At 32.9% G+C, this 72,089-nt stretch overlaps 2 protein-coding genes, 2 long non-coding RNA genes and 1 pseudogene across 8 annotated transcripts in view; 3 read left to right on the top strand and 2 right to left on the bottom strand.

Annotated features, from left to right (window-relative positions):
* Positions 1-27,967, top strand: part of LOC127718185 (titin-like) — a 29,856-nt gene extending 1,889 nt beyond the window's left edge. Inside the window, exons 2-13 of one of the 5 annotated variants that reach the window (XM_052224148.1) lie at positions 322-666; positions 8,297-8,584; positions 10,357-10,647; positions 11,575-11,862; positions 13,008-13,322; positions 15,679-15,966; positions 18,266-18,580; positions 20,216-20,503; positions 21,838-22,149; positions 23,522-23,635; positions 24,488-24,536; positions 25,479-27,967. In XM_052224148.1, coding sequence (XP_052080108.1) covers positions 322-666; positions 8,297-8,584; positions 10,357-10,647; positions 11,575-11,862; positions 13,008-13,322; positions 15,679-15,966; positions 18,266-18,580; positions 20,216-20,503; positions 21,838-22,149; positions 23,522-23,635; positions 24,488-24,536; positions 25,479-25,659 — 3,074 coding nt within the window. In that variant the 3' untranslated portion in view covers positions 25,660-27,967. Of the gene's footprint in view, positions 667-8,296; positions 8,585-10,356; positions 10,648-11,574; positions 11,863-13,007; positions 13,323-15,678; positions 15,967-16,761; positions 18,581-20,215; positions 20,504-21,837; positions 22,150-23,521; positions 23,636-24,487; positions 24,537-25,478 lie in introns of those variants that run through there. The other 4 variants (XM_052224149.1, XM_052224150.1, XM_052224151.1 and 1 more) reach the window with 4 other exon arrangements.
* Positions 27,968-38,608: 10,641 nt separating this feature from the next.
* Positions 38,609-45,445, top strand: LOC127719088 (uncharacterized). The gene is made up of 3 exons (XR_007990160.1): positions 38,609-38,706; positions 39,628-39,792; positions 45,074-45,445. It is a non-coding gene; the product is annotated as an uncharacterized LOC127719088 (long non-coding RNA).
* Positions 45,446-54,259: 8,814 nt separating this feature from the next.
* Positions 54,260-58,925, top strand: LOC127718184 (uncharacterized; annotated as a pseudogene).
* A 1,772-nt stretch (positions 58,926-60,697) lies between these two features.
* Positions 60,698-63,456, bottom strand: LOC127719087 (P2X purinoceptor 7-like). The gene is given in 5 exon segments (XM_052225124.1): positions 60,698-60,808; positions 60,810-60,962; positions 61,350-61,607; positions 62,056-62,321; positions 63,325-63,456. Coding segments are annotated over 3 exon segments (507 nt in total). The 5' UTR covers positions 61,593-61,607; positions 62,056-62,321; positions 63,325-63,456.
* A 7,085-nt stretch (positions 63,457-70,541) lies between these two features.
* On the bottom strand, positions 70,542-71,117 carry LOC127718183 (uncharacterized). The gene is made up of 2 exons (XR_007989623.1): positions 70,882-71,117; positions 70,542-70,587 (listed from the first exon to the last, which is right to left on the bottom strand). It is a non-coding gene; the product is annotated as an uncharacterized LOC127718183 (long non-coding RNA).
* Between the last annotated feature and the right edge of the window lie 972 nt (positions 71,118-72,089).

Raw genomic sequence — 72,089 nt, 5'->3', positions numbered from 1 at the left:
ATATTTGATTCCTTTAACAATACACACAATACTCACACTTTTTATCTGAAAATCTTCTTTTGTCAAGTTTTAATACATTCTGAATCGTACCAAATGTTTTAAAAAGTGCAATAACAAAATGTTTGCTGGATGATAAATCTTGAATTAGGAATAACTCATCTTTAATGCAATGAAAGCAAACAATTCAAAACTCATGTAGAGGACGACAATAGGAAAATGGACACTGAATTCTATATTGAGCGTACAGCAACAACGGTTGTTCTTAATTATCATTTCCAATTAATTTATTAGCATTTATCAGTAGGTTTTCTTCGTTTGTAGGTTCCACAGCACAAAGTTTTGTTAAACTGTCAGGAAATCAGCATGTAAAGCGTTTTGGTAATGTAAGACTAAACTGTTCATCAAACAACACACCTATTGCAAATACAGCAAGCATTCAAATAGACGGAAAATCGTATACTACAATTACATTGAAAGGTGACGACTGTTTTTCTAGCATTTTAGGAAAAAAATGCACTCCTGATGTATGTGAATGCTCAAACCGAGGTTTATGGTACAGTCATACATACAAAATAGTTCAACATGTTGGTGTGGTTAACTTTATATGTTTGATGACATTTAAAGCAAATGGTCTCTTGTCAGATAGCATTAGCGTGAAAATAATCGGTAAGCAGAAGTGTGTTATCTGTCAGATAAGAGTAGGTGCAAAAAAGTATAAAAGTTATGAATAAAAGGCTATCTGAATGAAAAGATATAACATTCAAAGATGCATATAGCAAAACCAAACATCTGTCCTCTAAAAGCATAGTGTCATTTTATTGCTTTATATAAACTTCTCAGTATATGAATATATAATGATTCCTATACAAGCGATTAATGTAGTTGTTCAGTATTGATCAAAACCTTTCGGAATTTTTGGTCCCCAACGTTCTTCAACTCCGTAATAGGCTTTTTAACTGACGAGTGTTTGTAGATGAAAATCGCGTCTGCTGTATAAAATTTTAATCCTGGAATCTATGATGAGTTTTTTATGACATTAATACCGGTATAGAGTTTTTTTCTGTATATTTTATGGATAAAATAGTTAGTAGGGGGATGAACTTACATGTTAAAAGAATTTAGGCATGCATTTTTAGGTAAAGTAGTGATTTTGTACAGTTTTAAAAGGTCACAAAATAGTATGTCTGAACCTTTCAGACTGAATTATAGACCCCCTTCCACATCGATAGATTATATTTTTGATATAATATGTCTCAAAAGACGTTCACTTCACTGTAAAAAAATTTTTTTGATAAAGCAGGTGGATTTGTTTTTAATTTGCGTTTTTTTGTCTTAACGAAATGCACTAAGAACTAACTGTGTTTTCAGATCATTTTTTCTTTTAATTTACTCCTACTTTATCTTGTATGCACTTTTACTGATACTTGTATCACATTACTCGACCTTCGGCAATTATCTCTGTAAAAAATTAACTGGATCATGTGGATATCAAGTAAAATCACCTGGTTCATAAATATACATGCATGCAGTTAGTTTTACAAATCATTGATTCGATTCGATTTATTTTATGAATACATAAAGTAATACGATTGCAGAATATGTACAGTATTTTCTGTTATTGTTTTTGGTTATGCTTTTGATCAATGATCCCAACTTTTTGAAGAACCGTTGTAAAAGTTATCATATTCCACCTGTTATCGGCTGTTTTGGAAAAAAAATCAATTTCAGCCAATTCTTTTAAATGGTGAGTGACTGAATCGATTTTGCTCTTTATCAATGTTTTGAACGTACTACCATATTATTCATGTTATTAGTTGAAAAACAACCAAGACGAAGTTGTTTGTTTTCAGTAAAATAAGCATGTCATTTTAATTTACGTCAATGAATATGTTCTGGCCCATATGGGTATTTGAACCATACGCGTATAGCCTTGACCATATGCGTATTTGCTCACATGGTTTGACTAACCGCGTATGTTCCGGGTAATTAACACAATGAATTGAAACCTTTAATCTTTATTGCCATTTATCTTATAAAAAAAGATAACCGTTCGATTTGTCACCAAAAAACAGATGATGAAATAAGATTTATAAATGTAACGACAAATAACACATTGCATTTAACTAATAAGCTAAACAGTAAACATATCTAGACATGGTCGTAATAGAATTATTTTTAGGAATGGTAATCTGTCAACCTTTATATATGATAATGAACTTTAACAAGTTGTCAACAGTTTCGATAACGAACGAAAAAGTCAACAAGATCAAACACTTTAAATTGATGCAAGAGAAGGCAATAAATAAGCAGTTGCAGTGAAATATTTTGAGAATCATCTGTGTCCAAAACGTGTTTGTTTTGTTTCTATCTTACTTTTGTCGCATCTTACTATATACCCTTTTAAATTGTGTTTTTAGTTTCCTGGACATACTTGTCTGGTTCCTTACTTACTGAACAAAAAGCAACGTAAGGTTGATAAATCAGAATAGATCATTGCTTAACGTTTTACATGCAAATACGAAGAAAACTTATATGGACGAAATACCATAATAGTCCGGTCCATTTATAACCAAACAAGTTTATGTGAATATGGTTATACGAATATACACATATTGTCATGACCGTACGTGTCTAGTCTAAATAATCTGACAGTCCAGAACATATACATTATAAAATCTTTTACATACACCACGTATTGTAAAATTTTTTCATCATTTTTGAATATTAGATAACTAGCTTTTCATGTTGTTTCTAAGAATTCAATATAATCCTTGGCATCTTTGTATAACAGAACATTTTTGGAGCATAAGTGTCGGTAAATGATTGCTGGAACTATTGTGACCAACAAATTAACAAAAAACCGTTTTTTGACATCACTAAAATGTAAAATATCTGTCGTGATTCGCTCTGAGGACCTGTTTGCTCAAGGAAGGTCTACATTAAATGAAAAAAAAAACCGGTATGCTCTAAACCATACCTGTGGACTTATTTTTGTTATTCGTCTTAGGATGGTCAAGGTCAAACATGTGGGTTGCGTTTTGACATGTCATTGTTTTTTTTTTAATCAAACTTTGCTATTTGCTATTTATAAGGACAACAGGTTTATCAATCCAAAAGGGGGAGTTAAACAGAATGCAAATATGACTGAAATAATGCCAATCATAAATTGATTTTGGTAACTATTGGGACTTTGTATTTTTCAAGGAGATGTCTTGACTAATGTGTTGAACCTTACTATTACACTGTGTATAGCTATTTCACTATATCAAACTATTGATATATATGGTGAATGTTTAGCAGACATTACCATAAGGGCTTCAAATAAAATGCATAAAACGCACAGCTCTGGGACACAATTTCAACATCATAATGTGCGTAACGTGTAATGACTTTATGTGTAATGATTTTTTTTTTATTCAGTCTTTTTATGGAAAACTTTTTATCACAATTGGCATCAACATGATCAATTGAGTGCATTGTTAATGATAAGCTTTTTTTTGTAAAATGATCAGATCTACTTAGGACATTTTAGGCGATGGTACTGTTCGTAAACTTTTCGAAACACTACTGATAACATGAAGCAGTCAATAAAACTACAAAAGTTAAGAACATTAAATGTGTATTTATTTCAGTAGAAATATAACTTCAAACTTTCGGGTGGAAATTATTCAAGTTCCAAATTTGTTAAACAACGATAGACTGACAGGTTATGGTATACATTTAAAATAAATAAACAAGATATTTAGTATTGACGTTGCACTCACTTAATTTGTGAACCTATGGATTACTAAGAAAGGTGACTTTACTTTTGGCATATTAAGGATGGGTATGCTTTTATGGGACCTATGCAAGGGATTCATTTGGAAAAGTCGTGCTTAGACACTGACCTGTCATTATTGCAGATTCTAATGCAAAATCGTTTGTAACGTTCATTTTGATTGGATAACGTCACTAATTTGCATGGCAATTGATGCTATGAAAACGTACACGCAAGTGCTGACGACGTATGACAGATTTTAAATGTATGTTTTGACGTTGTTTTCTATCAGTATCATTAGAATGGAGATAACAATATTGTTTTGTTTAGCTCCGACGGCATCAATTGGTGATTTGACGGTTTGAAATTACCGTTTACGGGCTCCGCAAATGCGTTTCCAGGGAACTTAATTTGCGACCATCAAATTATCAATTGATGCCGTCGGAGCTTAAAACACAACACAGTTCTCTCCTAACCGTATGTCATACACTTATCCATGAATTACCCTTAACCCGAAAATTTACCTTTATCCATTACCCTTAACCAGGAAACAAAACTTTTCTAAAATATTTTTCAACAAAGCAAAATGATTTATAGTAGGTCTTTTGATATGATTTATAGTTAAGTAATAAATATTTGCGTATGAGTAGAACTATGATAATTGGAATAAAATGCACAAATATTGAATTAATCCTTATTTGTAAAGGGTTAAATGATATTAAATGTAAAGGGAGACAACTGCAACGTATTACTCTTAAACGATATTGTTTGCAGATGTCAATCTTAATTACAATGCTTAGGCAAACGTTAAGACAAACAAAGCAAGCAAGCCAACCAAAGTCTTAATCTACAAGCTTTAGGAAATGAGCTCTAACTCATATTAACATGGCTATTGTCATCACTCGGCTTGTGAGCGTCGCCGTCATCGTACACTTTTTCGATAACAATAAAAGATGGGTCGGAACAAATGATCATCAATGTAAAATATATTTTTGACATGTGAGCTATTCATGCTCTTATGAGACACTAGTGAATTTTAGATACCTTGCAATGTTAGTTTGATGAAGAAAAAATCTTACTCGAAACATGCAGGGAAAATAATTTCTCTCGGAAATACAAAATAACAGACTAAATAGCTGCTTCTGAATATAATGTAATGTTCTACTCTATTTCAATACTCTGGAAATAAGAGTGAGTACTCATTTGACGGAAATTTGACCAACAGCTGGTTGTTTTTTCAAAACTATAAAAAATGCAATTCCTCCGCCCCTGCCAAACTCTCAGACCCAAAGAGACGACTCACTATATAGAGATACTCTAAAACTTATTAAATAGTATACAGCTTTATCTGACAAATTAAGACTGTATTAATAGAAAACGTTTGAATATTCATTCTCTGTGGATACTACTCTCAAATCATTTTATTAATTTTATTAATTAAGAAACACTAACTCATATAATGATAGGACTATGCTAAACTTATTTAGATTATATCTTCTTCATCTAAATTGATCTCGCTGTAGTCTGCAATTTCTCATGTCAATATTCTTATCTCGGCAATATTTATTTAAAAAGTATGTTGCAGTGAAAAGAGGGTAGCTGCGATGCTTTCGATTGTGTTTTCTTTCTTTTCAAAAATAAACATTGATCTGAGGAGGGAGACTGCTAACATCATATATTTACACATATAGACATAAAATAATAACCATTTGAACCGACAGTCGTTTGGACAGGATATGTCCTATATACATGTACCTCCAAATTGTTTTCAAGACATGCAAAAATACAACACATTGAACAAAATATACAGCTATACAAGTCACAATAAGGGTCGATAACTCTATCGCTACAGATCGGCTGGTAAAAGGGTCGATAAGTTCTTACATCTAATCATTTAATTATGTGCACTTTATCTCTACTCTAGGTCAAATTTCGATAAAAATTTTGTTAAAGAAAGTTACCAAAAAACAAATAATATATTGTCCAAGAAGACCAAATGACATAGAAGTTATCAACTATAGGTCACCGTACGGCCTTCAATTATGAGCAAAACCCATACCACATAGTCAGCTATGAAAGGCCCCGAAATGGCAAATGTAAAACAATTCAAACGAGAAAACTAAAGGCCTGATTTATGTACAAAACAATGAACGAAAAACATATGTCATATACAGCTCCTTTATATAGGCTCCTGATTTGGGACAGGCATATACAGAATGTAAGCATGTTTAGAGTTTACCATTAATAGTCTGAAAAATGAAGCCTACAGTTTTCTTTTATATGCCGGTACTCTTATCCAGGAAATATGTTATGAAATTGAGCATTTGTTGCAGAGAAAGTGGATAGTAGACGTGGTGCTATCAGTTGTATCCCCTGTATTTTCAAAATGACACAGTATTGTTTCTTATATTCTGTGCAAATTGCTCAAAAATTCGTGATAAAGGATTATGCAATGCTTGATAAGTATTTTAATCCGTGATTACGATCAGTTGAATTCAACGTATATTTTAGGAGGTCCTAAATACATAACAAAAGATGTCTTTCTTTCAGTAATTATAGGAATGCTTAATAGCATACAGACAAAGAAAGACCTTTATCAAAAGTTATCGGTTCGATTCCGTTTTACCGGTATATAAAAGACAAAATTTAACGTACATTTGTACATATACAGGTTACGCCACCAACTTTCAGATGATCCGTACATATACGTCTGTCTTTCCACTTTTTTTTAATATCAGGAACAGGAATGTAATATATCCAACATGAAAAAAGTAGCTTTTAAAGTCAGTAAACGACTCGTTTCCGTTCTACCGTAATAAAGTTTGCTGATAATTTTGTAATTTACCATATAAACATGCAAACCATTCAGAAGCAAATTTTTGCTAATGTTGAATGACTCGCTATGACTTTGAGACTTAGAACAGCAATAAAAACACTCACCGTTATGATTTTATATCTCGAATTCATATTCAATATCCTTTCGATTTCATCATTAAAAACAATCAATTTTAGGATATAAACTGAGAAAAAAAAAGTTTAGCATCAAATAATTTTAATACCATATTCAAAAATTAATTATTCTTCTAAACATAACAATAAACAAACTATCGTAACCAAAAAAATCAGCCAAAAGACGGAATTTTTAATGAACAAAAATATTTATTGAAAATTTATTTCCGCAACTTTGTAAATTGTCATTTTAAAAGATTTTTTGATAAGATATATGTTGCTAAACTTTTTTTACTCGGTATATCTTGAAATAAAATAATGTATATACTTATACTATTCACTGGCATTATTGCTTAAAAGTCGTGGAAAATTAGTCGATGAATTGAATTGAAAATTTTATACAGATAAATAAGCATTACAAAGAATATTTCAAAAGTTTTATACGGCATGTCCGACGACTGTAAGTAATAGCATATAATTTATACAAATAAATCGTATAATTATGAACTTGACACCTGTTAGAACGTTTTGGAACGCAAAGGGTGTACATTTACATCTGATGACAACCTCTGTTCGAAACGCGGTGCTAGGTTATAAGGTCGTTAGTGGCTCTTCCTTCACCTTTACATAACAACAAAAGAAGGGGTTAAAAAATACTTGAATACTGTGAGTTTCTGCTGTATCAGTAATATTCATATTTGGTTTGGGATAATGTTCGTGTAGTTCATTTAAGATTTAAAATCACTGCCCCCAGACACGTTTTAATTCATCGAATGAAAGGTAGTATAGGATCACTTATGTTAGATTTGCTAATTAATTCGTCCTTTTTTTAGGTTATAAACGTATGCACAAAATATTCTCTTATCCACAAGTGATGTCTAGTGTATTGTCAATTCCGTATTTTTTTTATTTAATTTATTCGATATATATATTTTGAACAAAAGTACTTATTAACAAAATTATCAATCCCCAACCCATATTTACTTCGAAAATACCGCGAATGTGAGCTGGTTCCTATTTTACTTTTTTCTTAAGGATAACATATACAGGGGAGACATTATTTTAGATCTCGACAGATTATATTCTTATATCAGTATTAGTTCAATGAAAAGATAACAAAATTTTAAATATACATAAAAATGACAATTTATCAATATGATTTACCATCTCAAATAAAAGAACTGCTTATTGATATTTTTAGACATATCACTTCATAAAATTGAAATTTCCAGGATAAGAGTATTTCTTACGAGTAAATTATCGGTTTAAAGGTACTTCCCGGATAAGTGTATGACAAACGTATGCTCAAGAGCCAAAGAAAAAAAATAATTAAGGAAGAAGGGTGAAAATTGAAAACCCAAGTCAAAATTGTTTTATACTTTGTCAGACGAAAATAAATCCAGACCTCCCCAATGACGACAAAATGGAAGTAAATTGAGCAAATCGACTTCTATCTCATTTGTCCTCGTACTAAGATATTAACATCCCATATGACGTCATTGCATAACTTGTAAAATTGAACTTTTGTATAGCAATACTAGGATATGCATCATTTACTCATTACTAAAGTTACACGCTATTTTTTGTTAGACTTCACAGGTCCTTCAATTACTACAGAGCCTGGATTGCCATTTCCATCTGGCAGCAATGTTGCATTTACCTGCATGGTGGATACCTTGTCGACCAACATAACATTTGAATGGGATTGTCTTGGAAAAAGAGAACCCCAAAGCAGAAGTTTTTTTGGATCTAAATCAACAAAATATTCTTCTGTTATAACGCGCAATATACAGTTGATTCATGATGGCGAAACCTGCAGATGTTGTATAAATGTAGACGGAATAAGAGGAAATTCTGAAATTTCACTAGCAATCAGTAGTGAGTATATTGCCATCATCAAAACCGTTATTTGTACCTCGTTTTAATATAATGAAATCTGTTATTTATACTCAGCAATACATAATGATTATTATGAAAAACTTTTGGATGACCTAAGTGACCTTGGATATAGGTGACCTGCCATGATATTTCCGGGCTTATGGCGGTCAACGTCGTAATGAGAACACGTCGACGTAACGTCGCGTAACGTATTTGGGGCACCTGTTTTTGAATGTCCAATTATATTATGCGGTAAACTAAAGTTTCGTTTTTAATGACATGGGGAAATTTGAATTTTATATGTAGACATACAAAACAAGTGGATCTTCTACGAAAAATTAATGATTTAGGTTAAAACCCCGTTTAGTATCGCGTTCTTAATTTGCACAATTGATATTTTAGATTTCATTGCGTAAATCACTTTCTTTTGAATAATTAATATGATTTAGATTATACAAAATGGTTTAAATTATATCACCATTGCGAAATATTATTATAATTTTTTCCGAAACAGATTGCAGCATGAACACTAAGTTTTTGGAAGTAAATCGCATTATTTCACAGTGTATATACCGGTACATGTAAATAAAGCAAGATGTACCTGTCCATGAGGACCCCAATAGTGTCTCGTTCCATGATTATTCTTATTTTTTGTTGTTGTTATTTTTTAGTGATTGTATTAGAAGTACATAAACAAGTATGTGCTGTTGAAAGTTTTTTTTTTTTACATGCCTTTCACCTACATGCCCGACTATTATTGATCATGCTGTTTGACTTTTCATCTAACTCTGCATTAACAGATATTTGATTTGATCACTTTGTCAAGATACATGTACAATATATATTCACAATCAAAGAAGAGATGAACATTAAAAAACATATTAAATAATACACAGCTCCTTGATGGTTTATTATATATCTTGGTACTCTCTTTCTTGGCATTGATTTTCATTTTGATCCTGATACCTCCATAACCCTGAAAATCTTATGGCTGGTCACATATATGCTATCACTTATCAAATTGCAAATCTAAAATGTAAGGTAACAAGAAACTATTACACGCTTAATCATTTATATTACTTTAATAGCTTTTATTAGTAAACCATATTATTATAGAAGCAGTTTGTTACATAATGATCTGCACTGTCTTCAATGAGTTGATACGTCTGATTTTTTTTTTTGGAAAACGCTTTGGTTGTTTTAAATGATATTTCATTGGTGTTTCATTAATTGTCATCAATACGTTTTCTAGACATTGTTCATTTCAGAAAAAAAATATAACAAATATATGCGTCAGTATATCAAGTCATCGTCAATCAATAATTTGATGTCAGATATTTAGTCTACTCTCTTTTCTTAACACGTAGTGGTATTTTTCAAGTTATTTTCGTAGAATGGGAACAATGGCCACTCATTTAAGACCATTTACCGATCTACACTTTATATTGATATAACCTTATAATTAAAATGTTACAGAATATATTTAGAAGGCGAGCTCTATATTGTCTTTTGTAATATTAGTTTCAAGATCGATTACCACTAGTAAACTTATCTGCAATCATTACTTACAAAATAGAATAGTAATGATCATCTTAGTATTCTATTATATTGTAATAAAACGAGACAAAACATACAACAAAGTTCGTTTTTGACATTAAATTTGACAATTCTGAGATGAATAAAAGTGATAATTGTAAGTGAAGTATCCACTGTTCTTAATACTAAACAAATGATTTGTTGTAAAAATCAATTCTTGAAATCTGCTTTTTAAGGAAAACCAATCATAGACATTAGCAAGGCAGCAACATGTGAAAGCTACTCTACAATTACTTTGTACTGCGTTATCCATACCGGATTTCCTTTATTCGGATTTAACAATTGGATACATTCCAGACATGGCACACTTATTCGACATTTAGAAGGGGAAAAGATGCATACAATGTCAATTTTGAAATTTAATTCCTGCAGTCGTGATGATACCGGAGATTATACATGTGAAGCATATAATAGATATGAAGGCAACTTAACCTTTGCAAATAAAACTGTTTCGTTGATTGTATATGGTACGTACTGATAAACATATTTGGAAGTTTTTTGTCAAACAGTGATTTTGTCAAATGAAATTGTTCAAATTGTGTGACGACATTATATGTTTCAACTGCTATCGTACTAACAAAACCAAAAACATGACCAAGAAGAAGAAAAATCCGAAAACGCAAACACTATTCTTCAGAACACCTTACAGAAAACCAAAGTCTTACGAACACGAACTCTATCAAAAATTGCGGGTCTCTGGTACTCTGAACGGTTAGGCGTATCTTGGACATCTAGTTGCACCCGTCGTGTTTCTCGTGTTGGGTATACAATCAGTGAGATGTCACAATAAATGCTAAGTTGTTTTCATTTATTAGACCAGACTATTTGATTTGATTTGATATTTGGTGTTTCAACGCCATTTTTAGCACCGCTTTTGGGCTATTTCGTGGCGGCCATTTTTTATTGTTGGAGGAAGCCGTAGTGTCCAGAGAAAAGCATCAACCTTCGATAGGAAAACTGACAATCCTAGTCAAGATTGGAGTCGAGTACACCCACACGAACGGGGTTCGAACTCACAACCTCAGTGTTGACTGGCTAGTGATTACAGTAGTAACTACTTAGACCACTCGGCAACCGAGGCCCCTAACTACGAATCTATAGAATAAATGCCAACTACAATGGTTCAAAAATGTGAAATAAACTTATGGTGTGTATTAAATTTATTTAACGCTTTGGTGATGTAATGTACGTGATTTGACAAATTATTCATACCTCTTACAATTATAAATGTTTATTTTATACCATGCATAATTGTTTACCTTCGAATTCCTCCTTGAACAAAATACTTGGCGTATGCTGTATAAGAGGAATGCAAAACACATGTTTTAATTAGGTATTTAGGAACCGGTACGGATTTTTTTCCATGTTCTTTCTTACCAAGCAGTCTTTTACAGGTCCACCGATTATAAAGTCTGAAAAAACAGTTACATGCTACAATTCATCAGTTACATTGTCGTGTAATATTGATACAGTACTCCCTGTATACGGGTTTAACCCATGGATACACTATTTCAATGGGACATTTGTTCGCAGTTTAAATGGATCCGTGCAAGAAATGAAATCGATTTTAGAGGTTGACACGTGCAGTTACTATAATGCCGGAGAATACATGTGTGCTGCATGGAATAAATATGGAGACACAGCTCTAGTTGCAAATAAGACTATTGTTCTTGTTGTTAATGGTAGGTCTGCGATATTGTTTTATTTCATGATCTTTTAACAACACTAGGGCACAGCTTACTTCAATGTATAAAAACATAAGAATGTGATTTGGTGTACATTATCGGACGGATACAACCTTTTTAGAAAAACCCCTCTTAGACCAACTGCATCATCTATTTCCCCCGAAAACCAAACCTTGTCATGGGCTAAGCACATAAACAGAAACAAGAATGAGAAAATTGGAGCCGGAAATGGTTCTTAATACTGCTCTTTAATTTGATGGAAACAATTTTTCAAAATCAATGCTTAAGAGCAAAGCTCAGCGCAAAATCTTGATTACTATCTCCAGTTACGGTCAAGTTTAAAAATCAAGGCCAGTCACCATCCCTTTAATATTAGACTTGTTTTACATATATCATATACCTTAAAAAGTAAAGAATAGTATTTTGTGGAAATTTGACTGATCATTGAATTAAGACACAAACTGGTTATTTTCTTTTACATAAAGCTACTATTACTCGTGATGGAGATTTAACATTTTGTCATTTAAAATTCATTGCATAAATGCCGGTCATAATGCAAAAGTCTAACTCAAAGAGACTTTTCCCATTTACTTCCTTGGAATGTGGTAACCGTTATATTAAGAAAAACTTATATGGGGAAAATGTTTCACACATCAAGTCGCAACATTGTATGTTTGACCCTAACTTTTATGCAGTCTTGAAGGTAGAAAACCATCATGGGGAAAAAAATAAAGAGCGCCAACACTATCCGCGCAACCCTCATATTGCTATTTGCATAGCCATGATTTCATAAGTTACATAGAATCAATGTTTTTGTATCTCAAAGCAGAGACTTCCTATATACTTGATCTTAAGATATTAAGATATCCGTAAATGAAGGATGTGCAAAAAACTATAAGCCTTATCAAAAACTTTAGCTATGCTCAACAGAAAAAAATAAAATACAAAAAATGAAAATAAAAACCAAATTACAATTGCATGAAAAAAATACTGTAGTTGTTTACACAAAGTAATTATAAAAGTATGTATGTGATGCACGCTTTAACTACTTGGCTTACAAAATTATTGAAAAGCGATCAATTTTGCAACATTTGCAATGATACCAGATTATATACACCGTTTTGGTTTTTCTTTTATTTGAGCTTCCCCAGTGATAATCTCGTCGGGCGTAATTCGGGAACAACAAACAATCCTTTCTGCGACATTTTACTCCACTACAGAGGTGCTTCTTACATGGCGGCAATCAAACCAGACACTTACGAACTCAACAGACCGGTTGCAAATGCTAGATAGAAAGACGATTGAACTTATTCTTTATAATAAAAACATTGAGTGTGATGGATATATTGCTAATTTGTCAATCAGATCATCTTTAGTTGGTGAATACGTTTTACTTATCCAAAATACATTTGGTACAACAAGACTCTTCTATGAAGTGAATAAATTAAGTACACAAGGTAAGATATGTCGTATTATTCAAATAAGACATTTGGTGCAGAATAATGTTTGAAATTGAATCTTTTATGTGTAAATTATATCATAAGCAATCATACTAATGATTTTGTTATACATATATGCACTTAACGGTACTACAATCTGTCGATCCTTTATTTTGGCATTGCAGAAGGTCTTGTTTTTCTCTGACTAATTAGTGAGTCTTTACACTAATTCCATTCGAAGTTGGATAAGTAGTGATTTATATTTTAGTCTTATATATATGATTACTTTTTATAAGTTGTTATTGGCTTTGAACTAGCAGTCAGTAACTGCAAGTTCTCCCTGATCTCTGCTATGTGTTCTTTTTGTTTTTGGTGGATGAGGGATTGATGGATACCCTGCCACGTCCTGTCTGTGTTTGTGTTTGAAGCTTTTCTGCTTTGTGTCGATCTGATAAATTAAGCCTTTTCGACTGATTTTTATAGTTTGTTCTTGTGTTTTTCCACTGCTGTCCCAGGTTTGGGTTGGAAAAGGGGTGTGGGGGGGGGGGGGGGGGGGGGTGGGTTGAGCGCTAGCATACATGTTTGGACCCGCCAAATTATTTGTCTACCTGTCAGGGTCGGGGGCTTGTAGTTCAGTGGTTGTCGTTGGTTCATGTCTGTCATGTGTCTTTTTTGTTGATTATTTTTTTGTAAATTTGGCAGGGGAAAAGATACATACAAAGTCACTTTTGAAATTTGATTACTGCATTCGTAATAATACCGGATATTATACATGTGAAGCACATAATAGATATGATGGCAATATAACATTTGCTAAGAAAACTGCTTCGTTGTTTGTATATTATATGTATTGATAAACATTTTTGAAAGTTGTATACAGTTATTTTGTCATATGAAATTTTACAAATTTTGAAATGACATTATATGACTCAACTGCTATAATACTAACAACATCAAAACCATGGCTAAGAAGAATGCAAAAAATCTGAACAGGCAAAACCTATTCTTTAGAACACTTTACAGAAAACGAAAGTCTTTAGAACACGATTCCTATCAAAATGGCGGGTTTTTGGTGCTCTGAACGGGTTAGCATATCCTGGTCCTTTAGGGGCACTCGTAGTGTTTCTCATGTAATCAGTGATATGTCGCAATAAATGCTAAGTTGTTTTAATTTATTAGACGAAACTTTAGAATAAATGCCTACTACAATGGTACAATAATTCGAAATAAGCACAGGGAAAGCTTCAAATTAAATTGTAGTATGCACGTCAATGTTGACCATTCTGTCAGTTTAGTGTCTGAAAAATAATCTAATTTGATATTCAGGTAATGTTTTTGTTTATCAAAGAAACACACTGATATTATACATTGCATGCATATATATCCTGCTGGTATATTTTGTCTTTCGTATATCATTTATTGTTTTTCTCCAATAGTAGTAATGTTTTTCTAGTATAACTGTTATTTTCAACATGATACAAAACATACCTTCTACCTTTGTAGTGTATTTTATTTCTTTAACGCTTTGATAATATAAGGTGCCTGGTTTGACAAATAAATAAAACCTTTCACAAGTACAAATGTATATATCATACCATTATTAATTGTTTATCTTTCTCTCGGAACAAAATACTTGGCGTATGCTGTTTAAGAAGTATGCAAAAATATGTATAATATACTTAGTATTAAATATAGGTAATCATATGTGTAATGCAATTTATTCTATCGATATCAGTCACGCTTGCAAAGGCTATATCAAACCCCTTATCTGTATGACGTCACGTAATCGATATCAGTCACGCTTACAAAAGATTTATCAAACCCTAATATGTATAAAGTCATGAGTCATGAAAAATACATAAGGGAGATAAGTTGTGCTTCAAGATAAAATTGAGAATGGAAATGGGGAATGTGTAAATGAGACAACAACCCGACCATAGAACAGACAACAGCAGAAGGTCACCAACAGGTCTTCAATGCAGCGAGAAATTCCCGCACCCGGAGGCGTCCTTCAGCTGGCCCCTAAACAAATATATATACTAGTTCAGTGATAATGAACGCCATACTAAACTCCAAATTGTACACAAGAAACTAAAATTAAAAATAATACAAGACTGACAAAGAACATGTATATAATAAAGTGTTTACGATATGTGTTTTTCAATATCACACACTGTAACATTCTTGAACCAATATAATCCCACGTGAAGAGCTCTCGTGATTATATTCGTGTCTCGGGTTGTTACGGATGTGATATTGAAAAAAGCAATTGATATTGTCTGTGTATTCATCTACATAGTATTTCAGTAATCAGGTAATTCATAACCGGTACGGATTTATATCCATGTTCTTTCTTATCAAGAAGTTTTTTCAGGTCCACCGATTATAAAGTCTGAAGAAACAGTTACATGCAACAATTTATCAGTTGCATTGTCGTGTAATATTGATACAGGACTCCCTGTATACGGGTTTAACCCATGGATACACTATTTTAATGGAACATTTATTCGAAGTTTAAATGGATCCGTGCAAGAAATGAAGTCGATTTTAGAGCTTGAAACGTGTAGTTACCAGAATGCCGGGGAATACATGTGTGCTGCATGGAATAAATTTGGAGATACAGCTCAAGTTGCAAATAAGACTATTGTTCTTGTTGTTAATGGTAGGTCTGCGATATTGTTTTAGTCAATTATCTCTTTAACTACATTCAGGTACATCTTACTTCAATGTATAAAAATCTAGAGGTAAAATTAGGTTTGAATTATCGGGCAGATACAACCTATTTTGAAACAACCCTGTCAGATCAAATGCAATCATGTTAACTATCTCCGGTTAAGGTCAACTTTAAAAGTTAAGGTCAATCACCATGATCGTTTTACATTTGACTTTTTCAAATATATCTTATACCTTAACAAGTAGAGAAAAGCATTTGGTGGAAATTTGACTGATCATTAAATCATGGGAGTATTATATTGACAGGAACTACTACGACCGGACGTTTCATCTGTGATGCCGCGCGCAAGTTAATGACATGTTGATTAATTTGAAACAGGACACGTTATTTACACGCCAGCGTTTGGCGTCCTACAATATTGTCATTCTCGGTTGCTTTCGTGATTACGGAAATAAACGAAGAAATCGAAAGTTGTGGTAAATTCTAAGGAAACAGCAATCGGTAAACCTCGACATATTCCGTTACCCTATTTCTGCCTGTGTGTGCTGACCGTGCGAGGGCTGTATAGCCAGTCAAGGTCGGTAAAAACTTCCATCATCGTGAGAGGGCTGTATAGCCAGTCAAGGTCGTTAAAAATTTCCATCATCATGATAGATTGATGGATTTGTGCGAGACATCATTAATTCTAGAATAAAAACACATTGGCGATGAAATTTGTAGCATATTAATTGAATAAATACACCATTTTTATTGATTTATTTATTGGTAAGAAACTGCCCTTTCTAAAGATATATCACAAGTTGTGCTTAATTACTGTTTATTTAACTCCATTGGCATACATTTTATGCACATTTAAGACGATTGTCTTTTAACTGTTCTGATCAAAATAAAAAAATAAAAGATATTTCTAATAGATGTAAGAAATATAATGCTTCGGTTTTAATCCAAGGTAAGATCATTAGTTGTTGGTATTCGAATATTTCTGCTGAGCCCCAGTGTGTTTACATGTATATAGTTCTTGATCGATATATTTTCACATTTAGAACTGAACATTTCTACTATCCAGGATTATCCAGGTCCTTTACCATGTACAATAATCGGTTCGTCACAATGTATACATATATTTATTAAGAAAAATTTCGTTACCCGGCAATAACCGGAACACACCCTTATGACAGTTTTAACTTAATCCCTGAAGAAATGAAATTATGACACTAACAATTTTAAAACGTTGTAGAATAATTAATTCTGGGCCGATTTTCATTTTTTATGCATCAGTCGATTTGGTTAAATAAGTTGTTTATGCATAAAGGTCAACCGACGCCATTAAAATGAGCAAAGGTGTTTTCTGACGACAGGTATTGACGCTAACGTTTCTTGATAAAAACCACGTGATTGATAAGAAATATCTCTGGTCAATTTATGACCGCAGCATCGCAGGTAGTCACAAAAGAAATTAACGACAATGTACTAATAAGACAGTTTCCATATCTTTTCTAAAGTGCTACCTAGGTTATAAATAAGTGCTAATTATTCGTTGTAGTTTCTGTCAATATAATACTTCCATGATTGAATTAAGCCACAAACTGGTTATTTTTTTTTACATAAAGATACAATCACTCTGTAATGGAAATAATCCTCATTTAGAAATCATTGCATAAATACCGGTCATAATGCTCTTACTCAAAAGGACTTGTTTAATTGACTTCCTTGGTGTGTGTCCTTCAACTAAATCAATTGGAAACCGTTATATTAAGAGAAACTTATATAGGGAAAATGTTTGGCACATCAAGTCGTAGCTTTACATGTTTGACCACAACGTGTATGCAGTCTTTAAGGTAGATAATCAATAATTGGCAAAAAAACGAAAGAGCGCCAACACTATCCGAGCAATCTGCATTTTAATATTTTCATAGCCATGATTTCATAAGTTACCTAAATTAAATGTTTGTGTATCTCAAAGCAGAGACTTCCTTTATACTTGATCTTGGTAAATTTAAAATATCCATGAATGAACGATGTGCAAAAAATTATTAGCTTTATGAAAAACGTATGTTCAACAGAAAAAAATTAATACATACACAAACATACAAAATAAAAAAAATAAAAAAAATCACAATTGCATGAGAAAAAATACTATAGCTGTTTACATAAAGTAATCATAAAAGTATGGACGTGATGAACACTTTAACTACTTGGCTTACAAAGTTATTGAACATCGATCAATTTTGAAACAATTCCAATGTAACTAGATTATATACACCGTTTTGGTTTTCTTTTATTTGAGCTTCTCCAGTGATAATCTCGTCGGGCGTAATTCGGGAACAACAAACAATCCTTTCTGCGACATTTTACTCCACTACAGAGGTACTTCTAACATGGCAGCAATCAAACCAGACACTTACCAATTCAACAGACTGGTTGCAAACGCTAGATAGAAAGAAGATTGAACTTATTCTTTATAATAAAAACATTGAGTGTGATGGATTTATTGCTAATTTGTCAATCAGATCATCTTTAGTTGGGGAGTACGTTTTACTTATCCAAAATACATATGGTGAAACAAGTCTCTTTTTTGAAGTGAATAAATTAAGTACACAAGGTAAGATATGTCATATTGTTCAAATAAGACATTTGGTGCGGATTAATGTATGAAATGGAATCCCTTATGTGTAAATTATATTATAAGCAATCACACTAATGGTTTTATTATACACATATGCACGTTAATGGTACTACATTCTGTGGATCCTTTATTTTGCCATTGCACAATGTCCTGTTTTTTTTCTGAATATCAATGACGTCTTTACGCTAAATCCATTGGATGTTGGATATGTACTGATTTATATTTTAGTCTAAGATAACTGATTATTTCTTAGTAGATGTTATTGGCCTTGAACTCGCTGTCAGTAACTGCGAGTTCTCCTTGATTTGTGCTACATGTAGGTGTCCTTTTTTTTGTGAATGAGGGATTGATGGATAACTTGACACGTCTGGTCAGTGTTTTTGTTTTGATGTTTTCTGTTTTTTGTCGATCTGATGAGTTAAGCCCTTTTCAAATGATTTTTATAGTTTGTTCTTGTGTTGTGTTGTTTCCCCTCTACCCCCCGGTTTGGGGGGTGGGGTGGGGTGGGGGAGGGGGCGCTCGCAGACGTGTTTAGCCCCGTCACATTCTTTGTGTGCCTGTCTTGGTCGGGAGCTTGTTGTTCTCTTACTCTAGTCGTGATAATACCGGATATTATACATGTGGAGAATATAATAGATATGATGGCAATATAACCTTTGCAAATAAAACTGCTTCACTGATTGTATATGATACGGTTTGCGATAAAACATTTTTGAAAGTTGGAAACTTTTTTTTTGTCATATAAAGTTATACAAATTTTGTGACGACATTATATGTCTCAATGTCTCAACTGCTATAATTCTAATAAATACAAAACCATGGCCAAGAAGAAGAGAAACATCCGAAAAGGCAAACACTATTCGTTAGAACACTACATAGAAAACCAAAGTCTTAGGAACACGAACTCCATTAAAATTGCAGGTCTCTGGTGCTCTGAGAGGATTGACATATTTTGGTCCTCTAGGAGCACCCGTCGTGTTTCTCATGTAGGGTATGCAATCAGTGAGATGTCACAATAAATGCTAAGTTGTCATAATTTATTAGACGAAACTATAGAATAGATACCCACTACATAGGTAAAATATTTCAAAACAAATACAAGGAAAGCTTCAAAACAAGTCAGTGTTGACCATTCAGTCAGTTTAGCGTATGCAAAATAGTTTAATGTGATAATCAGGTATTGTTTTGAGTATTTAAGAAACACATTGATATTATACATTTATCGCATACACTTCCCGTTGGTGTCTCTTGCCTTTCGTTTATCATATATTGTTGTTCTCCTATAGTAGTAATATTTCTCTAGTATAACAGTTGTTTTCACTATGATACAAAACAGTCCTTTTACTAATGTAGTGTATTTAATTTCTTTAACGCTTTGATGATATAATGTACCTGGTTTTATAAATAATTAATACCTTTAACAAGTATTTATGTATTTTTCATACCATGCAAAATTGTTAACCTTCCTCTCTGAAAAAAAATACTTGGCGTATGCTGTTAAAGAAGAATACAAAAATATGTATTCATCTACTTAGTATTTTAGTAATCAGGTAATTCATAACCTGTACGGAATTGTTTCCATGTTTTTTCTTATCAAGCATTCTTTTACAGGTCCACCGATTATAAAGTCTGAAGAAACAGTTACATGCAACAATTCATCAGTTACATTGTCGTGTAATATTGATACAGGACTCCCTGTGTACGGGTTTAACCCATGGATACACTATTTTAATGGGACTATTGTTCGCAGTTTAAATGGATCAGTGCAAGAAATGAAATCAACTTTAGAGGTTGAAACGTGTAGTTACCAGAATGCCGGAGCATACATGTGTGCTGCATGGAATAAATATGGAGATACAACTCTAGTTGCAAATAAGACTATTGTTCTTGTGGTTAATGGTAGGTCTGCGATATCATTTTATTTTATGATATCGTTTATAACATTAATGTGTAACGTACTTTTATTTGAAAAAACCTTGACGTGTAACTATGTGTAAATTATCGGATAAAGACAATCTACTGTGGAGTCATTATGATTCGTTGGAGACCGATTTACGTGGATTTCGTGTGTAAAGGTGAACTAAAATATTAAATGTTCAACGAATGACAAATTTTCTATAGGTTTGTATGCAGACGTTTGGAAAACCACAAATCAAATATCCACAGACATGTAAGTTTTCCTTAATCCATGATAATAAATGAATCCAGAGTATTTTGAAACAACCCTCTCAGACCAACTGTTATCATCTATTTTCCCCGAAGGCCAAACTTTGTTATGGATTAAGCACATAAACCGAAACAAGAATGGGAAAATCGAAGAGGGAAAGGGTCCCTAATACTGCTCTATAATATACTGATGGAAACAATTTGTAATAATCAATGCTTAAGAGAAAGAGCAGCGCAAAATCGTGTTAACGATCTCCGGTTACGGTAAAGTTTAAAAAAAAGTCAAGGTCAGTCACCGTGACCTTTTAACATTAGACTTTTTTACATATATCTTATACCTTGAAAATCATTTGGTGGAAAATTGACTTAAGCCACACACTGGTTATTTTGTTTTACGTAAAGCTACTATTACTCTGTAATGAAGATAATCTTTTTTATTTAAATTCATTGCATAAATGCCGGCCATAATGCTCAACTCAAAAAGACTTTTCCAATTGACTTCCTTGTTATTTGGTCTACAACTAAATAAATTAGAAACCGTTATAATAAGAAAAACAGATACATGTATGGAGAGAATGTTTGGCACATCAAGTCGCAACTTTGTATGTTTGACCAAAACTTTTTTTTACATTCTTTAATGTAGATAATCAATCTGGGAAAAATTAATAAAGAGCGCCATATCAATATTTTCATAGCCGTGATGTCATAAGTTACATAGAATCAATGTTTGTGTATCTTAAAGCAGAGACGTACTTTGTATTTGATCTTAATAAGTTTACGATATCGATAAAGAACGTTGTGCGAAAATTATTAGCTTGATCAAAAACTTATGTTTAATAGAAAAAAAATAATAAATACACAAACATAAAAAATAAAAAAATTGAAAAAAAAAATTACAATTACATGAGAAAAAATACTGTAGTTGTTTACATAAAGTAATCATAAAAGTATGTATGTGATGAACACTTTAACTACTTAGCTTGCAAAGTTATTGAATATCGATCAATTTTGCAACAATTCTAATGTAACTAAATTATATACAGCGTTTTGGTTTTCTTTTATTTGAGCTTCTCCAGTGATAATCTCGTCGAGCGTAATTCGGGGACAACAAACCCTTTCTGCTACATTTTACTCTACTACCGAGGTGCTTCTTACTTGGCAGCAATCAAACCAGACACTTACAAATTCGACAGACCGGTTGCAAACGCTAGATAGAAAGAAAATTGAACTTATTCTTTATAATAAAAGCATTGAATGTGATGGATTTATTGCTAATTTGTCAATCAGATCATCTTTAGTTGGTGAATACGTTCTACTTATCACAAATACATTTGGTGAAACAAGACTCTTCTTTGACGTGAATGAATTAGGTACACAAGGTAAGATATGTCGTATTCTTCAAATGAAACATTTGGTGTGTATAAATGTTTAAAATCGAATCCATTGTGTGTAAATTATATTATTAGCAATCATACAAATGTTTTTTTATACACATATGCACTTCTTTAACAGTACAACAATCTGTTCATCCTTTATTTTGCCATTGCGCAAAATGCAAGGTTATGTTTCTCTATGACTATTAATGACGTATGTACACTAAATTCATTTGATGTTGGATATGTACTGATGATATTTTAATCTTAGATACATGATTATTTTTAATGATTTGTTATTGGTTTTGAACTAGCTGTCAGTAACTGCGAGTTTTCCTGGCTCTGTGCTAGGTGACATTTTTGTTGTTGGGGATGAGGGATTGATGGATACCCTACCAAATTCGGTCTGTGTTTGTGTTTGATGTTTTCTGCTTTTTGTCGATCAGATGAGTTAAGCCTTTTTCAACTGATTTTATAGTTTGTTCTTGTTCGTGTTGTTACACCGCTGTCTAAGGTTGGGTGTAGGTTGGGCGCTAGCAGACGTGTTTGTCCCCGCCACATTCTTTGTGTTGTGTGCCTGTCCCGGGTCGGGAGCTTGTCGTTTAATGGTTGTCGTTGAAACGTGTATGTTATGTCTGTTTTTCGTTGATTGTTCTGATGGAAACTTTACCGCTAGTTTTTTCGGTTGGGTTGTTTCATATTATTCATGTTAGAACCTTTTCTTGCAGACTGCGCGGTGTGGGTTTTTCTCAATGTTGAGAGCCACGAGGTTGCCTATAAATGCTTACATCTGCTTTGTTTAAACTATGGTGGATAGTTGTCTCATTGGTAATCATACCTCATTTCTTTATTTCTATATACACGTTTCCGTCGAAGGCAATTCGATGAAATACTGATCAAATTATAGAAATCCCTCATTGAAGTAGTCAAAATAGCAAAATAGCTCGGCAATGACACATTGTAATTGATTTGCACGCTATTTGTCCATATACATGATACCATGGAACACATGTCTACTTAGTCAGTGAAATGAGTATATGATAAATCAGTCATACAATGTAATATAATTACAAAAATACACATGTAAAATTACGCATTGAATTTTGCATTATAAACTGAATTTATTATTTCAAACCTACTCTACTATGGATATTAGTTCTATGATAACACAAAATGTAATTCATATGTTTGTCATTCTGCACCTGCATCAGCAGTTTTGTTATAAATTAAAAGTTTTTGATCTAATTCAGATATAAGGTTTTTGTTGTATTGTTCTATTTTACTGACGATTCGATATATTATAATTTTTCAAATTTCGATTTATTTTTTTTATTTATTTTTGTTGATTTCATTCTCATTATTATGATTCTTTGTTTAGCTTTGACAACTTCTTACGATTTACGTATAGTGGTGTTTTCTATTATTGCCATTGGGATATTCATTTTGAGTACAGCTGGAACAGTAATCGTGTCGAAAGGGATACGACGTAAAAGTATGTTTCTTTTAATATTTTATATATTTTCTTAGATGGACTACCTCAGTATACTGCAATTCAAATCAGTAGCCAGTGCTCGGTACAGATATAATTTATAACTTAGTCTTCTAAAATTTCATTTTGATCAAGAAAATACTCAAAAACGAAGGATCCAACTCCTTCCCACAATGTTGACTATTCATGTTTGGTTTCCTCATTTTGATTAGCTTTAAACATTTCTACATATTTATTTAGTGTTCTGATGAAGGTTAATCCAGAAAAGCGATGAAATATTACAAAATTTATAAAATATTATTTATATTATTAGTAATAAGTTGATACCACTGTTAGTGGGCTGCTAGTATATTAAAGTATTTTTTGCTAAACAATAAACGTATGATATTTTCCTTGCGTACGTCAAGTGTTATTTAAATATCATTTGGTACACTCAAAATTTTAAATTTTTGTAATCCAACAATAAAGTGTAACTTTTGAGAGCATAATCTATGTTTCAAATAATATACAGTGTTTGGTATATAACTGTTATGTAGATAAAGTCATCTGCTAACAATATAAGTCCACCGTCAGTCTATCTTGACGGAGATTAAACGTTAGCCAAACACATGTGTACTATGGTATCTTTCATTGTCGTATGTATTTCTTGGTGATACAGTCATCAGTCAATTAATACAATAAAGAATTGAATTGAAGATTGACTATTCTAAATAGTAATGCGATGCTTTATCATTGATATGGTTTTTTGTTAATCTTTGTGGGAACACATGTAGGCTACATCATGAAATATCATGCATTTGTTTTTCTTTCAATGGTCCTCAGCATACATTTAACTATGTGTATGTCATATTGCAGATGTAATACATATAATTGGTCCGCATGAAAGATGTCCCACAATTCCAATGTGAGTAGTAATAATAATTTTTAATTCTATTATAAAGATTAAATTTGTCTATTTTGTTTCATGTAATTGTAATTGTCATTATAATATCTCCTGCAAATCACGCATCACTTTGACAAAATATTTCATAAAGAGTAATTTAGTAAGATGCTAAACTTCACTTACCCCACAGGTCACTGTCCTAAGTCAAGAGCGTGTGTTGTGCATAAATTAAGGCGTCAGTAGTTTATGGATGTTCAAATAGTCGATTATGAAAAACAGACGAAAAATAAATATTGGTCAGCAAGAACAAAAACTTAGGGACATGCATGGATTTAATATATATATAAATTGTAAGTTCAGTCTAGGTGGCCGTGTGGTCTTGAGCGATGAACACAGTGCAGGGGGTGTTGTCTCGATATCCCAATAGCATGAGTTCGAATCCCGGCGAGGGAAGAACAATAATGTGCTTCCGCAAATTTGCAGATTTAACATTGTGGTGCTGATATTAAGAGTAGTTATATATATATCGAACATTCGTTTGATTGCGCTCATTATAACGAATAGACGACCAGAGGTAAACTTTTAGTAAAGGTACAAAAATACCATGCTTGCCAAATACTGGAAAAATTGAAATGACCAATTAATATTTTTAGAAAACCAAACTGCAATAACGATGTCGAGCAAAATCCGTTTCTTTACTATACTTTTAAGATACAAACGTGAAACCGAAGAGAGTATTTTTTTTAATAAACATGATAAAACACTTTTTTGATTTACTTCAAACAGTTAAGATTATATTAACTCAAAACGACCATAAATGTTCTGCTTTTACAGTTTCTAATTTGTTTATTCTTTTTTATTGACGATATCTGACAGCAGTGATTATCAATTTGTTTTGTGTTGTCTTGGTCGAATTCTTTATTTTTGTTTTGTTTTATGAACAACAAATGTAATACATTGCAGATATCATACAGCTCCAGCATTTGATACTACGCCGAATGTATATGCCATCCCAGAAACCGGATACCAACAGGTTACCAATGAACAATATGAACTGGATAATTTTCAAGATACTGAAAATAAGGGCGTGGAAAATTACACATCGAGATACATGAGCTCTCTTTATGATGAAATCGATGTTTGAAAAAAGTGACCTATAGCTGCTTACTTTTAATTTTATTGGGAACGTGAAGATAGTTGACTCATTGGCAATCGTTTTTCATGTCCTTACTTTTATAGTTTGAAATGATTGATTTTGTTCGAAAGCAAAATATATTAACATAGAAAGGAATGCGGACTCGGTTTGACATCATACAATGTTATAGATTTAACGTATAAGACATTGTGTTATTGTGATATGGTCATATTTTGTATTCTTGTCTTTCATTTTTGCTTATGTGTTTTGTCTTTATGTCATTTTGTCTTTATGTCATTTTGTTTTTCTTTGTTGACATATTTGTTTGTTTTTATTGTGATTTAGATTATAACACAATTATGGAGACCCCTATTTTTGACATTTTTACCTATTATGTCTGTTTGTTTTGCTCACAAATTATTATACAGCTGTCATACAAGTGAGAGGTTTATCTTGTTAGAAAACCAGGTTTAAAGCACCATTATCTACAAAATGAAATATTTTTCCATGTCAGGGATATGACAGTTGTTTTCCATTCGTTTGATGTGTTTGAGCTTTTGATTTGTCCATTTCCGTTTTGAAATTTTGCATGGAGCTCGGTATTTTTGTTATTTTACTTTTTATATTTATTTTTTTTATATTTATATCTTTGTTTTTAGAAGTATATTCAATTTCTAAAGTTGAAAACTGCCTCATAATGACTGTATTGGCATTGATCGCGTTTTGGTAGTTTCTCGATGTCCCTTTATTGATTAAAGTATAACGAAAAACTATATATAAACAGGGTCTCATTTCAAAATACATATCAACTTGAGACTAATTTTTTTCCACGTCGCTTTGCAAATCTAATGTATTTTCATTCTGAGAAAGAGAGCAAAAAGGATACACAAACTTGTATTTTGATAGTTATGTTGTATCGTTTAATGTGGATTACAAAGACCTTTTTAAAATTAAAACTTATGATTAAAACTGGCATTCGTTGAAATATGTCAGTATGTATAAATGATAATTTTCTTTAATGAGATTGCATTTGTCGGTGGTAGACCTTCTTGGTTTCCTATGAGCTTGAATTTCAGAAAACGTTTTTCAAATATAAGCATCGAAAGTCCCTATAAACTCATTCCATCACCAAATTGACCAAAACATACTTTTCTAACTTTCCACCAACGCGTCCGACTTTACACAAGCGTGTCTAATTTGTACAAACTCGACCAATTAACCAACTTGCACTAACATTTCATTTAGATTAAAATTATCATCACAGGTTCACATATCGGACTCGAACTGACTTATAATATGTATTTGTTTATTCCACATTGGCCACAGGTAAAGGGGGAGGTGTTAAAATCTCACAAAATATATATAACCCTGCTGCATGGGTGCGCCTGTCCCAAGTCAAAAACATCAAGCCTTTGTTAGTATTATGTTTTTTTTTATTCATTTTGGTTCATTTGTATGGTTCAGAGTTCATGGTGTGGCGTCCATTTCGCTGATACAGTACACATTTTTATTAAGGGGCCAGCTGAAGCCCGCCTCCGGGTGCGAGATTTTATCGCTGCTTCTAAAACCCATTTGTGGCCGTTGGCTGTTTTCAGCTCTTTGGTCGGGTAGATGTCTCTTTGACATATTTCCCGTTGTGATGTTTTCTGTTCCAAGATAATGGGAAAGACACTCATATCCCCCTGAAATCAGAAAACGTGAATCTTTGTCATTGTTCGATAATCAAATTCGCAACACAATGATGATATCCCAATAAATCATTATATAGTTTATATTTTTGGGAACGTACTTCATGCTCGCTTAAGAATGGACTTGTTTAGTTTTAACCTATTCCTTTCATGATTTAGAAGTCTTCCTAACCTGTCCTTGTGATGATTGAGAAACAAATTATCACTTTCTGCTATCTTTTCAAATAAACACTGGTTTGGGACATACACTTTTAGCTTCTGTTTGAGTCCATCCTGACCAATCTTTTGCGTGTCAGACGCGCAGCTTTACCTTATATTTTACCCTTGCTATTACCGTTTGATCATCCATATAGAGCCCAAACATATTACACTGTAAAAATTGCAAATGATGTTATGTTCATTCTATCTTTTCAATTATATGTTTTACCTTTTTTATTTTTATATATCTATTGCGTAGCATGCCAAGATTTATGTTGTATCTAATATGTGCATTATGTGTATAATAGGAGACAGATTGATAAAAACAACTTGCTAGTTCTTGAATGCTAGTTATTTATTTCAAGTGTATTGTATTGATATGTGATGACTTCTGATTTTAGAAATATAAAAAAAAAACTTGTCAATGCAAACTCCTTTCTTTTTATCTTTATAATCAGTGGTGAACACGGGCAACGTTGAATTACGTTCAGCAGTCCTGAAACGACTTACAAATGAGAACTGGAAAACAAATCTCTGGACTAATAAAGATCATTTTTAAACAGTATTAGACAAAGTGATGTTCATAATTTGTTCTTGTACAAACCAGGGAAAACCTGTATAAATATAATTATGTTTCCATAACTTTCCAATATATGTTTCATTTTGTATGGGAAACAGACTGTTAACTTTGTTGATGTTAAACATCTGGACAATTTGACAGGACATACAATTTAGGTTCTGAAATTTTAAGTTGAAGGATAGATTCCATTTACTTCAAAAAAGCAAAATAAAACTAGAATTGCTATTGCAAGCAATAGCAGATGTCACCCTTCCCCCATTGCCACTAAGCGGCAGCAATTTCCAAAATTTTAAATCCACATATATGAATGGATAATTCATCTCTCTGTAAATTTTCAAAACATTTATGCCGTTACCATGACAACAACAATTTTGGAAATCCCCAAGTCAAAGTTTGCATCTATACATGCCAATTAACAAGTTAAATAAGTTTCATTAAGTTTAGAGCATTTTGAAATTTTTGGATATTTTGCTTTTTCCATGGTAACGGCAGCCATTTTAAAACTTCCAAAGCTAAATGGCACATCTACATATGCCAGTTATCATTTTTTATTAAATTTCATTAAGTTTGGAGCATTTGAAAGTTTTTGGATTTTTGCCGTTTCCATGGTAACGGTGACTATTTTCAAAATTCTGAAAACACCTACCACTTTGGCATATGACAGGGAACATACCATTAAAGTTTCGTGTGATTTGACCTTACATTTTACCATTAATTGGCTCCGAGAAAACAGCCGTACAAAATTAAGTTGAAGAAAAATATTAAAAGTAGGGAAAAAGAAACAGAGGAATATGTCACCTGATATTGTCAATACAATAAGCAAAGGTAAAGAATTAAATAATAATAAAAAGAACTTGTTCTTACTGATTTCCACGTAGTTCAGCGTCTGGATTACTTGGATTATCGATATCAATACGCTCAAAATGACGTCAACCCAACAGCATAACCAATGTTATTAAAAGACATACAATGACACATAATATGATTTTCATGTTATGTATTCATCAGTTATTGTTTACCACATATATCGAGTATACATTTAGGGCAATTCAACATGTTAACATGTGAACGCAGGTCTTCTGGGACCTTAATCACTTGCTACTCAGACATTATTTCACGTAGTAAATATTTTATGTTCTAAAATCATATTTCTATGTAAACTATTCTTTTTTTCTATTTCCCTGAAAATTTCTATTGATTTGTAACTTCGATTGCATAAGCAATATTGTTTGTGTTACAGTAGTAACTTAATATATATCTTCATTTAGATTTTAATTGAAATAACACTATTTATTAGTCAAAATAGCTACGCTGAAACAAGCATACACAAAAGACCCCTGTCTTGTCTATAAATATCAATTGTATATATAAAAAATAAGAAGATGTGGTATGATTGCCGATGAGACAACTCTCCACAAAAACCAAATGACGCAGCAATTAACAGCTACTGGTCACCATACGGCCTTCAACAATGAGCAAGCCCATATCGCATAGTTAGCTACAAAAGGCCCCGAAATGATAAATGTAATACAATTTAAACGAGAAAACTAACGGCCTAATTTATGTACAAAATAATGAACGAAAAATAAATATACAGGCTCCTGACTTGGGCCAGGCACATACAGAATGTGGCGGGGTTAAACTCGTTTGAAGGCGCCAACCCTCCACTAACCTGTAACAGTGATGTAACAGTACAACATAAGAACAAACTATAAAAATCAGTTTAAAAAGGCTCAGATGGATACAAATAAAAAACATATAACAAAAACATGGACGTGGTCAGGTACTTGTACATCCCAAAAACAAAAAGAAAGTACAGATCTGAGAGTACTCGCCCACTGTAATCAATTCTTATATAATTTGATTTGAAGTATGCAGTGCACGATCTCGCAGAGGTTTCCATTTAACATGTTTAACTTTATGGGAAAAAGTTGCGGAAAAAAAAAGATAACGGCATCATTCGGTATTATCAATGTTTCAGAAAAGCCAAACACAACAGTTGACTCCATGGTTCTTCTGGTGCTATTCTGATGACAGGCACACTAACTTGTAAAAAAAAGTATTGCTAACAACTAATCTAATTGCAATTTAATATCAGATAGATAGGTAATGAGAAAACAAAAATGGAATGAACGATGAGAATGCTTAGCTATAACATGCAAAAGCTAAGTTTGTTTTTTAAACACCTGTAACTAATTATCACTAAAATTAAAATTGAAATCAATATTATATAATATGCTCTTCAACTGTTTAATAAGCTTTTGATTTTCAAATACTTTTGACCTCAAGCATCACTAAAGAGACATGTATTGTCGAAATGCGCATCTGATGCAGAAAAATTGGTACCGTTAATTGTATATGTATAACAAACGACACAAAAGGAGTTTACAAAGTTTCACAGTAACTAATAATAACTATTACTAAAATGAGTTCATATTTACGGGAAATTAGAAAACTACACTAAATAGTAAAGACAGCAAATATTGAAATATTTGCTTTTCGTCAACTTTTTTTAACATCTCGATTTTGTCTGTAAATGAATGATTGAACTCTTTTTGATGCATTACTTTCTTCTGTTATTACATTACTCACGATGTAATCATTTTGTTTTGCTTTGATCATTCAAAATGCAATAGTTATTATTTTTTTGTTGTATTGTATGTCTATTTAAAAATGAAGTATCAACTATGAAATATTTCGCTTGATCTAATTGTATGGTTTAAAGACACAAATGTTTCTAATATGATGATGTTTACGTATTGAATTATTTTACTAATAAAATATAATACAATTATTTCTAAGTCTTCAACCATACATGAAAATGATAAAGCTATTATAGACCACAAATAAACGATGAAATATGTAATACATTTTGATGGATTCTTTCGCAACCAATCAACTTATACAATATAACTAAGGAAACAATCACTGTTAATAAAATGCTCGCAAAATTAATAACAAACGAATCTTTTCTTCAAAATTAAAACTTAGAATATCCGCTTTCAAGCATTTGAACAAGTTAAATTACCGATTGTGACAGTTGACTGGGTGTGTTATATTTTAAAACTGTTACAACAATCCGAATGCAAAGAATCTAAGTAATTTTCAAAACCAACGAGAAACTCAATTTTGCAGAGTTGTTGAAAAACACAATAAGAAATATTTCAAAAACTATAAAGATCTATATGTCAACTTATAGTGTAATCAAAAGGCAAGTGACCGTACAAATTTTATTTTCCAAATTCCCCGAGATCATGAGTTGTATATGAACAATTACACAGTGAAAATCTAAGATCTACCATCAATATTAAGATCTCAAATTAATGTCCCTCTAGTATCTTTTTAACTGAGAGATTCTTACCAATTATCGTACTTAATATGCATGAACTATTTGACCACTTGATGTTAACCAATTAAAGAATTTATAATAATAATACCCCTTACAAATGAATAATACGAATGGATTGTCTAACTTTCCTGGTGCATTTAGCATTTAGTGTTAATAGAAATCGAATTGATGCAAGTTATCCAATTTTGATACATTAGTAGACTGAATACTTTAAATATAAAACCTCTGCTATAAACCACCAAGCCATTTTCTACTGCGCATGTTTACAAAGTATTATTCCACACAAAAATGTGTGTCCCTATTCGGAAAATTAATCCTAATTCGACCCAATCAGTATTTCCTCAATCTCGTAAATGCAGAGACCCAGCAAGTATCACTTTCCAGTCTTCGGTGTGATTTAAATTGTTTTCAATATGACTAAAATATTGTATCGGGTATGACAGCGACCCAACGACATAAGAAAAAGCAGAGATGTATAGAGGTCAACAAACAGTCTTCTTTAATAGATTATAGTGTATAAAGTATTTTTAGCTCCAAGTAAAAGCCATATTCCTTTTGTAGATTGGTGTCTTTTTGTGTAGATACATTCATTCCATTACAAAGAGAGACAGAGGTCATCAGTGGGATTATCATATAAAAATACGTCAAATACAAAACATGACTTGATGTATAAAATACAAAACATGAGACAATACGTCAAATACAAAACATGATACAATACGTCAAATACAAAACATGACACAATACGTCAAATACAAAACATGACTTATTACGTCAAATACAAAACATGACTTATTACGTCAAATACAAAACATGATACAAAAGAAAAGAAAAACGAGGAAAAAAAAAAACAAATAACCGTCTTAAAAACACTACTCGAAAATCAAAGCACGAAGCTCCATGAAACACAGCAAAATTACATGTCAACAAAAGCTGATTCTTTACTCATGTTTGCTTTTATCGCAGTGAATGCAAATGTTTATATTTTGTTCATATGTTTGCATATTTCATGTTTCATGTCTACGAAAATAGTTTTATTTTAGTTATACTCGAAAATTGTATAGCTATACCAGACAGAAAGAAGCTATGAAATATTTACTGTATTTAATGGAGTGTTCGTTACAAGTTCTATAGCTGTCGATATTTTACTTTTGAAAATAATCCAGATTTTGATTGCATTTAAAAGTCAAGATATAAACATGAATCATTTAGATATTGTTTTCATTTTAATTAGAAAAATCAATCACAGATATTGTTCCAAAATTCAATTAGTTTATCAACTTTCATGTGCAATAACGAGTGAAATTACATATGCATCGATGTCATTTCTTTCGGGATGAAAGTAAGGACACTCCAAATTAGCCTTGTAATGGTTTTTATTTTTCAAAGACTATCGCTTTTCATATACCACCTTCATAGAACACTTTTTGTTGAAAGTTGTAAAATATATCTTTCAGTTAACATGCACATTTTTGTTTCTATAGACACTGTATCAACTATATGATTTTGACATTTATTGTTCATGCCATAATTCACATAATCAAAGTTTCTCTAATAAAAAAATGAAAGAACTATTTCGATACGCCGTTACAACTTCATATTCTGAGTTTGTTAATTATGGAATCGAAAGTATCAATCGATAGCACCATATAAGTGAGAAAACTACGTCTTATTCAAGGACAGCCTCCGTTAGTTTATTTGTTTTTCCGAATGTGACCTACAGAATTATGCTCATCTCATAAGCAACTCGACGGGTGACATATGTGTATCAGGATCTGCTTACCCTTCCGGATCAACTGAGATCCCTCTAGTTGTTGGTGGGGTTCGTGTTGCCAACATTTTAGTTTTCAATGTTGTGATTTGTATACTGTTGTTTATCGTTTGGTCTTTTTTTTTTCCCAGGTGCTGTCAAAAATTAACAATTAAATTCAATAAACTATAGAGATATGTAGGTCAGCATACAGTCATATCAATAGGCAAGTATCCGTACACATTTCATTTTCTAAATTTACAGGGACGCATTAGTTGTACATGTGTATCAATTGATTAAACAGTGCATATTTTACATCTGCCATCAATATCAAAATCTCAAATCAATGGTACCACAGTGTAATTTAAGCATTCAACAGTTAACCCTCCCGGAGCCTCTCATTTCGTAGGATGCCTGTTGCTCAGTTTTCAGTTTTATATGTAATGTTAAGGGGAATTGTTTGTGTGTGTGTCTGTGTGAATTATTTTACCATGACCTTGTGTATTTATGCTCAACTTAAGGATTTTGAATGTCACCTGCTTTGGTGTTGCTAATTCCGATGTTATTATTCCTGTTTGACTGTTTAAATTTTGATGATGATAATTATGACGAGTGATTAAAGTTTAACATCAAGTGGCAAATATAACATGCTTATCAGGACAAGCATGTGATGTGAATAGGAACCCTGCTTTGAACTATTTAGTCGCATTATAACGTATTAGATTACAAGGTTGCATTCTACACTAAGATGTGTGACATGAACTGAGCACATAATTCTGACTCCATCCAATAATTTTTTTTCTTCATTCTCCTAAATGTAGCAGCGATGCAAATACCACTTGTCAGTCTTTGGTATGTTACGACCAGGAGTTCGACCCCACGAACTCCGCACCTAAGTCGAGCACGCCACATCGACGCAAACAAAGGGGTTCTAAAATTTTGATTGCGACCTTTATTGATAATAATTGATAATTAGGAAATGCATGGCAAACGCAGTGTTAAACGACAGTTTTTACTTTGGTTTAAATTTCGTTCAATAGGACTGAAACATGATATTGGGTAAGACAGCAACCAAACAACATAATCAAATAAAAAAAGAGGCATAGCGTTAAACGAATTGTCTTCTTTAATAGATAATAGTGTATACAATATCGCAAGCTCCGAGTTAAAACATATTCTTTTTCTGAATGCGCTTTTAATGTTATGAATAAATTAATTTTATTACAAAGAGGGAGAAAGTATAAATGATGGTAATCATAGAATCATACGTCAAATAAAGCCATGAAAAAAAATAATAGAGAAAAACAACGAATAGATAAACAACCGTCCCAAACATACACTACACGGAAAACTAAAAAATGAACGCTACCAACCCCAACAAAAATACATTGAAACAAATGGTAATGCATTACTTGAGGACTTATAGGTATGCAGTGTGAATATTTTTTTCTTTCTTACATTTGATTTCAAACACTACAGAAGATAAATTAGTTTTTCCGATGTACATCTTGTGATTCCGATCAAAACCCGTTGTTATGTAAATATTTGTTTCTATAGGCGATGAATCAACTGTACAATTTTAACATATTTTATTCATGCAATATGTCACATGATCAAATTGTATCGAATCAAAACTTCATATTCTGAGTTTGGCTATTGAGAACTAAACAGTTGCAATTGGTAGCAGCATATCAGTGAAAACTATGTTTTATTTCAAGACAGCATCAGTTTGTATATTTTTCACACAATTTACTGCATGTTTTAGTTTAAAATCTCAGATGTTCCACAAAGAAACGGAAACACGATTAGTTGGGGCATCGATGAAGACAATTAAAGTCAGTTCCGGAATCGAATGCGCCATGATTTGCACAAATGATAACAACTGCTGTTCCAGTACTTATAACACACACCTAGAACAGTGTTCATTATTTCTTGAATGCTGTCCTTACAAGGAATTTTCAAAGGAATCGCAAACTATAACGAAGATTTCAGGTAGGGCTTATAGGTATTCGTATTTGAATAGTTAGAGGTTTGATTTAATCTTTTTATTTTATTTTTATTTCTATTTTGTAAATCTAATTTCGTTTATTTGCAACATCAAATAATTTAAGCTAAAATGAGTATTTTTATCATCACAATAGATTTAAATTAAATGCAATACGTGGGGCTTGAGTCTCATTTTGTCATGAATAATACAGTGCCCCAACTTTTAAATTAAAAGGTTATAAATATGAAAATCAGAGATGGTTGTTTCAAAGAAAATCTCTGTATCAGGAGTTTGTATAAGTTTAGCCTGGATAATCTTATATCATAAAAACACTTTACATTTTTTCTGTATTTTGCGTTTTTCTATCTTTTCCTTGAATATGATAGATATGTTGAAATTCGAATGATTGACAAAATATTCTGCCCTTGCAGTTATTTCATCCCCAAACCAACTGCATGCCAGTGTATATCATGTACGATTAAATAAGAAATATTTTTACTTAGATATTTGTTCTTCCTTCTTTCACGTAACTACTTATTGAATGACTAATCTTATGCATTACTTACTATTGTGTATTCAATTTGGACTTTACTCGTCTTTGTAGGTTAACTTTGTCATAGTATTCCTCAAGTAATCAAGTATTATTATATCTTGTGTTTCTTGTTGTTTTATTTCAAGCGCTTATGATAAAATTAGATGCAGAAACGCACTCCAGATGCATCAAATATATAAAGTGTTCGTTTGATTTATATATGTAGCATTATTCAAATAATGAATCTTTATTTCTTCTGAATATCAATACTTTCACGAGGCACTAACGCTTTTAGTCATTGTCGTTCTAAATAAAGTTGATGCACTTTTAAGAAATCTTTCTTCTAAAGAATACAAAATATGCTTGAATATTTTTATTTTCAACAAAAACAAACTTGATACGAATTTTACTTTTTCTTTAGTGAATTGTCTTCTTCGTAGAATGTTGAAATTGTATATTTAATCAATACAACCAGACACTATACAATAAGTGTATAATGAGTAATAAAACTAATGATTACAAATATAATTACACTTAACATTCTACCACTTCTACAATTTAGAATAATTTTGATGTTTAAAAAATAGTTAAACTGAAAAATAAAAGATCAATATAATATATTTATTGATGAATTCTTATCTATTCCAAATGCAAGTTTACAAATGCGTTGAAAATCAAAAGTCATTTAAAAATGGATATGTACTGTTGTTAATTCTATTAATTTCAAAATTTAAATCAACAATCAACAACGCCTTTTTTTTTAATTCGATACAAATTTTTATTTAGAATATTGTAAATTGTTTCTAATGTGAAAATAAAATTGACTAATTGATTCAACATTTTTTCATTGATAACTATGCTATTTGGTACACGTAATTTTCAAGACTAGAATTTAAAAATCAACATAGACAAGAATTCAGAGTAACTCTGCATGCATACTTATATTCTGGCAGTCTTAAATTACGATCTTGACATATAATTCAGACACCTCTTTATTGTTGTAGACCGTGTGTTGCCCTTTATATGTCTCGTGGTTATATTTGTTGTTGGATTGCTGTCTCCTTGACCGATACACCACATCTCCTTTTATTGATAGCTATATTATAAGACACTGTTTTGGTGATACACAGAAATGTTGTTATAGTGTTAGAACTGCTATAATAGTGTTATTATTTCTAAATGTTTTGGTTTCCATCTTCTAAAAACAAGGAACAAAACACTTTGTTATTGATGTTATACGTCACTTTCAGCTACTTTGACTATATCAAGGTAGCAAATTTTTGTACAGGAAACCGGAATACCCGGAGCAGTTCGGAGACCTTTGACAATCCATGTCAATTAAAATAGGAGTTGAACACACCTCGCCACAAGCGGGACTCTTTAAACTCAACCGCAAAATTGAAAGGTTAGAAATCACTGTAGAAGAATCCCTTTGGCCTCTGAACGAAAAAATAAATGTGAGAGACAACAACAGCAACAAACACTGAGTTTTCGATTCCTTCAGCCGTGCTTCAATATGGTTCAAACTACCACATAATTAATAGCTTTTCCTATTTGTTATAATCTAAGGGTTTACTCCTCCACCGAAGGACTGTAGCGAGTTACCAGCTGAATCATGTAGTGGAGTGTATGTCATCCAGCCTGAAAACGGACCCAGCATGACTGTGTTCTGTGAAAATGAACACTGATAATGGAGGATGGACTGTAAGTTACAAGCTTCGAAATAATGGTTACGTCGTCTCTACTAAGCGCCTTTGTTTCGGAGTTTGTATATGCCATAACTTTCTATACAAAAATAGGACATATATCATATTAAGTAATTCCGGTATAAATTGCTTGAAGCATATACATAAAAAAAGTGTATAACTTCTGTCTAATTTAGATTTCATATTTATACAGTTAAATCATTTTAAAGTCTTTTTGAATAGTGCATTCATTAGTTTTCTAGACAATGACCAATTAAACTAAGTGCCTACTTTTCGTTATTGGTCATGATAGGCACCACTATATGTCTATTTGCAATTGGTGGACAAGCGATGCTTGTATAGCATAATATGCTAATATGCTTGACCTGTCAATGGTGGTAGCTTGGGAGTTAATGCGATTCGATATGGTTTTACTCCCGTCTTTGATTTAGACCTGGATTGATAAGCAAACTGTAATACCCTTTCATTTGTTCATAGAATCTGAAAAGGCCATACCAATTTAGTTTGATTCCGGTCATACCAGAAAGTTACTGTAATTTTGTTTTGGCAATACAAATGCGTATTAGATTGAAGCTCCACAGAACTTTAGGAAATAAAAAAAAATATCTTCATAAATTTTTACCACACTCTTTGCCTGGCCCTCTAACAAATACTCTAACTGTTTTTGTCATATATGATATTTATTTAAACAAAAACATCTTCCATACATTTGATTTTTAATAATTAAAATTTTGAAACATGATCTCTATGTATACAGAGCAATATTTTGCATTTATTTGCCACGAAATATTGCAAAAAACGGCATGCAAATGTCAAATAGGTCCCAAATTTAGATAAAAAGTAGAATTTCAATACCTTAACATTATATATTTTCTGAACCGTTGACATTTATCTATCAAAAATAAGGTTTTCTTGGCCTCTTTTTTTGTAAAATTGCATCAGAAAAAGGTGGAATAACTTTAAGACCTATATCGGGTAAGACCAAAACAAATCTAAAGTATATACCAAATTCTCAATCAATATCGATTCAGAGCATTACTCCATTAGGTACGATTCGTTGATTTAAATCAGTATATAAAATAATATCGGGGACGTTGATTTGTACAAAGCTACAATAGAAATATAGTGTTGTTTATATTTACACTAACATGACTAATGTATCTTATTAGACAGTCCAAAGAAGATATGATGGAACTGTTGATTTCTATAGGTTCTGGGATGATTACAAAACCGGATTCGGGAACATTGCTGGAGAGCATTGGCTTGGTAAGTTAATACAAGCAAAAACATTTTGTCATACAAGTCGGTCTAAGGTAGCTATTTAGTCATGTTTAACACACCATTTTCTTCGGAAAATACCTGTACTTAGTTGGGAATATGACAGTTGTTTACCATTTGTTCCGTTGGTTAATATAGTCTGAAATTTGATTTTGTCATTTTGTATGGACTTCTTCCTTTTTAAATTTACCTTGGAGTTCGAAATTTTTGTTGATACATTTTTCCTATCTTATAAGACGTATAGCCTTGCATCTAGTTAACCGTTACAGAATTGTTTTACTTTTTTTATTTTGATATTTGATATGTTAAATGAAACTTAAATAAATGTATTTCAAAACAAGTAAATAAAAGACACTTCGAAATAAAACAAAATTAAGCCATTGTTATGCTGACGTATGTTTTATTAGCATTTGATTGAATAACAAATAAAAATATGTCTTTACACTTTGTAAAGTGCAATTGAAAAAATAAATTAAGTTATAGTGTAAGTTAATTATTCGACTTTATTTATTGTTTTCTGGGTAAAACATGTCATTCGGGTCATTATATATGTAATCCGAAGTGCGCGGACAACATGAGCTAATATACAATAATCAAGGGTATGTAGTTAAGCCAAACTAATAACGTCACATGCATAACTTTAAAACACTGAAGAATCATTTATAAAAATCTCATACAACGTGGTTAGGATTTGATAAATAAACATATTTTGTAACTAGGAAATGACAATGGTGAATACTGGAAAAGACTTGTCCTACCTTTATAACAAGCGTTTTGAAGAAAAATGAATTAACACGATAAAATAATTCTCGACTGGAGTTTTATGCAATTTGAAGGTAAGTTCAGTTTAACAAATATTTTTACTTGCAAATATGCAAATATTCTACTCGTAATTATTAATGTTTACAGGGAATGATAATCTACATTTCATACTTCGACAAAGATCCTACCAAGTCCGATTTGACCTTGAAGATTTTGCAGAGAATACATCTTATGCTGTATACAGTACAATGTATGTTGGTGATGAGAGTGCTAACTATAAACTCAATCTGACCGGTTACTATGGAACAGCAGGTAATCATTATGTAAACAAATAATTAGCGCAAGATCGAGGCGCCTAGTTTAACTAGTTATCTCTTAACAATTGGTTATGGGTACCGCATAACAAAGAAATGCCGCTCTTGTATCACCCAGCTCATAGTTCATTTTTGACTAGATATACAATGTATATTGTACTTAAATTTGCCATTCTGTCAGTCTAGATTGACCTTAGATGGTAATAATTGTTCCGAAAAAGATATTTAAGTTTAAAGAGGGCAAACATTTTTATGAAATTAGGTTCCCAAAGTGTTGGGGCTAAGCGTACATGGTTAAAGTTATTTTAGAAACACGTGTAGTGAACAAAATCTCAGATTGATATCTTTTATCGTTTATATTGCGATCAGATCAATAAAATATTTTGAAACGTATGCCGATTTCCATAAATCAGTTAACCTTCTTAACAAATATTCGGAATATGGTATTAAATACACCTCTAACTGAAATCACATATTATATTCGGTCGCTATTTTTTTTTCAAATAGACTGAGAGCCAAGATATTATTTTGTGTTTCAATATATTGGTCAATTCAGAAGTGTTTGCATCTTTTTTTTAATTCTTGCCAAGATATAGCGGCAGGTTTGCTTTTGCAAAATATTACGATTTATATTCTAAAGTTTGATAGCACTATTTGTATAAAACATTTCCTGAAATCATAATTATCAATTTTGCATATTTGTCCATTTTTTTTGTTTCAAAAAATGATGTAGAATATGACAAGGGGACATCAAAAACTCATTAGTCGAAGAGAAACTGACAACAATAAGGGCAAAAAACAAACGACGTATCACATACCGACGGGTACGTTCCAGAGTTCATAACCACAATTCTGTTCTCTTTTCCTCGAATGCAATGTCACCGAATGAGACTAATCACCGAGTTTGTACATACATGAGCAACACGGTGGTTGCCAAATTTCATGCAGGATCTGCTTATCCTTCCAGAGCAGCTGATATCACCCCGATTTCTGGTGGGGTTCGTGTTGCTTAGGCTATAGTTTCGTTGTTGTGTTTAGCAGATTGTTTTTTTTTTCCTATCAGTCATTTTTTTGCTTTTTGTCATGGCGTTGTTAGTTCTTCGACTTGTGAGTTTGAATGTTCTTTCGGTATCTTCCACCTCTCCACAGACGAAGAAAAAACAAAGAAGTCCACAAAACATTTCATAGAAAACTTTAGACTGAGCAACACTAATCCCACCAAAAACTAGGGGTGATCTAAAGATCTTGCTTTACTTGTGACACCTGTCGTGCTTCTCGTGGCAAGTACAAATTTGGTGATAAATCTCATTCTTTAAATAATCTCACTTTCGAAATGATAAGTTCACGCAGTAATTTCTGTGCTTACGGCAACAAATGCATAGTTGTGAAACATAACTGCATGCCAAGTTCACCTTAGACTGTTAACATTCTTTAGTTTAGGATTTTTCCCTTTAATGATTTCAAAAATTTATAGTTCTGGCTTTCCGAAATGTTCATCCAAAGTGTACATGTTGCGTTTTTTCCTGAACACATAAGGGGTATCGCTTCGTTTCGCTAAGTCAATTGGTTTTCTGTAGTCTTTTGTACACTGATGTATGCCTTTTCGTCGCTTTTGTTTTAATGTCATGGTATTGTCAGATTTTCTTTGACGTTTGACCTCGATATTTTTCTAATTGTCCCTTTGTTGATAACTTCTGGCTCTTGTTATCAATATGTAATAATGGGAAGACATAAAATCCATTTTTTTGGGGAATGTCTTTTTCTTGTTCTTGCATTGATCTCCCAATGTTAATGTCCATTAATTTTAAATAGTTGATTCAGCACTTTCAACAAGAAACCAAATGATACAGAAGCCAAAATCTATAGGTAACCATACGGCCCTCAACAATGAGCAAAACCCATACCGCATAGTCATACATGTATGTTTTGTTTGGTGTAGATTGAGTGTCTTACGCCATCTTGGATTGTTGTTTTTTTTTAACAAAACATCTTTGAAAGATCAAAATGTTTTTAACATTGCCATATAAGCATATGACTCGGATATCCTTATTTTTATAAAGGAATGTGTAGGGAATTTAACTATTTTATTTTGTAGTACGAAATTGAGTCCAGTGACCTTTGGACAAAATTATATGGAATTTATCGATTAGATTTCAACCGATGATCTACCTTTAACAAAACGCATAAGTCGTTTGCATAAAATTACTTATATCTTCACTTAACTAAGGAACGCCTAATCGAAACTTTTTTTTTAGTAATCTAAACTTTAATCACATGAGGAGTCGGTAAATTTGGAATCTTATATCAAATAATCCAGCTTAGGAATGGCATATGTTAGTAAAATCTTAACTAAAAAAAAAACATTAAGCAATCATCTTTATGGGAGGAGGCATGCCTTTTTTTTTTAAGACAATATATTTTGAAACTATAACAAAACAGGTTAAAGATTTGTTTTTTTTTTTGTCAATATTTCATTATAAATTTTGATTCGAAATAAAAATGTTTTCATCACTTCCATTTTTCAACAATTAAAAAAGGGGTAGAATGAATTTTCCATGAATTCATTTTTCATCAGGAATATGTCAAAAGTCTGGTCAAGGTCTCCTTACGAATATTTTCGTTTACAGCAATATAGCACTGAATATTTAAGGATTTAGGAAAAAATAATTGAATACGGTAAGCGTTAAAGTATGTTATATAGACTCAAATTTTAGTATGTCTTAAAACCTTTCTGGTTTTGTCCCAAGTAGTGAAACTCATTCAGTGGGCATTTGTACCCTACTTCTTTAGAATTAAACTATTTAATTGAAAGCCCATGCCCCAACCCTGGAAAACAGGATTGTGCATGCATAAAGATTGCAATCGATTCCTTCATACATTTTGTACAAGCAATCGATACCAGGCTATGTATTTGAACAATATAACGTTCAATTGTATTTTTTATAAGCATGCACGAACAAAGGTATCTAACGAAAGATAAAAAGCATGAATCCCATGCGTGTAAAATAGTGAGCACTTTTCGGAATACACATAAGTGAGATTTAGACATAAGGGTAAGATGTAATTATGTAACTAGCATCTGTAATCTCTGATTTTGTTGATTATACATATTTTTTAGAAAATTAAAATGGTCGTTAATATTTAGCAATAAACAAACCAAATATTAATATTTTCTAACATGTTTTATTCCTATGTACTTATTAATTCATTATTACTATATAACATAGCTGGAATAGCTATGACAATTTGAAAATGTCAGGTCTTTTAGGGAGGGGGGCAGTTTTCCAAAGAAGGGGTTCAACTTTTCATGGCTAAGTAAAAAAAAACAAAAAATATTTTCTAACATGTTTTATCCCTACCAAATACTTATAAATGCATTAGTAACTATATAGCATAGCTGGGATAACCATGACATTTTAAAACTCTGAGGTCTTTAGGGGCGGGGGGTCAGTCTCCCATGCTAGGGAGTTCAATTTTCCGTGGCTGAGAATTTTTTTTTTTTTTCTAACATGTTTTATCATACCAAGTACTTATTAAGACTTTATCACTATATAACATAGCTGGAATAGCTATGTAATTTGAAAATCTGAGTGCTATAGGGGGAGGGGTTTCAGTTTTATAACATATCTGGTATAAGCTATGACAATTTTAAAAACTGAATTATATTGGGGGGGGGGGGGGGGGGTTCAGTTTTCCATCGTAGGGGTTTCAATTTTTCATGGCTGAGTAAAAATGTTTTACTAACATGTTTTATCCCTACCAAATATTTATCAATGTAATATTTATCAATGTATTATAACTATATAACATAGCTGGAATAGCTATAAAAATTTGAAAATCTGAGGTCTATATGGGGAGGGGGGTCAGTTTTCCATAGGTTTTATCTATTGTCCAAACTTAAGGGTACCTCCATAGAGGTAGGAGTTTCCTTAATTAAATGTTACTTGGAAAAATCTTAACTTAAGAATGGTTGCTCCTCTTTTTCAAAATAAAAGATTTTGAAAGACTGTTATAAATTGATAATATAATAAACGGAACTTAAAAAGCGAAAAAGATGAAAGGTCCGTGTCCTTGTTTTTGAGATATATTGAACTGGAATGATTCATTCTAGATTTTTCATATATTTTACATTGAAACCTTTTTTTTCTTAAAAAAACTATGAAAAAATTACAAAGATTTTATAAGATTTTGGCATTTTAAACTATATGTGATGAAATTATAAAACGAAAAGAAGGAGTTAGTGGGCAAATTTGTTTTGGCACTACATTGATAAAACTAGAGGATTATGAATATCTGACAAAAAGTCAAAAACAAGATTAGCTTTATCATGAAGTATATGCATATGGATTCTGCTTTTGTAACATATACATTTCTGTCAGTCTCATCTAAAGCAATCCTTAGAGCAACGTCAGGGGGAAAATTTCGATAAAAGTTTTGAATGTTGAATTTTGAAATCAAATGTTGAATGTTTAAAAATGAATGTTGAATGTTTAAAAATGAATGTTGAATGTTTAAAAATGAATGTTGAATGTTTAAAGTGTAAAAACGAATGTTGAATGTTCATAACGAATGTTGAATATTGAAATCGAACGTTGAAAGTTGAATGTTATAAATCGAATGTTGTTAATTGAATGTTGAAATCGAATATGGAATTATAAACATTGAAAAAATGTGTTGACTGTTAAATGGTGACTAATGAACCAACTTGCCAACCGTCTTCAACGTTTGTAATAAATTTGCATTTTCAAATATTGAGGCGTCGAGAATCACTGGAGAGACATTATTTGTCGAAATGCACATCTGGTTCTATAAAATTGGTACTTTTTGTGTTATTACGTTGACATTTGTTTTGAAAAAAAAGCACAATCTCTGTGCCTAATGACCGCCATTTCTGCTCAAAATGGTCACTCAATGTACTAAAGAGAGGAAATTAAAAGCTGAAATATAGGCAAGGTATCCAGCAGTCGTCAGACGCGAGATAACATGTAAATTACTAAACGTGTTTTTAAAGTAATAAAATGTTGACATTACCGTGACAGATAAGTCTAAAATCAGTAACAATTCTGTACCGACATAATAGTAAATAAACACACATGACACACTTTTAATTGGAAATACTATTATTTTTTTCAAAAACAAAGTTACATTTTTTTAATTTAAACTGGTTTCCGTCACTAAGATCATACATGTATTCATCTTGTCCAAAACATTTCCGGTTCATTGACCGATGTTCAACATTACGCTTAATATTGTTGTGTAATGTCTATCATGCTTTACAGGTGATGGAATGGTGTCCTTTAATGAATTCAGATCATCATTGAATGGTATGATGTTTAGTACTCGTGACAGGGACAACGATATAAGTACAGAATTGAATTGTGCTGTCACAAAGAAGAGTGGCTGGTGGCACGGTGAGTGTACTGCTGCCAACATCAACGGTGGTGTATACTCAAAACAATATTCAGATCCGTTAGTTCATTGGAGGACATGGATATACATTGGGCTAAAAAAGACAACTATGATGATTTAACCACAACAATAATGATGATCAAACCAAAGCCTGAATAAACACAACTTCCAATAGAATGATGTGACCCATACAATGTGTAGGTGTCTCAACTCACTAGTAGCATGATTTGTCGGTCATAAATCTTGAAGTACCAATATAAAAGTCTGATCTGCAATTTTACTAATTGTGTGCTTTTTTCCAAAACGTTGACAATTTGACTTGGGGTAGACTCACAGGGAGGGTGCATGAATTATGCATAGCAGGAGACGCTTATCCTTTCGACCCATTCGATCTCGCACATTTGGGATTTATGCGATTCCCTCTGTTTTTATTTTAATATTTTTGTTTTTGGTTCAAATACGACTAGACTGTTTATGGCTTCTTTACACTTAATCCGTTTCAAATGATCATGAACTGCTGATATTTTTATCTTGGAAAACATTATTTATTGATTGGTTGTAATTGGATAAAGTGGCTTTCAGTAACTTCAAATGCTCTTAGATCGGTTCTGTGTGTCATTTCTCTTTCTGTCAGTTGTTTTCTGTGATTTAGGCCGATCTGATGAGATTTGTTATGTTATTCTGCTACACCACTGTACAAGATAAGAGGCGAGTTCAGCGCTTCCAAACATGTTTAATACCGTTAGAATCTTTATTTGCGTACCCCAAGTCAGAAACCTATCTATCGATGGTTTTGTGCTGTCTGCCATATTTATTTTTCGCTTATTGTTTAAGCATAGAACAGGACATTGCTTTTCTTGTTTCATTTTTTAATATTTTGTCATGCCTGTGTGTGTTTTAGATTATTATACGGTATATGTGTTTGTTGAGGTCTTACAGTAACTTATAGCTGCTTTAACACCCTTGTTCTTTGGTTTCAGATAAACAGTTGTGTCTTTTTTATATAAAGTTGTATCTGTAATAGTACGTTCAGGCCAACAAAAAAATACGAGTCACGAAAAACTAGAATATCAAAATATTTATGATTTTGATACCAGAACATTAACCCTTAGAGTGCCACGGATTTTTTTTGTTACAATACCGTTGAGTGCCATGGGATAGGCCCTTGATTTGAAATTTGAATAAAAACGTCATAAAAGAAGCGTAACAATGCACAACGTCATGCAATTGTTTCCGTCTGGAAACAGTTCTGTTTCGCGTCAGTTAGATTTCTTTAGGTAATAGGTACGTCAATGGTCAATCTAAAGGATGTTTATGACATTTTGCAGGCAAATTGATCAAAGAGGGTCTAGATTGGGTCCCTCATTTACTTCATACATTTTCTGTATTTTTTTTTTAGGCCATTTTTCTCTATTCTTTCCTTTTTTGCCCATTATTCTCCAATCTGTAAACCCCCTCCCAGTCTCTCATCTAATAGAAGTTATTATTCAAAAAGTATGCAAGTATATTTAAACTTTTAGAGATAAAGGAATCAAAAAATTCTATAAAAAGAAGAACAAATATATATATATTAGAATGCACGTAAATATGGAAAACACTATTGAATAATTTATTTCTAAATTGACTTTTCTTAAAAACGTGTACTGCGAATTTTCTTTTTAAAATTTTATTTCAATGTCACTAAAATTTCCGTTATATGAATTTACAGAGGGCTACCGAATTCATTTTTGTTGTACGCATCCGCAAATTTACATGTTTTATCTAAAAACATGAGTTTGCCACAGCGTTTTCACTTTCTCTTTGAACTTATAAGTTTTGACTGTCCCTTTGGTATCTTCTGCATCTTTTTTTAAGTCAAAGTTGCTGAACTTTTTTTTTTTGAGATATTTACATGTTGTCTATACTTTGGTACCTCAGGTTTCCGGATATTTAATCTGCTAAACATATCGAAAAGTAAACAGGTACATATATTATTTTCGGATACTGATTGGTGTTTGCATGTTGCCTCCGACCTTGTGCATCTAATCAACATTTTATCTTGATGAATAAAATATTTACCTCTCGACATAATCAAGTAGTTAATCCATAATTTCACAAAAGTTTGTACAGTGGGTAGTCTTTTAATCATTTTCATTTAATGTTTAATTTTGCCGAATTTTTTGTCCGTTTTTTTTTAAATTTTATTTTTAAACGCTGGATGCCAATATTAAATTAGATTGACCGTTTCAATATTATGATAATTTTTTTTCAGTTTGAGCAAAAACCATTGCAGTCACAGTCGTCATTATTTTTGTTTGTCCCTCACGGTTGTCACACGTTTTTTCCAGTGTTTTGCAATAAGTATTCGTCATCTGCAATCGTTTGCGAAATATTTCAAATGATAACACATGAAAAGAAAAAAAAAATTGAACCCTGGTACAATGTATGCTTATATTTTAACAACCTATCAACCTAAGTATGAGTTGAAAAAAAGAATTGTTTGAAGTGTATTTGTTTGTTTGGTCATAACTTTGTCTTCTTTTGATTTTTTTGTTTTTGTTTTGTTTTATCCTGATTTTATCCTGTATATTTATATGTTTTTTTACAATTCAATTTGGTTGAACTATATAGGAAATTTCCTGACAAAAATAATATTTGTGTTTATATCATAGAAGAGGAAAAACGCTTCTTACAAATACAACCAAATAAACAAATAAACAATTTGGTTTCTATTGGTACCAAGTTGATTAAATTCCAGACAGAATTGGCCTCCCCCCCCCCCCCCCCCCCCCCCTCCTTTTTTTTAAAATTCGTTGTTTTTATAGAAAAAAAAAATGACAAAAACTGTAGGTGACGAATATTCATTGCATAGCACTGTAAACACTATCGGGGCATGATTTCGCTTCAATTTATCTTTGTGCTACTTTGTCTGTAAGTAAGTTTGTTTATGTGTTTAGCTGATGAGAGTATAACTTCATATGCAAATCAGTACGAGTATTTTTTTTAAAGTTACTAATGTTTATTTGAGTATTCCTCAACAAAATATAAACACTACATAACTGAACATAAAGAGTTTGATATACATGTACCAAGCTAACAGGTGCTCATGCTTGCCAAAAGGTGAAGTAACAGAGAAATTCTTCCAACATTTTTGTCAGTTTGTCGCTCAAATATTTTCGTCAACTCTAAAGAGAACAGTGAATAAAAAAAACTATTGACGACGAGTTTATATCTAGCATTCTTATTGGTCCCTCTGGTTGATATTGGATTGTGGTTCTTCTTCATCTTCTGGTGGCAAAACCCTAAATATTATGGAGTTGGAATAGAGTATGACGCCGGCCATCTCCCAAATCCCGCACTCTAGCATTATGACGTATTGTTTATTGTTACGTAACGTTAAAACTCCGTTGGCTTTTGGGCCTCACTCGTGGCACTCAAAGGTAGTATTTTTGAATAGGCCGGATAGGCCGTATGGCAGAGAAAAGATTAAGGTTTAGGAATTCGTATATAAATAAACATGCACTGATTTGATCAATTGGTTTTTTTTTATCATTATTTTTTTTTAAATGAGTGCTGAACTATTTGGTGAAGTTCATTTTACTAAGCTTTTGCTTATTGTATTGATTAATTTCAGTTGTGACATGTCGTTTAATGGAAATTTCTGAAGATTTCTATACAGTTGGAAAGCAAGTCCTTGGAAACGTCCGTTGTCAAGCTCTATCAGCAACAATAGCAGGGGGAATTAATTAGGTGGCGCTACAGTCGTCGGTGACGTCAAAAAGTCCGCGAAATAAATCGGCTAAAAAGTCGACGTTTAAACTATTTTTCCAACTTGTCAGGCTTTTATTATAATTGATTTTTAAAGTTTGTAGATTTTGTGAACAATATATTTTCAATACGACATTGAAACATTGTCGAAAATAACTTTTATTTGCTATAACTTTATCTTGTCCATTCTAAAAATTATCAGCCATCTTTTGTGTTCGCCAAAAACATCAAATTTATATAACTTGACGTTTGCGTATCCAAATACGGAATAGAACGTTAAAAATCTGAAATGAAACCGGGTAAACTATTTCAAATTTCTACACTATTATGAAGCCATCATTTTTTACTCTTATACAACAATTATAGTGACCACCAGTTATGTCAATTTGTAGCTGGTTTTGACTGATTTTCTAGTTCAAAACAGTGAATGTTCAGCTTCTTTTCATTGTACCTGTTTCCAAAGTACTCTAAAGTACTGATTTTGTTAGAGATATGAATGAAATTGTAATTAAGAATTGTTGTTTTTCGCATAATTTTTCGAGTAATACCTCGATTTCAAAGTGACTAAAACCCTTCTTGAACCCCTACACAAATTGACGGTGACATTGTTTTCTTTTTTCAACATACGTCATATAACGTTAACAAAATATGTGTCAGGGTCATGTGCATAGTGAAAATTTACACATTGAAAAAGTGAAACAAAGATCATCTTTATTGTGCTTGAAACTACGTCTTAGAAAATTTCTTTCATACTGGAAACAAATCTGACAAATCAATGAATGGACAAAAACACAAAAAAAATAGCAAGAGAAGATGCCTTGCAAAATTTCTGGAGGAAAAAATCATATGAAAAAGGAAATGAAGGTCAGTTAATTATACTTATAAGTTGAAAACCTTGCTTATGTGATTATCTCTGACTTTATCAAATAAGCTACAGTATTACTAGCTGTGCTTGCTAATCTAATAATTGAATTTTACAATAATAATTTTAAAATTCAAAATTAAGTCGCTTATAATTTTAAAGTAATCTGAAATGCCAAAATCATTTTTTTTAATTTACTGAAATAATCGGATATGAGTAGGCCTTTATCAATTAAAAATCGAAAATAATTTACTTTTTTGAAAGATTCGATGTTGTTTGGGAAAAAACGTCATTTCATTCTGTGTTAGACAAGGTTCTCATTACATAGAAAATAAATATGTATAACCAAATAAACCGTTAACTGCATTGTGTAAAGGCACATTTTTGGGGGCCCAATAAGGGGGCAATGCACACGCAACTTCTGTTTATGTTGAAAACCAAAATAAAAAAAATAAATACTTCTTTGTTTACAATACTTCAAATTATTCAGTAAAAAGTCATTTATTTACTATAAAATTAACAAAAAAGCTGAAGATTACTTTTTTCATACTAAAAACTATAAAGTATACATTTTTTCTCTATATTTTACAAGAATCACAATCTTTGAAAAGCTTTAATTTTTGTATACAAGGTTGTCTCCTGTCTATGTTTATTGGCGAAAATGACTTTTGTCGAAAATAGGCCCCATTTTTTTATGTTGAAGATATTTCATGAAGCCCAAATTTTATTTTTTTGTCTGAATTTAATTAAACCAATTTTAATTTCAAATTTGGTTTACAGGTATGCAGTAACTGCAGCATGTTTGGAATCATTGCTTATCAGAACTCCTGCAAAAGTTGCAACTGTATGTGCAACCCCCGGGGAGCTGCATATGTTTCTACACCTGCCCAATGTGCAACCCCTGTGGAGCTGCATATGTTTCTACACCTGCACATTCAGCTTGGAAAATGTTCAGTGCACATTTATCTGATGTTTCTGGGATGTCATCTGAATATGTAAGATAAAAAAATAATGTAGGTGTACTTGAAGTGATCACAATTGAGTATGTCCCCTTTGTTGTAGTCTGAATTTTATGGTCCCACTGCTACATTGTTAAAATATATATGTTCCTACCGACATTGTACCTACCCATATATGTTATCCCTGGGTAGGGGAACAGCAAACAAACTATTAGTTAGGACCCAAGTGTTACCAAATTTTCCTACTGTATGTTCCTAAATTTGTTTCCATTCTCTAACTTTAGATGTCTCAATCAGATATTTTGAAACTTTCTGTGTCAGTATAATATTATGCAATGCTTTTCAATACTATGTTTAATTTGCAGCCAGAACCCATGTATGTACAGCTTTCGAGTTAGACACATTCTTCTTTCATTTCTTATGCATCTTGACGAACCTTGTCCAGACAAATATTTTGGTCTTTCAAGATGGGTCTGATTCAATGATTCTTAAATTCAGCAGATGAGACATTTTATTGTTCCCTTAGTAGTGGCAAAAGTGTGTTATATATGTCTGTATATTATGATTTCAGGAGAGTTGATCCATGCATGTCAGGCATGAAAGAAATGGGCCTTGAAAAATCAGCTTTACAGAAATCTTGTAGTTTTATAAATCCATTTAAGTAAGTCTGTATACCTATAGAACTGTAAATACTACATTTTCACATGTGCAACTGCAAACAATTATTTATCAAATACACAGTTGATAATTTAAGCACACCAGAGTTTTAATCACACGTTTGTATGATCTATAATGCCAATCAGCGGTTGCACCTGGCATCAGAGTCCCTCATTATGTAAATGTACATGTTAGTTCCTTCAATAGGCATATAGGAAAATGTCAGTGTTTCTACATTGAATATACATGTATGTTGTACCATGTTGTACAAGAGTGTGAGCTTTGGCTGATATCTCTGGAGGCAATGTTTTTCTTGTAAAGTTACATATATGCCACAAAGAGTAAAATGTTTTAGGGTATAAGTGTGTACTGTTAATACAAATGTAACAAATATTGATTTACAAGCATGACATTCATACATGTATTTGAATGGAAGGGTGAGAAAATAAGGGATCAATCATCATGTCATATTGCCTTATGTTTTCATTCTGACTATTAACAATTCTGAAAAGAACTTTATTGGTGACTGAAATGAAGATGATGACTCAGCAAGTGATTATCAACCTAGTTTGGACGCCACTTTATGGTAAGATAAATATGTTAGATTCTCTCCCCACTCTCATTATTTCATTTTAACAACAACCCCAAATATGTCATCCAGAGGTCACCTAAAGGACTTCAACACACTAAAAACCAACAACTTGCAATGAGCTCTTTTAGTTTGTGCATGTAAAATATGGACAAATTTCAGAAAAAAAAGTTTTTGCCTCCCACACCACCATTTTGGAAAGGGAAGGATGAGAATCTTAAGATTAAGCTATCACAGTTGTCTTCAAGATAACATTGTCAAGTTCCAAAAATATCTTGGTTCCCATGATACATTTCGTACTACACCAAAAAAAATATATAAAAAGACATTTGGTTAAATGCTACAGAGGCTGGATAAAATAACTAAAAGTGGTAGGATAAAACATACACACATTGTTCATTCTATAGCATATATGACTATGCATGTCAAACCACACAATTCTTTATTGGGTGCTATAAATAGTTTCGTAATAAAAAAACTAGGGGTTATTCCCCGACTAAAAATAACCATGGAGGGAAATCCCTTTTTATTTACTTAATTGGTGAAAAAGTATCATGTTTTTTTGTATTTGATTGTAAAAATTAGTTAATTAGCTTTCAATTAAAACAGGTTCAATGATTAAAATAATTTTAAAAATTGGATTAAATATACATGTTTTGAGGGGAGACAACACTGTAAAGATCCTGTTTTTTTGGCAGTGAAAATTGAAAACTTATTTGCAGCCACTGTAGCTCTTTTCGAAGCAGGAAACCGTACCCTGAAGCGAGATTTTTTTGAAAGGCCAGGTAAAAACCAATAAATTTCATACAGTTTTGATTATGTGAAATGTGCCTGTATCATGTCTACATGGGTATGCACATGACCTGATTTCAGGTTTTTTATGTTCATATTAGGCAATGTTTCCCCCATGTTCTCTGAAAAGAACTGTTTTATTATATTGAAAGTACACTTTATTTTTATTTCATTATAAACTAGAGACAATTCTGATTCCAGTGATATCTAGTTTTATACAAGTATCTTTATTAACCATTCCACCGCTAAGGGTCACTTATGCATGGTCCCTCAAAATATGACGTCATAGAAAAAAACTGTTGATTGCACCCACTGGTTTTCAAACTGGATATGCTTTCGGTCACCAATTTTAGATCTTAATGATATTCCATATTTCAGGCAGGACCACAATATAAGAATAGACTTAGATTCTGATGATGAAGACATGAATGTTGATATTGAAAAAGCGGACAGTATTGCTGATGAACTAGCAGTTGAACTAGGGCCAAACATTAGCAGAATAGAAACTGATAATGATTTAACTGCACTGCTTGAAGACAGAACATTTTTGGTTTTTTAAACCAAATTTTGGTATTGGCAAAAAAAAAGGTTGAAAACTGTGCAGTAGTGGGTTGCCATGAAGAAGTTGTTATTAGCACTGAAGTGATTTCATCTGCATTGTATTTAAAATGGGTATGTATTATTACAGTCTGTGCTAAAACTTTTCAAAATTACTTGAGTAAATTTCGACTGGTTCGACTTAAATTAATTTAGACATAAGCATCAAACTAGTGGCACAGACTGTACTGAGATAAAATATAATAGTCCTCAACTCAAGACACATTCACACGAAAACAACACATAAATGATTAATCTTATTTTGCATACAAAACATTTTTTTTTCAATAATTAAATTTAATATTGTTTATATAGGTAACTACAAAATGTATCTCTACATGAACCATCTGAAAAGGTTCGTTGCTCTCGTTAAATCTCGTTCACTAAATTTTAGTAAATAACTTCTGGTTCTCGTTTTAATCTTGCAATGTAATAAAAGGGACGAAACAGAATACAATGAGATGTGATATATGACATAAATTATATTTGTTTACAAATGCAAGAATATTTCATGCATTCATAATCCAAATTGTAGAAAACAGTGCAGACCATGTGTTGTTTACATAAATGATGTCAGAAATAAAATCCCCTAATACTGACAGCACAACCAACATCGGACCCATTCCGTATTTGCTGGCATTTCAGGTAGCGCATGTCTCATATTAAGATTAAACACATCAGTAATGTTGTTTTTTTTTTTCTATTTCAGACTTGTAAAAATAACCACTTGGTAAACAAATGGTGCTCTCAGCCAGTATTAAATCGTAGGTTACACAGTGGAGACCTTCTTTTTTCGTCAGCTTTATTGATTTCAGGATGTAAATTCCAAAAGATCTCCCTGTTTGCAAGATTTTTAAAACTGGCAATTCCACTTTCTGTATCTTTTTTAAAGATGCAGCGGACATATTTGGCTCCAACATTAGATGAGATCTGGGAGAAAGAACAGAATCAGGTTTTCCTTGAATTTAAAGACAAAGAACTTGTTTTACTGGGTAACTTTTGACTTAAATTAATAGTTTACTATGTTACTTTTGAGATTCAATATTTATCAATTCAAAGTTAATAAAAAAATAGAGGTATTTGTTTTTGGCCATGTGTAAAAATCTATGCTATATGTTTGCAAAGTTATTGCAACAATTTGATCTTATAACCACTGTGAGGCATTTTTTTATGAACTTTAATCTTAATGAAATTTTATCTCTCATTTCTTCCATGTGAACACAAAACGCGCGTCTGGCGTAGTAAAATTATAAGCCTGGTACCTTTGATAAGAATTTCTAATAACAAAACCCCATTAGGGGTCATGTGAGGGTCTTTCAAACACATTCTTCTTTAATATGTAAACTTTTATTTTTGATATACAAATTATTTAAGGTGATGGAAGGATGGACAGTCCTGGCCATTGTGCCCAGTACTGCACCTACACATTTATGGAAATGGATACCAAAAAAGATTGTATGCATAGTGACCATGGACAAACGGATGACCGATAAAAAAAGTACAAATCTGGATAAGGCTTGTTTCCGGAAAGGTTTACAGTTTCTATTAAGAAAAGGATTGAAGATAGCTGAAATAGTTACTGATGCCAATGTCCAAGTGGAAGCATTAATGAGTAAGTTGTATAACGATTTTTTATATACAATGTATGCATAAGTTATAGTATAATAAAAAATTGTAAAAAGTTTTAACACCAGGAGTAATTGTTTGTTTTGTCAATATATTGCACTAAGTGTGTACACATTAGAATACAACTGAAGCAAAAAGTGTAAAAAAACTGTACATTAATAAACGTCAGGTCTCAGTTGAGAACCTATTATACTATGGTAAAGATCGTATCTGGTCTATATCTTGAGAACCGTTATTATTACAAAACTAATAATTGACATACATGTATATTAACTATAATGATTGTGTGATAATGTATGTAATGTAGGTCAAAGGTCAAGGTAAACAACTAGGGTTGGAGTTGAGTACCCTGCGTCCCATGGTAAAGATCATGTTCTTTACATATGCACAGTTTTTTAAAATAATTTGACATATGCTGAATAAACTATGTTCAGTGTACTGCATGGATATTTAAAACTGTTTAATTATGTATAATCTTCTTTCAGGGATGGAATTTCCAAATATCAAACATTCCTTTGATATTTGGCATGGAGCCAAAAATCTAGGAAAGAAGGTCATAAAGGTAGGTATCATAGAAACAATTTAATTCATATATTATTCATGTCTGTTTGTCCTTCGACTTATTTATCTAATCTGAAACTCAATCTTAATGAGTGAATGAATTTTGAAAAGAAACCTTCATGGAATCATTATTAATTGAATTCATGATGCCATTTCATTATTGATTGCATTGGGTTTTTTTGTTTTCTACAAATACAATTCCAATTTTAGGTGGTATTAATTTTGTTATTTTGAATAACAGTTATAACAAGCTTTGAAAATACATTTTATCATGAATGTATACAATAATCTTTTGTTCTACAAGAATCTGCTCTTTGTTTTAATGTAACTTATTTTCAACAGGCTGGGCAGGAAAAGGAAAAGAAATTTCTATTGGAATGGACTAGTGATATTGTAAATCACTTTTGGTATTCTGCAGATGTATCATAGTCTATTCAAGAATTCATGGTATGTTATGATATGGTAGTACATGTTCTTGTCTATGGTTATTGTTTGATCTGTTTATATTTTAGGATTAAATACCACCTCGTCCAGTAAAATTCAGAAAAAGAAATCATTTTAAAAAGAAGCGACTAAAAATCAGTAATGAATGCTTTAAAGACATAAGAGACATGTATCAAAATAAAGAAAACTATGTATGAATATTTTACTCCCGGCTTGAACAAATATCATTGTCCCATAGGGGAAAATTAAATTGCATCGTGTGAGAAAATCAAAATAAGAATAATTATGTCCTATGGGAAAGATCCTGTCCGCTCCATATCTTGAGAACTGTTATGATTTCAAAGACTGTACTTGACATGTATATTAACCAACATGAACAACTTTGTAGGTCAAGGTCAAAAACAGGTTTCAAACATGAACAACTTTGTAGATCAAAGGTCAAGGTCAAAAACAGGTTTCAAACATGAACAAGTTTGTAGGTCAAAGGTCAAGGTAAAAAACTTAGGTTTCAGTTGGGAATCCCATTTTCTATGGTAAAGATTTGTCTGTTATTTACAGCGGGGCCCACAGGGATGGCTCCCATGTCCATAATATCTAGTTTGGTACAATCATGATAATGTTGCAATTTATATGTAAGTTGAGGAATTTTAGCTAGCTTGGGATTTGCATGACGTCACATGTCATTTTTCTTGTCTCTATATTCGCATTTCCCTATTTCTTTGTAATTTGCAGTATAAGGTTGTATTTCTAATATGAATTTATTCCTAAATTGCTATTTTGAATTTACAGGGCGTGTGGTGTGGAATGATACACCATGTTGTTAATGAGCATGAATGGTCTATGTCGTACACAGACGATGGAACATATTCCTGTAAATATGGTCCGTTATGTGAAGAGAGGGAAAAGGGTTGGTTGAAAGCTGGTTCACCAGCTTATGATGCTGCCATTGGAATTGTGATGGACAAAAGATTCATTAAGAAAATTCCTTACTACTTAAACTGCAGGTATGATATAAGTTATCTACGTTCATATCCTAAGATATGGGAATTTTAAACACATGAAGTACCAAAGTACATCCTGAGGCAGGGCCGAAGGGTTTACAAGGTACTGAAGGGTGTTAAAATACCCATATCTACCAATATGTACGTAGATAGACAGCGACAATAGATAACAATGGGAAATGGGTAGCGACATCCAGGAATATGTCTTAGCAACAAGCTGGGAATACGGGTTTTTTAACGACGTGTCATCAGCCAATCAATATCCAAAAAATATATACTAAGCAGGTGATACGATATTCTATAAAAAATTTGAATATTGAAAAAAAAATAACAAGACAAAAAAAGACCAAATAGGTATCTTAAAATAATAGTAAATTTTCAGTCAAACAATATGTAAAGGAAAATATCAAGTGCATTTATATCCCAACTAAAAGGGGGTGAGCTGTAACCTCTGTCTGTCTGTCCCCATGATTGTTTTGACTCATTTTCAACAAACTACACATTATGGCTTTTTGAAATATGGTATCAAGGTTTATATGAGCATGCTATACTGTGTTATAATATGTTTTCAATTTCATTACTTATTAACTTCCTGTTTACCTTATAATTTCAATGGGGGTATCATTAGTGAGCAGTAGCTTACAGATTCACTTGTTATTTACTTTTTTTTCAGGAGCACAGCTGAATTGGAAAATTTCCAAAACTTGATCCTTAAATATGCTTCCAAGCGCCATTCTTTTAATCCAGTTTCATACAGAGCTCGCAATCTGTTAGCAGCCCTGGATAATAATGCTCATTGCCAAAGGCAAATGATGGTCAACAAAGATGGCAGCACTAGGTAAACTATTATTTTTATGCCCCACCTACGATAGTAGCAGGGGCATTATGTTTTCTGGTCTGTGCGTCCGTTCGTTTGTCCGTCTGTCCCGCCTCAGGTTAAAGTTTTTGGTCGAGGTAGTTTTTGATGAAGTTGAAGTCGAATCAACGTGAAACTTAGTACACATGTTCCCCATGATAAGAACTTTCTAATTTAAATGCCAAATTAGATTTTTGACCCCAATTTCACAGTCCACAGAACATAGAAAATGATAGTGCGAGTGGGGCATCCGTGTACTATAGACACATTTTTGTTTTTATTTGGAAAAATTGTTTATGGAATACTGTAAATTCAGAAATTATTGCGATGTTTTTATCATTGCGAAAAATGGGACAGGGTTATAATCGCAATAATTTAAACTCGTATTTTGAAATTTTCTATATGAATTTAACAAAATTTTTCTCAATATCGCAAAAATTAAAATCGCATTTTAGTTTAAAATGACAAAATCGCAATAATAAATGCACGCAATAATTTCTGAATTTACAGTAATACAATACTGTCAGCCTCCATAATATGCAGACTGCAATTCAACCTTTTTTGGGAAGTCCTTAAATATTTGATCTGTTGGGTCTGTCTATCACTTGGTACACTATTGAATACTTATATTAAAAAATATTTTTAGGTATCAGAGATACTACAGCAAGACTGGTATTCAGTGGTCAGTGTATGCTAAAAGGGAGGACAAAGACTATCACCATGTTCCTACCATAATAAAAACCATAGTAGAAAACCGATTACAAGATCCTGTTGGGATGAACAGAAAAGTGCTGCTAGATGTCAATGACCCAAGAAGAGTGTCAGCAGTACTTGCACTAACCTTGCCACCATCAACAGCTGATCTTGTCGCACAAAAGATATCAAGATTTAACAAGGAAGACCCAGAAAAAACTCTTGATTACAGTTGGACTGATGGATTGTTGTCTGTTTAACTACTAGTTTATAATATTTCATGCATAATGAATTGTTGAGGCATCTTAGAAAGTGTTTTATGGTCAGACAAAAATAAAATCGCCCAACATGTTATTCCAGATCAGCTCTTATTGATTGTATACCTGTATTGTTTGAACTAGAAAAGACCTTGTATGCTAATGATACTAATTCATTGTAATTTAGTACTAAATAAGTCAAAAGGTCTCAAGTTGTTTACACAGGACTCTCTTGTCTTAAAAGATTAGTATTTCAAAAGGTAGAAGACCAGGATGCTTCATATTTTGTATATAGATGCCATATGTTATGAACTTTTTGTCTGTTATTTGACCCAGACCTCATTTTCATGGTTGAATGACTGCTTCAAAAAAAGGGAATATTTTTTTGTTATGTAAATTTCTGTCTTATTTATATTATGTCACCTGCACATGCAGAAGCGACTGATAGGGATCACTATCTGTTGTCTTGCGTCCGTGTTGACAACAATCTTGATATTTGGCTCAAAGTTTTATCCCAGGGTGCTATACCATGTAAAGTGATATTATTGTCATTGATCATGAACTTTCTGTTAAAACTTGTCATTTCTTGGCGACATATATTTTCAATGGAAAACTCGCAAACATTTTTTATAAGTAACTATGTTTGGAATCTGCGTACCTTGCAAGATCCTCATGCCTGTCAGACAGTTTTCTTTTGACCAAAAAAAATGGGTGAACAATATTTGGTTTATGCAAGGTGTATATTTTTGTCTGGTTGGTATAATCTGACCTTGACCTTATTAAATTTCTGTGATTTATTCTGTTTTTCAGATTCTATAGGGATAGTAGAACTATATTTGGTGTATTGAATACTTGTAAATTGTGTATGTCTGTCTGGCAGATGTCCGTTGACCTAGACTTAATTTTCATGGTTCATTGGTCAGTGGCAATTTTTTTTAACTTGTTTGCTCTGTTTTTCAAATATCATATGGAATAGGTGAAATATATTTGGTTTATGCAAGGTGTACATTTTTGGTCTGGTCAGTAATATCTAACCTTTACATTATTTGCATAGTTCATTGGTCAATGATAAATTTCTCTGATTTGGTCTGTTGTTCCGATTCTATAGGGATAGTAAAACTATATTTAATTTATTGAATAATTGAAAAGTGTGTGTGTCTGTCCGGCAGGTGTCAGTTGACCTTGACCTTATTTTCATGGTTCTTTGGTAAAAGTTCAATTATATTGATGTGTGGGTTAGAGCAATGAAATCTTGTATATAGATGCACCTATGGTAGCACTACAAGACCCAAGCAAAATAATAATTGCGAGTGCCATTTCACAGTTCAGCAACTTGCTATGGTAGTCAATCAGCATCAAGACAATTAAGATCATTGTTACCTATATTCCATGGTTCACTGACTTAAAATTTCATAAGAAGATATGGTATGAATGCCCATGAGACAACTCTCCATCCAAAACACAATGTAGTTGAAGTAAGCAATTTAATGTTACAGCACAGTCTTCAACACAGATCTTTGGCTCACACCTAACAGCAAGCTATAAAAGTCACAAAGAAAAAGATCAGTGTAAAACAATTCAAACAGGAAAACCTAATTTATATACAAATTGAGAAACGAAAACAATAACAAACAACAACCAATGAACAATGGTGGTTCATCAGTATCCAGACTAAAATTAAATCACTGTGATCGACCTATATTTCATAGTACTGACTGACTATGTTGTTTTCTCTGAGAACTTTTCCCATATGTAATTATTTGGTCTATGCTTTGTGCTATTGTTGATTCAGATCATTATTCTTCAGTTTGGTGTTCAGAAAATAAAACCTTTTTTTTATATTACTATTTTATTTAGCCAAGTCTGCAACCAACAAATCCAACATACTGGCCAGTACCATCGGGATACTTATCCCTAATTCTCCAAACACAACAGCTCGGTATAACCCTCCTGTTGCCGGCCCCCCAAATATCCATGTATCTATAGGATATACTGCCTGTAGGCAGCATGGCGATGACACATGTTGTAATTGTCATCTTCAGGCTGTGCCAGAAAATCATTCCAGTACCGGATTGCCAGCTCCAAAACAAGTTCATCCAGAACGCATTGCTGGAAATCCTATAAAATAAAGAATATTATTTATAATTAAATGTAGTTTTTTAAAAATACATATATTGTATCATAAATATTATACCAATTCAGTGTCGAATGAGAAACGCCAAACCAACTACAATGAAGGCTATACAGCAAAAGAAAAGAAAACAGGAAAAAAAAATGTAAATCATATAATGCAGACAGATTCTGCAACAAGAACAGTATGGCGACAGAGATGACACAAACAAAAAGAAAATAGCATGAGCAACACAGACCCTAACAAGACATAGGTAACATCAAGGTGCAACAGAAAAGGAAGCAAGCTATATCTTTCTCTAATAATTCTATTTAAATCTTTTTAAAAAGGACATTTGTCTAAAGCAAATTGTAGGTATGTTATTGTAATCTTACCGGTAACCTTGAATGGCAATTCAATGGCTGTCTTTTGCAACACAGCCTCTCCTGCTGTGTTGGCATCTCTCTACAATTAGAGCAGGAGCACCATGATGGCTGGTCTGGTTTTGGTGGTTCTGGTTCAGCTGGTCCAGCTGGCTGCCCATTGCCAACATTTGAATTGTCTAGGATGTTCAGAAGGAAACTGGGCTGTGCCTTTGATATGCGTTTGATTAGATCCCGCATGTCATCAATAAACATCGAATTGACTCTATTCTGAAATAAAGAAAAAAACGATTAAAATTGAAAGTAGTACAGTCCAATGTAGCAAAAACATGCCAAAGCACAAATTATTGCTTGAACATGATGATGCAAGTAAGAAACCAAATTGTTAATGCAATAAAAACAATTGGTAAATGTGTTTTGTTCCATTATTTGGTGTTAATAAGAAGAAGAGTATTGTTAAAAAATTTCCATAATACACTTGGAAAATCACGACAAATATAATAATTATAGATCGTATGTTTCTGATCGCTTTGAAAATAACTTTGATATGACTTCTTTTTCTTAAAATATAAATAAGAAGATGTGGTATGAGTGCCAATGCACATCTCAAATTCAATTATCATAAGTAGGAGCTGAGAAACATACAGGACATTGGTAAGGAGGGCACAATAATTCAAAGACAATAATTTTGGTATTATTTTCTGTTGCTAATCAATACCTCAAGCTGAGCTATTCTGCTTTCTCTGTTGACTTATTGAAGCTGGGTTCTGTTTCCTTGTCCACTTCCTCTGTCTCTTCTGCTGCCTCTCGCCTGACCTCTGCCTCTTCTGCTGCCTCTCGCCTGACCTCTGCCTCGTCCGCGTCCACTGCCTCTTCCACGACCTCTCTTCTGTTTTCGCTCCATAGGCTGACAGGGTTGTTTCTATTGTCAGAGCTAAGTTCAGATGTTGGAGACCTGCTCCTTTCACTCGATGCATCTGAAAACTGTAAATAAGATATTTATTCCATATGTACCTTATATATAAGGACAAACAATATCTGGTCAAGACAAAAATTCAAGCCCCCCCCCCCCCCCCTTATTGGTTTTTCCGTAAACAATATTTTGATTCAGAATTTTGAGAAAATAAATAATTTGACCAGCAAGGGGAGAAAAAAAATATTCTGACAGAGGATATTTACCATAAAAAATATTAAATTAGAAAAAATTAATTTGTCGCGCCACTTTCCGAAAATAAATAATTTTGCGCGCAAAAAAAAAATTCTGACCAGAAAAAAAAACATGTCCCACCCCCCCACCCCCCCCCCCCCCCCACCCCTGGTCCGTCCCAAACTACTATTAAAGGGGAAAATTTGTTTTATAACACTAAACCGTTTCTTTTGCTTTGCGATTTTTGCCTATATTTCCAAAGCTAAAGAGCATAAAACTTTTAGAAAAATATGCTGAGCTGCCTTACACTACAAACTGCTAAGAGTCTATTATAGATATAGAGATAGCTGTAGATTGTGATGAAAATCCAAGTTGCTTTGAACCAGTTATAAAAAAATTTAAAGATGACTATCTGAATTTAGTCCAAACTGAAAATTCTAGTTTTTTTTTACCTTTATTAATTAAATCTTTAAACATGACAGCAATATGCCAAACAACATAACAACCTGCAATTCAGTAAGATCAATATACAACTGAGAAAGCTGTATAATTTTTATGAAAATCCTAGTTAATTTGAAAAAAATAAAAAACAAATTTAAAGTTGACTAGCTGAATTCAGTCCCACTGAAAATTCTAGCTTTTTTTAACTATTAATTAAATCCTTAAATTTGACAGCAATGCACCAAACTACATAACGACCTAGGATTCAGTAAGATCAATGTATAATTGAGATAGCTGTATAGTTTTATGAAAATCCAAGTTGATTTGAAAAAGTTACAGAAATAATTAAAGATGACTATCTGAATTTAATCAAAACTGAAAATTCTTGCTTTTTTTTACCTATTAATTTACTTCTTTAATTTCCCAGCAACGAACCAACTACCAAATAACCTGGAATTTTGTAAGATCAATATTTAATTTAATTAGATGGGCTGATTCAGACCAGTCGAGACAGGTTGAGACTGGTCAAGAATGGTCGAGCCTTGGTCGAGACCATTTCAGACTACACCAAGATCATCAAGTACTGAATCAGACTTATTAAGTAAAGTCGAGACCAAAGTCGAGTACAATTAAGTACAGTTAAGTACTGTTGAGACAATGTCGAGTCTAGTTGAGTAAAATCTGTACTGGTCGAGCACAAAAACTGGTCTTTTCAGACTCTGAGCAGTTTGTAGTGTTACCTAAAAAATATGTATAAGAAAAAAAAAAAACAACAAAAAACAACAAAAATTACATTAAAACATGTTACAGAAAAAGTTTCTATTACTTTGCGATTTTTTTCTAAATCATTTCTAAATAAGCTAAAGAGCATAAAACTTGTAGAAAAATATGCTGAGCTGTCTAGCCCAACTCACATCTTCTTCAGAAAAAGATATGAAATAAAACTATTTACAACTAGAATTGCCATAATGCATTGCATACATATGTTGCTTCACATTTTCCCTTTATATTTGTGACTATATTATGACCATTCTCATACAAAATATAGATTGTGACTTTTTCCTATAATTATATATTTGACAATCTGTGAACATTTTCTTTTCTAAAACATAGATATTGTGACTTTTTCCGATATAAGAGAGCTACCATTTGATTTTAAGATGAAATTTGAAAAAAGCAGGACAGGAATTTTGATTTAAAAAATGCAGGATGAGCAACTGGGCCCCAAAAAAGAATATCTACCACACAAAAACTTCGAATTTTTGGTAAACAGATCCTTTTTCTCAAATTCTGTAGGATATTTTCTAGGCAGTACTGTACTGTTCAACTAAGAAACATAGGATTGACCTAAAATTTTTTTTTTTACTTAGAAGAAACTATTGTGACTCATGGTCCCACTTTTTAGAATATAACATTTAAATGATCAGTATTATTTATTATTTTTATTTCACAAAGATTATTTAAGTTATATAAAGTTTGTTTTATTGCATTAAACATTGTTAGAAGTATTTAAACAAATTTCTACTAGGAGTGATCCCATATCCCATTATAAAAAATACATAGTAAATTTCATCAGCCAGAGCTAATATTTATATCAATTCAGCTAGGTTTCTGGGTGAAATTTCTAAATTTTTACCAATTTTTTGTCTTCTAATTTTTACCACTAATCCTTCTCTGAAAAGTAGGGAAGTATCTCTTCTTAATAGTATAATAACATACTTGTAAATTTCATTTATTTTCTTCTTGATTTTTGTAACGTAAACTCCTTTTTATTTTTTTAGACCTCAATTAAACTGATTGAAAGATTATGTCTTCATCATGCACAATCCCTCCCGTTAGGGGTTTAGTATCATACCATCATAAATTATGTGAGAAGAACATAACCCGTATCATGCCAACAACTGGTTTTAGAATAAATGTGTTTATTTCTGATGCAAAGATCCTATGAGTGAATCAATATTAATTCCAAAATACGCCATACTTAATGAACTGACAACAGTATCGTAACTATATCCCTTCTGAATAAGTCTGTTTAAAGGTTTGGTTAGCGTTTGAGATGAATGACGACATTTTTGTGCTTTGTATAGAATATTACCATAAAAGATTGGATGTGAAATACCTGAACGTATAAGATGTTTGCATGTTGATTTATATTTACGAATGATGTCCTTGTACCGATGATAACATTTAGTAAATGTTTTGACTAGTTTGTGGTATCGAAAACCCTGGTGTAATATTTTTTCAGTAATACAGAGAGTTCTTTCGTTATAATCAAATATGTTGTTACATACACGAGCGAATCGAACAAGTTGAGATATATAAACACCATAAGATGGTGACAAGAGAACGTCTAAAAATGGATAATTAACATTAGGAAATGAAAAAGCATCTCTTTTGTCTTTAAGGTGAGAGGTACGTAAATCAGCTCTTCTAACGGATAACGGGAAAAATTACGTTTGCTGTTATGAGAGTTATCTCCCTTAGAACCAGACAAACATATATTTTCAAGATGTCGGGAGATTCCGCCTCGTCGGAAAAATAGACAACTACGGTGGAAATGTACTCAATGCACTTCAAACAAATCTTCTCTCCCCATAAAATGAAAATAATTTAGCGCGTGATAGTCTGAGAGTGGTTAAGTTGAGTTTATTGGCTGACCAACTAAAAGCTTGTAAGAACTGCTATGCACCATTGTTTCTCCACAGCTCTATAACAGAAAAAGAGATAGGTCTCGGACGTATCTTATATATACCTTATTGCAACTGTCCCTACACTAACTTATAAACACTGGAAAACGGTAAAGATCAGGGACTTAAAAAAATAATTCCATGTTGATATGGGCCATGAACACAAAATGAAGTAAAATTATAAACACACGCATATCAAACACATACACACGCAATATAATAAATTAAAGCTTATACTATATATAAGGTTCGGTACTTTTTTATTTTCATTTCATATATTGAAATTCCGCAAAGTAAAATACAGTTGCATAAAAAGAAATAAATTCGTATTGTACTGGCCGGACCAGCGAGTTTAACCAAGATGACTGGGTTTATGTAAAGATAAAACAATCAGGAGCTGACTTTTATTTCACTACCTATCCAAATGGTGAAAAACTGAAAATACAAATAAAAATACAATTTTACAATGTGTTCAATGATAATTAAAATCCATTAAAAATACGGATAAACAGTTCGTAGATTTATAAAGCTGTTAATGTTCTTTATAATAATAAATAGATGAATATTCTTGCACACGTCGGGTTCTGTCTGAATTAAATTGTGTAATCGCAGATACGAACAGTTTGAACGGTTAAATGTTCATAGTTTCTTTATAACATAGGAAAACATATTAAAACAGTTCATCGCTGATGTAAAGACATAATTTGTAATGTTTTAAAGGTAACTCACGCTGTGGTTAGCCACGAATTGTTCCTTTGGACAACGTGTCCGCTGAATGTTCCTTGCAGTTGTGCACACGGCCTGCTGAGCAGTTTTCGTCACTCAGAAGAGAGGGGAAAGTAACATGGGTTCCTACACTGTCCTGTATAAAACTCCTAAAACTGGAGCATATAAAGTGATGTACGCAATGAAACATAAACAATGTAAAATGATGATCACATGAAGAACAAATGATGAATGAGGTCCAGAACACTCCCCGTCTGAGGTCTATCTGACATCACTATTCCATTATTAAAACAAATAAAATGCTAAATATATAACAGCCGTCCAAGGTTCCACTTATATGAACTTGAAAGTAATCCAACGGGAGGCTGGGTATTTCACAGCTTCTTTCCTAGATAAGGTGGTGTTTCCGACGAGATCGCGGCGATCTAAGATCCAATTCCATGGCTGTAGTTCTGATGGATGAATCTCCTTTCGACACAGATATGCGATCCAACGGGGACGTCTTGCAAAACGGACGCTTCCCTTTACGTTTACGGCATACAGTAGACCAGCCGGTGCCATGTTCCTTTTCTCTGTGACTTAAGTCCGAATTGTCTATTCTACTTTCCTCTTGTCCTTGCGTATCCAAAGGCAAATTGAAGCTTTCCTTGGGAATTGAATGTTTTCGGATGTACTTTTCTTTGTCGGCATTCACTTTTAGTGATGTTGCTTCCGAAATGAACTTTTCGTCTTCTGCAAATTTGACGATCGAAGTCGCTGATTTCGTTTTTGGTTGCCCATGTAAACGGGGATATTGTTTAAACGAATCTGTTCGAATTCCATTTGACTGGGTGTTGGTTTTATTACACTCAGGTAATTTCTTTGTATGTGGTTTCACAACACTGCAAGCTGGATTTGTTTCCTTTGTAGTGAGTTCAAGGTGAACATGTTGCTTATCGGAGCATATTTCACCAACGATAATCCAACCCAGGTTTAACTTTTGCGCAAATGGAGTCTTTGGTGGTCCTAGACGTTGATCAAGGACGTGATGTGCCTCTATTAGGTCTCTTCCAATAAGCAATAGGATTTTGCATTTTCCATCAATCGGAAGAATATTTTTTTGTAGTTCATGCAAGTGTTGATATTGCAATATATCCTTAGTTGTAGCAATTTCGTTCCGATTATTGGGAATGTTATCGCATTCAATCAGTTCAGGCAGATTGAATCTAGTATTGTCTTGTACAGACTTTACGACAAAGCCGTTTCCTCGTTTTCCGGAAGTAACCTTGCTGCCGGAGCATGTGGATAACATATAGTCTTTTGTTTCTTCCTGTACGTTGAATAGACTGAAGAATTCAGGAGCGGCGAGAGACCGGTTGCTTTGGTCGTCAATAATTGCATACATGCGAATTACTTTGTCCTGATTATTTTTGTGAAAGACATTCACAGGGAGTATCTTGGCACAAGATTTACTACTGTTGCCATCTTTACAGATATCTGTGCAAGTTGAACTAACAGAGGTTAGCTTGGTTTCAGCTAACTCAAGTTGCTCCCCGCCGTAGGATGTATCAATTAGCTCCCCGCCGTCGACTGATCTAGGCGGTGAAGGCGGTGCACCTTTGGGTTGGTACACTCGATTTGTGTGTAATGCGGTGGTGTGTTGTTTACTTCCGCATTCATTGCAACTGATACTTGCCTTGCAATCACGACTTCTGTGCATAGTCGAATCACAGCATTTTTAACAAAGATTGTTTTGCCTCAACAGTTCCTTGCGTTCCTCTATTGATTTGGCACGGAACGCTCGGCATTCGTTTAAGGTATGCTTTGTATTATGCAAAATGCAAAGACTTTGTTGTTCACTGCTGTCTCCAGGTTGCTGTGCAATTGCTGTCTTATGAACATTGACTTTAGAATATGTTTGAGGTGTGAACTTTGGTGCAGCACCTTTTGTACTTGGTGTGACTCTTGACCCGAAAATGAACCCAGGATCGTTCTTTATTTTGCTAATTTCCCTGATGAAGGCAGAGAATTCTGTGAAAGGTGGAAATGCAACTTCATATTTAGACTTGTATCTTGAAGCCCTTGTTATCCACTTTTCTTGGAGTCCGTATGGCAGTTTTTCCACTATAGGATTTATCCCGGATGAAGAGTCGAAATACGCAAGCAAACATCCCAGCTTGGGATTTTCCTTGTGATATTCTATTTCTGAGATAATATCTGACAAATCGTAAAGGAGTGAGTTGTCCTTATTCGTCAGTGTTGGGAAGTTGACGAGTTTGTTAACGAGAGACGCCTCCAACATTTCTGGAGCACCATATCGGTCGTCAAGTCTCTCCCATAGTCTCTGTATGCCTTTTGTAGGATTATTGGCATTCGACGCTCGTATGCTAATGGCATGTTTAGCAGACTCTGGACCGAGCCACTTGATCAGAAGATCAATCTGTTCCGAGTCAGAAACTTGTAGCTCGTCTGTCACGTTTTTAAAGCTTGCTTTCCATGTATGGAAGGATTCTGCCCGGTCATTAAAGCTTGTTAACCGGGAGAATAGTAGGTCCTTTCGTAGAAGAAATCTAGTTATCTCTGATGTAGGATTAATTGGTTGCAGGTGTGTAGCGGGGATCTCTTCTTTAACACCCTGTTTCTGGTGTTCAACAGGGATCTCCTCTGAAAGGCCTAGTTTTTGTATGCCGGTTACTATTCCCAGATCTGGGATTAGGGTAACTTCCGGTGACTTAGTATCGGAAGGCAAGACAGCAGATGTCTGTGACGGCAAGTTCAGTGCCACGGATGGCACGAACGCTGGTGCTTCATGACTCAGCTCAATCTTAACAGGAATTTGTTTTATCTTTTGAGGTCCTGATACTTCCCGTACAGCAGTTGGTACAGGATGCTTATTGACGAAATCTTTCACACGCTGGAGAGGGTCTTCCGTTTCATCAGGGAGATCGCTAAATGCTTGGCTGTCGTCGTATTCCAGGATACGAGCCTCTACTTCTGCGGCTGCAGCTTCTCTCTGTGCTTCAAGAAGGTTAAATTTGGCTTTCAGCTCGGTCTTTTCCCGGCTTACTCGTGCGGTTTCTTGTTGCATTTGAGCCTTCCTGCGCATGGCCTCTTGTTCTAAGTGAACTGTTCTCTGTGCGGCCTCCTGTTCTAGTTGAACTTTACGTTGAGCGACTTCTTGCTCCATTTCTGCCTTTTTACGTGTGGCTTCCTGTTCCATTTCAGCCTTTTTGCGTGCTGCTTCCTGTTCCATTTCAATTTGTCTGAACAGGGCTTGTTCCTCTAACATTGCCTCCTGTTGTAGGATAAGGGCATGTTTTTCGACAAAGGCTATTTTTGACTTGGCAGCCTCTGCCTTCGCACGCTTTCTCCGTGCTAGGCTTGACATGTCTGACACGTTAGAGCTACCGCTGTGTGAGGTTTTCTTACCCTTTGAGGTCTTTGTTTTGGTGGATTTGGCCTTTGTTAGGGCGAGGCGATGCTCGTGTAGTTTTTCCATAACCAGTTCCACTTTGGACAGACGAAAATCCAATGAGAGATTACATGCTTCTATTTCTTTTTGACTCTCCGATGTTCTGGTCCTTTTCAGAAAGTCCAGGAATTCATCTGTGAGCCTACGATAATTATTACAGGCTTTAACGAGTTTGTCCTGGGCTGTTAGGAGTTGCTGGAGCTCGTTAGGAGGCGTGGTGACTTCCAATAACTGGGATTCAATGTCTGTCCAGAGAGCCTCTTGTTCCTGACAGAACTTGTCACGTTTTTCTGTGAAAGCTCCTTTTCCTTTTTCCGTGAGGTCACGTACTCGCCTAGTCTCGGGATTTTCATCTGAATGTGTTGTATTAGACGGATTTTCTAATAGTTCAGGGACATCTCCCTCTTGGGGCTGAACCTCTTCTTGCTGTTCCACGTGACTGGGATCCATGTTGACTCAACGTTGTTGGGTTGCTGCCTAGTACACACAAGTTATGTAGTCCACTGTCAGTGTAAAGGTATTTAAGTTGCTACGTAGTCGTTCCTTGTCTGGATATGTAAAGACAGGTAGTCGTCAATTTACTAGCACGAAATGTTGTCGTTGAAACTACGTTATAACTTATGGGTCTGCTGACTGTCGTGGAGTGGCGTACGTTATCCAAGAAAAACAACAGGCAAGTTGTAGCTTTTTCACTGTACTGGCTGGACCAGCGAGTTTAACCAAGATGACTGGGTTTATGTAAAGATAAAACAATCAGGAGCTGACTTTTATTTCACTACCAATCCAAATGGTGAAAAACTGAAAATACAAATAAAAATACAATTTTACAATGTGTTCAATGATAATTAAAATCCATTAAAAATACGGATAAACAGTTCGTAGATTTATAAAGCTGTTAATGTTCTTTATAATAATAAATAGATGAATATTCTTGCACACGTCGGGTTCTGTCTGAATTAAATTGTGTAATCGCAGATACGAACAGTTTGAACGGTTAAATGTTCATAGTTTCTTTATAACATAGGAAAACATATTAAAACAGTTCATCGCTGATGTAAAGACATAATTTGTAATGTTTTAAAGGTAACTCACGCTGTGGTTAGCCACGAATTGTTCCTTTGGACAACGTGTCCGCTGAATGTTCCTTGCAGTTGTGCACACGGCCTGCTGAGCAGTTTTCGTCACTCAGAAGAGAGGGGAAAGTAACATGGGTTCCTACACTGTCCTGTATAAAACTCCTAAAACTGGAGCATATAAAGTGATGTACGCAATGAAACATAAACAATGTAAAATGATGATCACATGAAGAACAAATGATGAATGAGGTCCAGAACACGTATCGCAAAACAACTGACATACTATTTAATTTTCGCCATTAAAGAGAAAAACACTTTTACATCATGCTTATTTCTGATATTCTTAATGTGATATTCATGCTAGATAATCACTTTTCGACATTTGAAAGTTCATAATTTTCGAAACCGTTGGTGATAGTACTTTCTTTCACGTCCGCAATGCGATCTATAATTAGAAGTAGAAAGTACTAAGTGTAAAATTCAATTTATTTTGTAAATATTGAAAAACAAAAGTATTAAAAGTTTTTTGCGGGTGTGGCATGAACTTTGTTAACATAAAAGAGGAGAAGGGTCCCTATAAACCGACGAACTGGAAGTAAAATGGCAATTTCAAGATGAACGAAAAATATTGCTTTTTTTACCAATTTATTCTTCATCAATACCTGTGGTTGTCAGTATTTGCGACTTCCCAACAATTTAAAGCCCGTAACAAAATGTACGCCTTGTTTATTCCCATTTACGTCAAATACAATGCTATGCACAACACATGTAACGTCCTTAAAATTCATGATCAGGACACTTACCTTACAGCTACGCCTGTTTCACGCAAAAAAACAGGTTTGATATTCATATCGCATTTGCATGTTCTTGTCCTAAATATGCATTTAATTTGTCAATTGACGTTAAACAGCCATCCATCATCATTCTCATGATCATCTTAACCGTTCCTAAAATATCTTTCAACAACGATTTTGTTCTCTACGATGAGTATTTTTCAGACTTTTGATCGTGTTATTTTTACAAAATTGGTTCTTGCACGATAAAGCCTACATGTATATGCATATTGTCGTTGTGCAACGTTAAATTTACTTAAATAAATTAATCAATCAATCAAGGATAAACTAAATAGCTTGTTTTGTTTTTTCTATTATTTACACTAAAGGCGACTCTTATTATCCCAGTGCCGTTGCATGTGTTTTTTTTTTTATTTTGTCACCACGTCAT

Source organism: Mytilus californianus, unplaced genomic scaffold, assembly GCF_021869535.1.
Source record: "Mytilus californianus isolate M0D057914Y unplaced genomic scaffold, xbMytCali1.0.p SCAF_10, whole genome shotgun sequence".
NCBI lineage: Eukaryota > Metazoa > Mollusca > Bivalvia > Mytilida > Mytilidae > Mytilus > Mytilus californianus.
This window is presented reverse-complemented; position numbering and strand designations above follow the sequence as displayed.